The 72,089-nt window shown below is 42.7% G+C and overlaps 1 protein-coding gene across 1 annotated transcript; it reads left to right on the top strand.

The window, feature by feature from the left end:
- Window positions 1-1,688: 1,688 nt before the first annotated feature.
- On the top strand, window positions 1,689-59,724 carry kcnk9 (potassium channel, subfamily K, member 9). The gene is made up of 2 exons (XM_068030850.1): window positions 1,689-2,238; window positions 58,883-59,724. The coding sequence occupies exons 1-2, from the start codon at window positions 1,689-1,691 to the stop codon at window positions 59,722-59,724; spliced, it is 1,392 nt and encodes a 463-aa protein (XP_067886951.1).
- The last annotated feature ends 12,365 nt before the right edge of the window (window positions 59,725-72,089 follow it).

Consider the following 72,089-nt stretch of genomic DNA (forward strand, 5'->3'; position numbering starts at 1 on the left):
GACCAGTTACCTTTTCACAACGATGCTCCCACATAATCAACGCCATTTTTGGATCACACTTTGATCCTGCACGAATTATGACTCCTTTAAGGCACAAACAAATGCAAAAACAGATCCCTATTTACACCAGATGCGTTTTTCCAAGTTCTCGAGATACACCATTGTTTAATCCTAACAAAGGCAAAGAATACCAAAGATTGTCAAAGAATGTTACGCTTGAACCAAGATTATACTTGAATGGGGATTTACATGTACAGCAAATAACATGGATAGAATTATCCATATGTAATAGGATCTTAAGGAGATTTTTTTTCTCACAAAAACCATCACACTTTTAAAATATTTTGTAGCTTTGGGTTAACTTGACGACAAACCTTTCGCTGTGCGTTTAAATGGAGCAAGCAACCTTGGACAAGGAACTCAGTGTAACAGGGCAATGGGTTGTCAGTATTCTGAAGTCAGGTTATGAGTAATTATGTACAATATCTTGGGGACCATTTCCGAATGTCTCCAGTTACTACAGGATGATTCTATTGTTTTACTTGCTGGATTCTTCTATATACTTTCAGAGTACTAACTTTACTGGGCTATTCCGGCAGGTGTTTATCAGTACTCCAAATCCGGTTGTATCCATTCCCTGCAGGTATTCCATTTAATGGGGAAATCGTTTGTATCGTGTCGCTCTGCTGTATCATTCCGTATTTGCTTTTTTTCAGTTGAAATGACATGACAGCGAATCAAAATCACATGTTTGGAGGAATCATGTGGTAGGTTGGTGAAGCTGCGGAGAATCACATCGATTCCCATGTGCTTGAATTCAAAACGGTCTAATAGCGCCAGTCTTGCGGGGAAAGGGGCAGGCGTTTGTACCTAGTAATCAGACTGCTCCGTTTAATGAACTACTAGTTGGCGATGCATTTATAGAGGAAATTATATTTTGGGATAAGTATCGACCCAAACTCCAAAGTAAATGAGCGCATATTAAAACATATACAAAAACATAAAATGGAAAGAAGATATACTTATTCCAATCCATTATTAAAATGTAAAATGTCAAGTTACCCGCGGTACCTAACGCAGGCTGCCCTTACGAGGGTCTGTATGAGATCGGAAATGGGTAGGGGGAAGGGAAGGTTGTAGAAGTTTGTGCACAGCACGATTTGACATTTTGGTAAGAAAGTTCTCGTTGATGGTCTGCCGCTCGGCTTGTCCCCGCCCTCTCTCCTTCCGATTCACTCGACTTAATCCCCCCTTTCGCAGTTTATTTAATTCCCGCCTTTCGCGTTTTATAGTGTAAATATGGAGATGACATCAGCCAGTCGTCTAGCAGCGGCTCTTCCTTATAAAAATCCATCTGAAAATACCTGCCTTTAAATAAATACATCGGACACCCTGATGTACGATGGCTGTAATCCTACTGGGTGTGGTTAGAGAGGAAAGGGGACCGGGGGTGGGTGGGGGGAGGCAACGCTTTCCAGCAATCACATCCAACCCAACTTGGTGGGCATCCCACCCAGATCCATCAGGAATCCGCCAAACCCACTCAGTCCATCCCCCGTCAGCATCTCTCCACTGTCACCAGCGGGCTTTGACGCAGATTCCACTGTTTTTGGGCACCCGATCGCATTCTTTGTGAACAGATCGCTCAGCGAAAAGCATTTTCCCCCCACCTAGAACGTGCTGTTTTGATGGCCCTGCGCACTGGGACGACTTGGTTTGGTCAGGTCTTGCGCAGAGTTAGGTTGCAGGGATCCTGGTCCCGGCGATCGAGCAGCTTGCTTTGCCTGTCCGCCTCCGAGAAAGCCATCGACGAGGACCAGTACGTCTCGGATAACTTGAGCAACCGCTGCCGGGATCCTGGCTGCTGCACCCGGGCTTTCTCGGTGGACCTCGGCCGTTTGGAGAATAGGAGGGAGAGCGGACATGAGCCGCTCACACGCCGCTTTTTGGAGGCCATGAAGCGGCAGAACGTGCGAACTCTATCCTTGATCATCTGCACGTTCACTTACCTGCTGGTGGGAGCCGCTGTCTTCGATGCCCTCGAGTCCGAGTTTGAAATGGAGCAGGGTGGAAAGCTGAAGGAGCAGCAGATCGGGCTCAAGGGCAAGTATAACATTAGCGATGAAGACTACAAGCAACTGGAGGTGATCATCATGCAAGCGGAGCCCCACAGAGCTGGAGTTCAGTGGAAATTCGCCGGATCATTTTATTTTGCTATTACAGTGATCACAACTATAGGTAAGGATGTGCTTTGTGGTTCCACTTTGACATACACACAGATACACGCACACAGAAGGGTTATTTCTGTGCTGACCTTAGTGCTGAAAGAACAGCGACAAACCGGAGGGAGACCTCCAAACCAATGGTTAACCACTTTCAGAGTAGCAAGAGCGGGAGGTGAGGTTTTTGTTTAGTTCGTGTTTGGCAGTAGAAAAGATACAGAAACCTATTCAAAGTCAGTCTGGCTAATTAAAACCATTTATAAACGCTATCTTCTTCTAAATCTGAACTCCAAATCTAGTTTAAACATTTTCTCTGGGTGACAATGCACAATGCACCTCGTCTTCCTGCGTTTTACAGTTTCACTGAAAGACAGCAGCAAACTGCTGGACAGACTCGCTGCTTCAATTATATAGCCAGACACCCTGGCTTTTACCGTGACTTGCAACTTCTTGATTACTGTACAGTAGTCTGTTTGAAATAAGTTCATGCCTATTTTTCATCATTGTAATATTTAAACGTATTGAGATCACAGACACTGTCGTGGTTTTCAAAGAGTGGCTCTGCATGGACCTTGACCATTTCCTTGTGATACCCAAGGATCCTGATCAAATCCCAAATGCACTCGCGTCTGCTTCAGTCCTCTCACTGAACTTGTACCCTGTTGCATGCGGAACACTAAACCATCTTGCAGGATTTAAAGCTACAGAGATCTGGCTGCCTATTGAATAATCTAAGTAGATTTCAAAGGTGTCTGTAAAGTGTAAGGGAAGCGATGGGTCATAAGAAGGGGAGGGAGGAGAGCTTCTATTAAGCCTGTTCGCCTCACTGTGGGACGTGTTGCTTCCTAGCATCCGAAATGACGAGGAGGAATTGATTTGAAATGCTATCAAGAAAACCGCAATGTGAGCAAAACAGATGTAATAAAACTGCTTCCCATGTGTGTGCAGTGCAGCAAACGCGAAAGATGACGTGCTATGTAAGACCAGGGAATAAACATACATGAGAGAATGTTCAATGAGGTGCGCAACATAGTTTTCAGTTAAGATAAATGTAGCAGTTTGTAGAAGGAGGCCGAAGTTTTAACTTCTATTAGTCGTTGATAGGACTGCAAGAGAAGAAAGAAATTAAACATTTCTAGTTTTTTTAGACAGAGATATTTTCCGATATTAAAGGGATATGGCCATTATTGGTGGTGTTTGTTAATAACAGGTCCTTCGATGGGGAGATCAACCTCCTACTGCACCAAAGGGCGGTAGATAAGTGTTTGGAACAAAGCACTGCAGTAAGTGACAACCAGCACCTGGGATTCACCAGCTCGCTACTTCCCCTTGGAAATTACAACACTAACCAATAATAATGTCATGTTATTGAAATGCGCAAGAGTAGCTGGCGGGGGGTGGGGTGGGGAGGTTTTGTGGTTTGATGATTGGGGGAGGTGTCACTGCTATACCATCCATGCTCTCATACTAAACATGAAGGCGAACTTAACTTCTGTGAGGTAGTCACGTGATTGCAACAAAAAGTTGTAAATCCCACATCATGACTTCGTCATGTTAGATTGGTGTTAACCCTACCACACCAATATGGGATCTGATTGCAGCCCACGCTAGCTACCTTGTGATATCTCTATATTTAATTGATGGCCCATAACTTTCAGACAGTTACATTATAAGTGCCTTGGGTCGTTTTACTACGTTTAAGGCGCTCTTTAAATGCAAGTACTTGTTTTACATATTAATAGTTTTCTTGGTGAGAATCAAAAGATGGAATTCCAGCTACCACGGCGTGATTCACAAGTGAATAAAAATTGCTGTTATAATTTGCGCTCAAGTCTTGTGTCCCGCCTATGTCCTGACAGCCGCTGCTCTTTGCTCATCCCTAAGTGTCTGAATTGACATTTCCATCCGCCTTCCCGTCACTCGATCCAGTGCACTTTTCCTGATTAATTGCTTTAAATGTTTCCACCAACGCTGCTTATTTAATTACCGACAACAAATGAAGGCTTAGAAAGGCATTTAAGTTAGAATCACAACAGAGTGTCAGAGCTTGGCGGGGGCACCCGTGCACTTTCAGGTGGCAAGAGGTTCCTCGCATCCTCCAATAAATACCTTGCAGATCGCGATGTAAATTTACTGGATCTGAAGAGTGTATCCGCACAAGATGCACTTACAATGTATAAATTATCTCCCCTTTTGTGAATATAAAATATATAATGCATGCAATATTGCTTGAATCTATTAGATACATATAACTAGACTGCACGATGAGTGTTTCAATGATACTGTAATTCCTCATTAATAGTTCAACATACTAAAATGATTCAGTTATTGAAGTTAGAAACTATCTTGTGTTTTAAAACTCACAGCTATCAACAAATATTTCGCTATTTGAATTAGGTTAGGATATAAATAAATTGTCATCACCTAGATTGTATTCTCCTGCTTGCTTTATGTTTGCGAACGCAGGCGGTTCACTAATGGATTAAAGGACAGTCTTTTAGTGTCAAAGTTAATGCCAGAGAACTGTAGCGCCCCCGTAAGGGAACATTTAGCGTTTAGAATATCACACCCGCTCCCCTGCCCCCATATCTTAACTGTTCCTTTTAATTGAAAGACGATTTCGATTGGAACTTGGCTAAACTTCAGGAGATTTTAATTTCGGCAAAGGCAACACATTTCTTTCTCTTTAATCTCACATTTGACTGGCGTTTGCTATTCAGCTTTGTTCTCTGAGCCATGGCCCATTCAACATAGCTTGCTTTCTACATAATAATTATTGAAAACTACTATGGCTTCGACAAGAAATAATGAAAATTATATGTCATAGCAAGTAAATAAACGATGGGTCTGCGAAATTACTTTATTTCGTAATAAATGGAGATATTTGATATATATCGAAAAAATGGGTGAGACAAAGGAGATCCAGTGGCAAATGCCGCACCTTGTAGAGACATAATTATGTAAGGAGGAAGGGATGGAGGGGTGAGAATAACTACGCATGCAAATTTTGACAAGGCCCGGGCTTTTCAATCTGCTCCCCTTCTAACACTTGTTCCCATTCAACGCCATCTTCCCTAATCTTGAAAGCAAATAAAATTCATGAGAAGATGGACGCAGTTACCAAATATATGGAGTTGACTCCCAGGATAAGCTTTTGATGATTTATCTATTGGCAGTTTTTTTTAAAAGGTAGATAAATGTCTGTTCAAGAAGGGAATTGGAGGTTATAAGGATAGATTAAAGTCTGTGGGAACAGGATGATTCCCGTGCTGCACATGAAAATTTCGTCTCTGGCCTGACTTGAATAATGTATGTTGCAATGTTAGATTGATATCCTGGAGTTCTGAGTGATTATTCTGGAGGTCAGGGAGACATTTCACAAAGCTTTGACTTCAGATCATCAGCGGGCAGCAATGAACAATTTGATTTGATGAAACAAGCTGAGGAGCACAAAGGAACAAAAGGTTGGAATTTCCAGATGATATTTCCACTTAGAGATGCCATCGGGCGCAAGTGGGACTGATGTGACTCCAACAGTTTTAACCCTTCAGATTTCATGGACAGTCTAACATCAAAACCATCTCCCCCCCTCATCCGGGGATTGGGGAGACAAACAGGGTAGATCCGCGCTGCTCTCTCAGTTTTGAAAGTAAGACGACCTTTCCTCGTAGCCCTGCAAAATTTTCCCCTTCAGGTGCTTATCCAATTCTCAATACAAGTCATTTTCAGTTTCAACTTCAGAAAATCGCTCCCCCAGATCCTCACAATCCAAGAATAGTTGCAATTCACCGTTTATGCAAATATACCCGAATTTGGTGGTTTACGTATTCTTTCCTTTCTCCGTACTTTGTCATATCTGTCAATATCATTCCTCCGAACTCACCTTGGAATAAATCTTTAACAAACGGATTGATTTATAATAGTTAAATTGAACAGGGTCATAAGTCAGATTTGTTTCCGAATCTTTTAAACCCACTGCCTCTGGACCACAAAGATATATCCCAAACTACCCAGGAATAGTAAAGAAAGTTGATTATTTAAACACAAAAGATCTGACTATCGGAATATGACAGGTGACTTCAAATTGATTCATATCCCGATTGGTTTAGGGTGAAGAGACTCTTGAACACTCTGCGTTAGGGCGATCTGCCGTCCCCACTCAGCCTCCCCTGGATTCTGACCGTGCCCTTTATTACTTGGGGTAATGAGCGGTGGGGTGACTTACAGCTTAGTGTTCGGTCCTCATTCTTCTATAAACATATTCAGGGCCGGGTTAAGCCATGCCGCTTCACTACTTTGTTTTTTTAAACATAATGCTTTCCTGGACTTTGTCTCGGTTTCTGGCTGATTCCAGAGGCCCTGTGAATTCGGCTCGAGAACTGGTCTCCTCTCAGCCAGAACTTGGGCACAACATTTTGCTCTTTCTCTCTCTATTTGTCTTTCCTTTCTGTCTTTCCACACATCTTTTTCGTTCTCTTCCAGCCTTTATTTTCGATTTAAGTCCTGTCCTTTTTAAAAAAATCTTACACATCTGTTCTCATATATCCCCTCATCTTCTATCCGCTCTCTTCCTCCCTTTTCCTGATTTTTCTTATCTTGTCCTTCTCACCTCTCCGCGTTCCTCCTTTTTCTTCGTTCTGTTTTACAGTCTTCAAATTAACTCACCCTCAGCCCGTGATTGTTTTGTTGTCACAAGACTTGCATGTTTTATCAGATGTTTTTTGGTAGAAAAATTATAATCTAAAAGTGTTTGAAAATGTATTCAAACACATAATTGCCACTGACAGGGCAATTACGGAGAATGAAAGAAAGACTCAATTAAATTACCGAAGCACTGTTTAACAGCCTGAGCAACTAGCGGATCTTTTTCAAATTCGTATGGAAAGTACATTTATCGCCTGGCTCAATGTTCTTTCCGATTTCTCTGAACCTTCTTCATACCTGTCCAGGTAATGGAGGGTACTTCTGATCAAAGCGGTGGTAAATCTCGCTTCACAACCCTAAGGGATAACATGATGTACAATTTCTACAGCTTAACGTGCACATCTCGGCAAAGGGTCAAATCGCACGGGCTTGTGCTGGTGCTCAGAACTTATTCAATCTTTTATTAAAATAAAAGCAAAATACTGCGGATGCTGGAAATCTGAAATAAAAACAAGAAATGCTGGAACCACTCAGCAGGTCTGGCAGCATCTGTGAGGAGAGAAGCAGAGTTAACGTTTCGGGTCAGTGACCCTTCATGAGTGTTAGTGACAGAATAATGAACAGCCCTGTCCAAAAGCAAAAACATGAAAACTAGTTTAAGACGTAAATGGTTAAAAAATGAAATAACGGCAGTCATGCTCTGAAATTGTTGAACTCAATATTGAGTCCAGAATGCTGGAGAGTGCCTAATCGGAAGATAAGGTGCTGTTCCTCAAGCTTGCGTTGAGCTTCACTGGAACACTGCAGCAGGCCCTGCACAGAAATGTGGGCATGGGAGCAGGGTGGTGAATTAAAATGGCAAGCAACTGGAAGTCATATTTTCGGACTGAGCGGAGGTGTTCCGCAAAGTGGTCACCCAATCTGAGTTTGGTCTCCCCAGTGTAGGGAATACTGCATTGTGAGCAGCGAATACAGTGTACTAAATTGAAAGAAGTACAAATAAATCACTGCTTCACCTGGAAGGAGTGATTGAGGCCTTGGATAGTGAGGAGAGGGGAGGTAAAAGGGCAGGTGCCATGGGAAGGGGATGAGGTGTTGGGGGTGATGGAGGAGTGGACCAGGGTGTCGCGGAGGGAATGATCCCTGAAGAACGCTGAAAGAGGAGGGAATGGGAAGATGTGTTTGGTGGTGGCATCATGCTGCAGGTGGCAGAAATGGCTGAGGATGATTCTTTAGATATGGAGGCTGGTGGGGTGGAACAAGGGGAACTTTGTCAGGAGGGAGGATAACGGGTGAGGGCAGAAGTGCAGGAAATGGGTCGGGCATGGTCGAGGGCCCTGTCAGCCACAGTAGGGGGGAATCCTCAGTTGTGGAAAAAGGAAGACATATCGGAAGTGCTGTTGTGGCAGATTTCATCATCAGACCATCAGTACATGTGTGGAGATGGAGAACGCGGAGAATGAAATGGAATCCTTACAGGATGCGGAGGTGAGGAAGTGTAGGTAGTTGTGGAAGTTAGTGGGCTTATAATGAATATTAGTGGACTGCCTATCCCGAGAAATGGAGATAGAGAAGTTGAGGAAGGGAAGAGAAGTGTTGGAGATGAACCAGGCAAAGGTGAGAGAAGGGTGGAAATTCACAGAATCACAGAATTGTTACAGCGCAGAAGGAGGCTATTCGGCCCATGGTCTACACCGGCTCTCTGAATGAGCAATTAGTGCCATACCACCACCGTCTCCCCAGAACCTTACACATTCTTCCTTTTCATTGGAAGCAAAGCTGATGAAGCTTTCCAGTTTGGGGCGAGAGCAGGAAACGGCACCGATACAGTCATCAATGTACCGGAAAAAGAGTTGGGGGAAGGGGCCTGAGTAGGACTGAACAAGGAATGTTTGACATAGCCCACAAAAAGACAGGCATAACTAGGACCCATGCAGCCACCCATAGAAACACCTTTTATTAGAAGAAAGTGAGTGGAGTTGAAGGAGGAGTTGTTCAATGTGAGAACAAGTTTAGCCAGGCAGAGGAGGGTGGTGGTGGATGGGGACTGGTTGGGCCTCTGTTCAAGGAAGAAGCAGAGAGCCCTCAGACCATCCTGGTGGGAGATGGAGGTGTAAAGAGATTGGACGTCTATAATGAAGAGGAGGCGTTAGGGCCAGGAAACCGGAAATTGTCAAAATGATGTTGGGTGTCAGAAGAGTCACAGATTTAGGTGGGAAGAGACTGGACCAGGGGAGAAAAGATAAAGTCAAAATGGGAAGAAATAAGATCATTGGGGCAGGAACAGGCTGAAACAACAGGTCTCGGGTAGCAGGACTATGAGGTTGGAAGCTGTGGAGTGAAGATCTCCAGAGGAGATGAGGTCAGTGACAGTCCTGTAGACAGTAGCTTGATGTTCGATGGTGGGGTCATGGTCCAGGGGGAGTGATTTGTGAGTTGGTGCAAGATAGTACTCCCTTTAAAGCTGTCAATTGGGGGTTCCCTTTGCAGAATGACTGCAATGCCGCCTGACATTGCAGTAAAACCAGAGTGAACGTGTCACAGGAATACTCTCAAATGTTCTCCCATATTATGATGGGTTATCATTGATTCTTTCCATTCACAGGTAAAGCCCACATCAAATGTTAATAAACACAAGATTTCAAAAATTACAATGTAACACATCCCACTTTATAAGCATATTGAAAATGCAATTTATAATAAAATTACATTAAAGTTAATTAAATTCCACCAAGTGTTATTTTGTTTTGAAACTTCAAACATATTTTATGGCAGTAAGACATAAGGAGAAAACAATAAATACTTAGCATAGCCTCTGCTTTCACTGAGTAAAAAAAATCATTCCATCATCCAGCACTGTCGGCTCTCACCACTGTAAGTTACCACTAGTAGCATAAAAAAACTTCTTAAAACCAAGAATACAAAAATGCCTTTTCCGAATAACAGACTCAATGATTGAATTTGTGTTCACTAATAGTGATTCAAAACATTTATCAAATGCCTTGTGCCATGCATTTAAATGAAAACATACTGATTCCTTGCTATTGTCATTGTATCTTGTATTTGAAATATGAAGAATTAGGGGAAACTTGATCTTTTTTTATAACAGATATGTGCATATTTTAATTTGCACAATTACAATGACAATGGCCGGAATTTTACGCCGCCCCAGCAGGTTGGATGGTGGTGTGGGGGCGGCGTAAAATTGAGCGGCTGGCTCCAGGAAGCCTACCTGCCCTGATTCAGCCTCCAAACAAGTTTACAGAGGTCCGGCGGGGGGTGGGCAACGGCTTGCCCGGCTGAGGCCAATCAAGACCCTTAAGTGGCCACTTAACGGTCACTTAAGGGCCCTTTCCCGCCTCCATGGGTATTTTACCCATGGCAAGCGGGTGTGCCAGGGACGTGAAAGGCCGCCCAGCGATAGCTGCCGGCCTTTCCGCGCCTCGGGGGGGGAACATGGCAGTCGGGCACAGGGTGCCCGATTGAGGTCTGCCCCCGCCTCACCATAAATGACCACCTTAGCCTCACCAGGGCACGACCGATCCCCCTGGTGAAGCAAGCCAAACTTAGCCACTCTCTCGAATCCATGGCGTTGGCTGGGCTGCAGTCCCAGCAGTGGTCACTGCTCCCAGTGGCGCTACTGAGACTAAGAGCTTCTGGCCTGCTGATTGTCCGGCAGCTCACTGAGGCGGGACCTCTTCCCTCAAGTAGGTGGAAGTCCCGACTTGGGCCAATTAAAGCCTCGGGATCCGTAAAATACGGGATGGATCCCCAGGCTGGGCGGAAGCGGGTTTGTCACTGACATTTACGGCGGAGTCCGGCTCCTGTCCGCCCACTGTAAAATTCCGGCTTATGCATTCCCAGGTGTGTGATGAAAATATGATGCCACTTTTTTCATTTTATTGTTTTTTTATATTATGTTGAATTTGCACTCTTCTGCAATAGCTGTTTTACTTATGTATAAATAACATTAGTAATAGATGAGAGTGTCCATAAAGCCAACATATCTTTATAGTTTCAGGACATCCCCTTTGAACTTGAGGGGGCCTCACAGACAATACTTTCATGAAACACACTAAAGTGGAGTTACTTTTATGATGGGGCATAGTAAAAAGCACAACACAATGCATCAGAGCAGGTGCTAATGCAGATTTTTAATTTCCCTAACTTTCTGCTAATGTCTTCAGAAGGTATGACTCGCACTAGGATATGATTCCATAGATGTCAACTTTTCTGAGGCTATTCATGTGAATGGTCCGCATCAGGTGGCAGGACCGTATCTCCAACACAGAAGTCCTCGAGGCGGCCAACATCCCCAGCTTATACACACTACTGAGTCAGCGACGCTTGAGATGGCTTGGCCATGTGAGCTGCATGGAAGATGGCAGGATCCCCAAAGACACACTGTGCAGCGAGCTCGCCACTGGTATCAAACCCACCGGCCGTCCATGTCTCCGCTATAAAGACGTCTGCAAACGCGACATGAAATCCTGTGACATTGATCACAAGTCGTGGGAGTCAGTTGCCAGCGTTCGCCAGAGCTGGCGGGCAGCCATAAAGACAGGGCTAAAGTGTGGCGAGTCGAAGAGACTTAGTAGTTGGCAGGAAAAACGACAGAGGCGCAAGGGGAGAGCTAACTGTGTAACAGCCCCGACAAACAAATTTCTCTGCAGCACCTGTGGAAGAGCCTATCACTCTAGAATTGGCCTTTATAGCCACTCCAGGCGCTGCTTCACAAACCACTGACCACCTCCAGGCGCTTATCCATTGTCTCTCAAGATAAGGAGGCCAAAGAAGGTCCATCTTCTTGATGAAGCTAATATGTAAATACTGACCCAGAATTTGATGAAAAAAATAATGGCATGTGGACGATGCACACTGTTATTCGAAGTCAAATCAGCCAGCAGCGTGTGACGAGGATGAGATAGCCTGTGAATCGTGAATCGCTCAAGTTGCTGGACGTTTTAAGCCAATCTACCATTGTTTACAAGTAGTGACATTATTTAGGGTTATTATCCTTGCCTACCAAAGGTGGGTTCCTTTTACTGGTCTGTATTTTTCTCCTCTGAGGTGGTTTGAATGTTTCGGAGGTGGGCTGTTGGGGTAGAAAGCCAAGTGAGTCTCTAATAATGGACTTGGTATTTCTGCAGTCAGAAATGGAGGTCAAGCATCACCTGTTAGGATTGGGATTAGTTGCACAGGTGCTTCAGCTTTATATTTATGAGCAGAGAGGTGGAAATGTGAATGTACTTCCCCGTAGTGGGAGCTCATTTCTTGCAGTTAGTACTTAAAACAACGCAAACTTGTGTGTGCTGCAGGCCCTGATTTAGGTCCTAACTAAAAAACAGGTTCACTAAATAAAACCAACCCTTTCACAAGAACCATATTTTATTTTTCTACCAATTACTTTCATCTTGATGAGTATGACCTAAGTTGCTATCTTCAAATTTCATACTTTCTCCAAAATCCAGTAATATTTCCTCAACACTATCATGAGTTGATTCCCAGAACTCTGTGTCTATTTCCCAGCAGCCCCCATCCCTATACACATCTGCATCCTGTGCACTATGTTCACCTTCATGAAGAAGAAAGCATATTAAACTTGAAGAGATGAACATGTAATCCCTCTGGTCAGCTAAAAAGACAAGACCTCCATTACCCATTAACTTGAGCTGGGTTCAAGTGAGAGGACACATTCCAAACCATACTGCCACCAAATCCCTATCATGGGAGTTGGTCAAAAGAATCTGGTGAGAGCTTAGTTGAGAGCTTAGCCTGTCGGCATAGGTCTCAGAGACATATGCTAGTTACTGACCACTCAGTAAATCAAGGATACACAGCCAATTATAGCAGTCTTTGAGTACTAAAGTTTCTCTTTTGTGCATAATTCAAAAGGCTTCTTTTTTGAAACATGTAAGAATTAACTTTTGGTAAGTCATAAATGCTCCATATTATAATTACAGCACAAATGGCTACTGATAGTTATGTGTAATATTGCCTGTAAAATTACTAAATAACCTTTCTGATATGAAGTCTCAGCTTTAAAAACGTATTATATTAATAAATAACCTTGAAGTTGAAAAACATAAAGAAAATATTGGCAGGATAAAGAATTTATGGCTTCTTCACAACACAGTCTCTTCTGTGAATTTCTTATTTTTCCTCTCCATTGCTCCTATATATTGTTCTATTCAGTCACTTATTTTTCAATAGCTGAAAATACTTAATGGTGTCAGTCCTGTTTCATCATGGTACAAAGGCCAAATTAATTTTAGTCATGTGGATTCTTAGGCAAAATTAAATGAAACAATATGTCATTCAGCAAGCCAATGAAATAAAAACTTTACTAATAACTCTAAGGACTAGATTTATTACAAAGTTAATTAAAGAGACAAAATAGATAATGGTCCCATTAATAATGTTATTTCATACCATCACTCTGATCATTATTGTTCCTTCGAAGCCATTAGTGAACTATAAGATTGCTTGGGAGGGAAATGCCTACTTACGGCCCAATAAAACTTCAGTCCGATGAGAAGTAATGTTACAGATTGTCTCTGTATGGATTACATGGCAAGGAATGTCTGAGACAGGCTACAATGGATATATTGGACTGAAATTTGCAAAAACAAGGTGTGCCACATGTCGTGGAGCCTCCACGATGCACAGTGTGGCGGCTCATTTAAATAGCCAGCATGGACCACCCCCCAATGACATGGAGGGGACGGGCTGTCCATCCCCAGCAATGGCATCAGCTGCCTGTGTGCAGGCGCTGACGCCTTTTTTAAAGGGCTTCGAGCCCTACCGTTCAATTTAAATATTTAAAGAAAGACCTAATAAAAAAAATATTAATTTGCCTCTCTCCCACCCCCCCCAAGGACCATAAAATGAATTACTTGCCCTCCCCCCCCACAAAAACACTTACCTTGACCACCTGACCTTTCCCCCCGCAAAGTGCATAAACTTTCTCCAAAAACCCTTCCCACCAGCCCCTACACCAATGATGTTTCCTTGACCCCATTCCCTCCTCGCCTGCACTGGGCAACTTAACCTCCCTGAAACAAACATTTCAATCCCGTAGAGGTCTGGCTGTTGATCTTTATCCAATTTTGGATTAGAAAACTGTAACCATGTATATATTAAATAGCTATTAAAATTAAAATGTACCTTTAGCTGATTAAAAAAGGCATGCTTGCTGAAAATGAACTCAGGCAATTTGTGTAACATGAAACAATTCAATTAGAATATTAATATTAAAATGCCAAATCACTAAGGCAACTGATGTAGTGTTAAAATTAGATTTTGCAAGTTTGGCATATGTTGATTTATAGATATATTCCTGCTTCATAACAAATAACAAATTGCAAAATATAGAACCTTGTAGACAAAAGGTGCAGTAAAAATAAGCTGGAGCGTGATTATGTCAAATCCTGTACCATGGGGCTGTGTACCCTTACATTACTCTCAGCAGTATTGCCCTAGGTTCTAGGTCACACAATGGAAATTCTCATCTGGATATGGGAAATAGAACATTGTTCATATCAAAGTAATAAATCACTGTCCTTTAGACTTGCCATAAAATATATTCTGTATTCTTCAACACAAAATAACAAGGTGCTGACAGAAAACTGTCAATATTTGTATTCTCTTTATTCTTCAGATTGTACACTATCTCTCAAGCACATACTCAGCCATACAGATCCACAGACACGCAAACACACTGACATATATATGCACGCTCACAGATTCATAGACACACTCACAGTTCATTAATGCCTTTGTTACCTCTAGAGTTGATTATTCCAATGCACTCCTGGCTGATCTCCCACATCCTACTCTGTGTAAACTTGAGATCATCCAAAACTCTGCTGCCCATGTGTTAAGTCCCATTCCCCTATCATTCCTGTGCTCGCTGACCTACGTTGGGTTCCGGTCAAGCAATGTCTTGATTTTAAAATTTTCATCCTTGTTTTCAAACTGCTCCATGGCCTTGCCCCTCCCTATCTCTGTAATCTTCTCCAGTCCCACAATCCCCCAAAATATCTGCGCTTCTCTAATTCTGGCCTCTTGTGCATCCCTGATTTTAATCGCTCCACCATTGGTGGCCGTACCTTCAGTTGCCTCGGCCCCAATCCCTGGAATACCCTCCCTACACCTCTCCACCTCGCTTTCGTCCTTTAAGATACTCCTTAAAACCTACTTCTTTGACCAAGCTTTTGGTCATCTGACCAGTATCTCCTTTTGTGGTTCGGTGCCATACTTTGTTTTATAATGCTCCTGTGAAGTGCCTTGGGATGTTTTCTTATGTTAAAGGGGCTATATAATGTAAGTTGTTATTATTGTTTGTTAGTAACATGCACGCACATTCACAGATACACAAACATATCCATAATTACTGACATACACGTATATTAATATACATAAACACATTCATAGTCACTGACATACACATACACTCACGGATACACTCAGACCCTCAAAATACATACAATCTTACACAAAACTTTTACACATAGGGAGTCATACATATCGAAAAACCCACTCTCAGACAGTCACTGATCCATTTAAATTCATTAATGCCCACTCAGAAATGCACAGACTTCAAAAATTAAATATTATACACTATAGCTATTGGTCCAGATTTTGTGTTGCGAATTACGGTAAGGCTAACATCACTCACTGTTATTATGGAGTAAATTGGACAGCAACTTCTGGACTTTGCACAAATGCAGATAAATGCGTAAATTGGAAGTTGCAGTCCAAATTACCCCGCTACTCCACTGGCTGTGCGATAATTATACCTTGCAAGTAGACTTGACATTGAAATCAATGTAAGGGTGTGACGTTGCAGTACCTACCCACTAATTACTCACTAAACATGGCTGAAAGAAATTAGGCTGTTGCATTCATATGTAAATTAATTTTTAACAGCGTACTAAGTCATATTTACTGTCAAACAATCTCTCTGGATCGAAAATGTAATTTTACAAGTCTGGAGTCTCATTCCTTCTGAATTTATTTAGTATTGGAGATTATTAAAAAAAAGGTCCAATTAAGGGCCATTTTCCCAGGCTGCCAGCATTTTGCCAGTGGCAGAGTGGTTCCCCAATGTGTGGGGAGGTCATCAGCTGCAAGGAGGTGGTCTCCCAGCAGCATCCCGGGGCAGGGTGGGGAAGATAGGAGCCTGAGGCTCCATGGCCCCAGGAAGGGGCCACTAGTGGCAAAGGCTGCTCCCCTGGTCTCAATACGTTGCTGGAGGGGTTTCCCCTTCGATTGCCAGGACCTGCCTTCTTGGTGCCAGCAACAAAAATGGAGATGCCCTCGCATTTTCCTTGCTGCCTCAGCTGCAGCCACCTCTTTCAGTGGCGAAGCTGAGACTGCAGAGCTACCAGCCTTCTGATTGGGCCGGCAGTATGGAAGCCCCGCCAGCCTTTCGTAATTGGCCACCTTCCCTGCCTGCCGGCTCTTGATTGCCTTGTCCTGGCAATATCATGGGTAATGTCCGGCTTCCTGACCGAGCATGCTGGCTACCCAAAAAACTCCCCAACATCGGGACTTTTCCCTTCTGGGAATACCCGCCCCGTGTCTCAGTGAGGATTCTTCAATCTGATTGGTTCTTGTCCTGCTCACACACACCACACATTCTCTGCAGAGGGCACCATGCTGGTTTAGAGACTGGATGACAGCATGTCTTTGCTCAAAAGCCTGCAAAAACTGTGTGGGTACCTGTCATCGTTCCTTGCTGCTGGCTGTAAAATCTGGGCCATGCTCCTTTGAAGACGTGATTGGCTAGCTTGCGTCTGTACATCAGTCATGAGTTTTGGATGGATTTTGTTTTTTTTTAAATCTATCTAACACAGATGTGTAAACAAAAAAACAAATTAACTGCTCTTAAATTATGTACCAGCTAAATATAATAAAGTGCTAATTTGTCTGACTGAGAAGTGTGAAAGACGAAATTAAGCAGATAGCACACTTCCTTAATATAGACCTCCTTTAAAATAAAGTGAACATCTATGCAGAAATTAATGCACATAGAAACATAGAAAATAGGAGCAGGAGTAGGCCATTCAGCCCTTTGAGCCTGCTCCGCCATTCATTATGATCATGGCTGATCATCCAACTCAGTAGCCTGTTCCTGCTTTCGCCCCATACCCTTTATCTAACTCCTTCTTGAAAACATACAATGTTTTGGCCTCAACTACTTTCTGTGGTCATATGAACATAAAATGAGACATAGCATTTCTGTGAATTTCACCACTTCAAAATTCTAACCTCTAATCTAATCCAGTCATCTCTCATCTTATCTCAGGGTTTTAATGATGTGCATTGATAAGAAACTGAACTGGAGTAGCCATATAAATACTATGGTTACAAAAGCAGGTCAGAGGCTAGGAATCCTGTGGCAAGTAACTCACCTCCTGTCTCCCCAATGTCTGTCCACCATCGACAAGCACAAATCAGGAATGTGATGGAATTCTCTCCACTTGCCTGGATGGATGCAGCTCCAACAACACTCAAGAAGCTCGACATCATCCAGGACAAAGCAACCCGCTTGATTGGCACCCCATTCACAAACATTCACTCCCTCCACCACTGACGCAGAGTGGCAGCAGTGTGTACCATCTACAAGATGCATTGCAGCAACGCACCAAGGCTCCTTAGACAGCACCTTCCAAACCTGTGACCTCTACCAACTAGAAGGGCAAGGGCAGCAAATGCATGGGAACACCACCACCTGCAAGTTCCCCTCCAAGTCACACGTCATCCTGGCTTGGAACGATATCACGGTTCCTTCAGTGTCACTGGGTCAAAATCCTGAAACTCCCTCCCTAACAGCACTGTGGGTGTACTTACCTCACATGGACTGCAGTGGTTCAAGAAGGCAGCTCACCACCACCTTCTCAAGGGCAATTAGGCATAGGCAATAAATTCTTGCCTGGCCAGCAATGCCCACATCACACAAATGAATAATTTTTTAAAAAGTTGAAGACCTTGACTGAATAATGCTGCCAGATACATTTTAAAACTCTCTGTATAACATAGGAACATGGGAACTGCAGTAGGCCATTTAGCCCTTTGAGCCTCTTCTGCCATTCAATAAGATCAGGGCTGATCTGTGGCCTAATTCCATATACTCACCTTTACCCCATATCCCTTAATCCCTGTAGTATGCTACATGGCAAAGTGTAGGAGGATAAGTGAGGGCTGTGGACCTGTATCTAAGCAAAGCACCAAGATTTCAAGTGAGGATGTGGGAGGAAATTTGTAAAAAATTGGTAGAATCGGAAAAAATGAAATACTTCCTTTTTGGGTGAAAATGTTCTTTTCACTTGTTGAAAGGAGAGAAAGCAATTTCTTGAATATAATTATTTACAAGTTTTATTACGCTATCGTTCCGCACTCAATGTACAACATATATAGGAACATCAGGATTTGAGAGTAAGTGTAACCTATAATCTTAATCACTGATGGGCACATGGGATGATTCATCTTAATGCTTATTGTTGTCATCTCAATCACTCATATATCAGCAAATGAAAGAGGATATTCCTGTTAGTTTCCTCCGCACTGAGATAATAATTGTGGTGTAATATTTGGAAGTATGAAAACTCTAAAGATAGAATACGTGGTATGAAAATTTTTTTAAAAGATCATTCTGAGATCCATATGCAGCAATGGGCAGATTTTACCAGCCCCTCGACGCCGTGGATCGAGGCGGGGGGGCCCGTAAAATTCTGCGGGGAGAGGCCCGCCTTGACCCCCGACGTCAAGAAGGGCCCGCTGCATATTACCGGCAGTGGGGGGGGACCCCAGTGCGGCTCCTCTGCCGATTGGCGGCAGGGCCTTACCTAATATTTAAATTAACAATAATAAGAAATAAATTAACTCACCTGCAGGCGTTGAGTGTCCCACGCCAATTTTACGGCTGCCGAACGGAGCTCGTGCACCTTCAGAACCATACTGAGTTCTGAGGCGAGAACCTGGTGGAGAGGGGGGAGCAATAAAATTCTCAGGGTGGGAGGGGTGGAGGAGCGTGGAAAACATTTTTTATTGGCTGTGGGGAAGGAGTGCAAAGTTTGGGGTTGAAAGATCAGGACTGTCAAAAATGGTTTTTCAGGGCAGAGAGGGAAATAAATTTATTGTTTGATCATTGGGGGGGCTGGAAGTAATGCTTTAATGTTCAATTTAATGTTTTTATTGAAATTTAAAGTGCTGGTCCCTTTAACATTTTACATCAGCTGTCAGGGCTTGAAGCCATTTAAAAATGGCATCGCGCCTGCGCGGTGGTGCCAGATGCCGTTGCCAGGGACGGAGCGGCCACCCCCTCTACGTCATCGGGGTGGCCGTTCCCCGCTTGTAATATTGCGGGGGCCTCAACGGCGGAGAAGTCATGCGTGATGCATGCCTTTTTTCAAGGTCGCTGCCGAGAATGGCGGTGAGCAGGTAAATTTCAGCCCATGATCTCCTCTCCTATGTGGTCAGGCACTTGATATATTATAATGAGTAGCCTCTTTAAAGTAAGCTAACAGCAGATTTTAATGCAATTCATCTGATCCCAGTAAATGAAAAGAAAATTACTGAAACAAATAAATATCTACACAGAATCACAGAATTGTTACAGCATAGAGAAGGCCATTCGGCCCATCTTGTCTGCACTGGGTCTCCGAATGAGCAATTCCCTTAGTGCCATTCTCCTGCCTTCTCCCCGTAACACTGTACATTCTTCCTTTTCAGATAACAGTCTAATTTTCTTTTGAATGCCTCGATTGAACCTGCCTGCACCACACTCTCAGGCAGTGCATTCCAAAACTTAACCACTCGCTACATGAAAAAGTTTTCCTCATGTCACTTTTGCTTCTTTTGCCAATTACTTTAAATCTGTGCCCTTTCATTCTCGATCCTTTCATGAGTGGGAACAGTTTCTCCCTATCTACTCTGTCCAGACTCCCTTATGATTTTGAATGCCTCTATCAAATCACTTCTCAGCCTTCTCTTCTCTAAGGAATCTCCAAACTATCTTCTTAACTGAAGTTCCTCATTCCTGGAACCATTCTCGTAAATCTTTTCTGAACTCTCTCAAATGCTTTCACATCTTTCCTAATGTGTGGCATTCAGAACTGGATGCAATACTCCAGCTGAGGCTGAACTAGTGTCTTATACAAGTTCAAATAACTTCCTTGCTCTTGTACTCTATGCCTCTCTTAATAAAACCCAGGAAATTAATGCATTATTAACTACTCTCTCAACCTGTCCTGCCACCTTTGATGACCTATGCACATGTATATCCAGATCCCTTTGCTCCTGTACCCACTTTAGAATTGTCCCCTTTACTCTATATTGTCTCTCCATGTTCTTCCTCCCAAAATGAATCACTTCACATTTCTCTGCATTGAACTTCATCTGCCACTTGTCTACCCATTCCCCCAACTTGTCTATGTCCTTTTCAAGTTCTACACTATCCTCCTCACAGTTCACAACGCTTCTAAGTTTCGCATCATCTGCAAATTTTGAAATTGTGCCCTGTATATCACAAAGGACAAGGGTCCCAACACTGACCCCTGGGGAACTCCACTACAAACCTTCCTGCAGCCCAAAAAACATCCATTAATCAGTACTTTCTGTTTCCTGTCACACAACCAATTTTATATCCATGTTGCTACCATCCCTTTATTTCATGAGCTATAACTTTGCTCACAAGTCTGTTGTGTGGCACTGTATCAAATGCCTTCTGGAAGTCCATGTACACCACATTAACAGCATTCCCCTCATCAACCCTCTCTGTTACCTCTTCAAAAACTCCAGCACGTTAGTCAAACACGATTTTCCCTTAACAAATCTGCGCTGGCTTTCCTTAATTAACCCACATTTGTCCATGTGTCAATTAATTTTGTACTGAATTATTGTTTCTAGAAGTTTCCCCACCACCGAAGTTAAACTGACTGGCCTGTAGTTGCTGGGCTTATCTTTACACCCCTTTTGAACAAGGGTGTAACATTTGCAATTCTCCAGTCCTCTGGCATCACCCCTGAGTCTAAGGAAGACTGGAAAATTATGGTCAGTGCCTCTGCAATTTCCACTCTTACTTCCCTCAGTATCCTTGAATGCATCTTATCCGGTCATGGTGCTCTATAAACTTTAAGTATCGATAGCTTATCTAATACCTCCTCCTTATCAATTTTAAGTCATTCTAGTGCATTAATTACCTACTCTTCCACTGTGGCCTGGGTATCATCTTCTTCCTTGGTAAAGGCAGATGCAAAGTATTCTTTTAGCACCTCAGCTATTCCCCCACCTCTATTTGTAAATCCCCTTTTTGGTCCCCAATCGGCCCTACTCCTCCTTTTACCATCTTTTGTACTATTTATATGTCTATAAAAGACTTTGGGATTCCCTTTTATGGTAGCTGCCAGTCTCTTTTCGTACTCCCTCTTTGCTTCTTTTATTTGCTTTTTCACTTCCCCTCTGAACCTTCTATATTCAGTCTGGTTCCCCATTGTATTATCCATTGTATTAATACCATTGTATTATCTGTAATAAACACACTTTTCTTCTTTATCTTAATCTCTATCTCTTTTGTCATCCAGAGAGCCCCGGATTTGTTTGCCCCACTCTTCCCCTTGGAGGCAATGTGCCTGAACTGTCTCTTCTTTGAAGGTAGCCCATTTTTCAGCTACCATTTTTCCTGCCAACCTCTGATTCCAATTTATTTGGCACAGATCCATTCTTACCCCATTGAAGTAATGAGAGGTCAGTGGCTTTGAATAGGATTTCTGTTGGATTGTACTTCAATTTCAGAAAGCTGGACCACTGATCAATCAACAAAAGTCTGTTGAGCAATCCACCTTTAGATTTTCCCCACGCTTCAAATTGCAGGAAAATGAAATTAGCTCTTAAAAAGTTGGATAGAATACAAATTGCAGATCCTGCTTTTTTAATATGTGTCATGATATCATATTGGATGAAGGGTAGAGTTGGGCTGAGTAAGTGTTCTGAATATTTTCAGGTCATTGAGTAGGGTATGCTGTAATTTCTCTAATGTCTTCTGTCATTTTATTTTTAACTCCTGTTACGACTGACCAGTCAAGTCAAAGCTCCCAATCAAAATATATAATTCTGATTGCGGTGGGAAAAACGCACTGTCAATTCAGTCCTACCACTCCACAGATCGCGCAACATATCACTTTAAACTTCCCAAATTAAAGAAAACCACAGCCAAATTGATTCATCTATTAACACTGAATGAGGTGAACCAAACCAGGTGTCTTTAGATCAAAAAATTAACTGTTTAATTAGAAAAATTAAATTCTTAAACACTATTAAGATATAAACAACATTTATAAAAGTAGTAAATACAATAAAGTCTTTGCAGATTTATGCTACTGCCGAAGTGGAATCTTCCAAGTGGAACAATCCCAGGTTGCTTGAAGTCCTCGCAGCTGTCCGTTGGGAATAAAAAAAATGTCCAACGTCCAAAGCTTCAACTCCTCATTCATCCAGTGATGACCACTGTAGATCAACCACTCGCAAACACTTTTCAATGAATCAATTCGACTTTAAAATTTTTGAAGGATAAAAGATTGTCACAGTCTAACTTCCCTTCCTTCTGTTTAAATTATCAGAGATCTCTGTTCCGTTCATGCTGGTTCAGCTGTCTGTGTCTGTGTCTGTGAAAAGCTAGTTTTTTAGCTAGTTTCAAATAGTTAATCGCAACATTGTATATTTTGTCCTTGGTCTCCGAATGGCTGTTGCTGGGTAACCAGGATGCATTCTTTGAAGCTGGTTGGTTCCCTCTCCGTATGGTTGTATCCAACGGCAAACAGAATGCATGTTCTTGGTAATTCCTGAGGCTTGCTTGTTCTTAAAGCAGTACTGATCCTTTGCTGTCTTAAACACACAACCGCATACTTCAAAAGAAAAGTAGGATCATAACACCTCCACCCCTGGTGGAATGAAGTGCCATTCCCAAATTGTGTTTCATTACAATGTGTAAAAAATACAAATTGAAAAAAACGCTAACACATGCTTTCCACCACCCCCCCCCCACCCCCCGCATTTACTGATATGCAGTCTTTCAAAAATGGTAAGACTACAGCAACAAGTTCCACCAGTACATTTTCAGCTTTGAATTTTTAAAAGGTTGCCCCAATTAACCGATTTCAAATTTCCAAGCATTATCTTCCAGTTGTTTCGTGTTTTCCTTCCAAGTGTTCCTATTGTCCATCACCTCAGCCAGGTGAGCTGCACAGCTAGGAGCACTGACCACTACTGGGTTTACTATTCTCTGAGAAGTTTTTCGAGTACCCCTAACCTATGTGGCATCACTTGACACTGGAAATCCCTGTCCTGTGTAACAGAAGCTGACTTTTTCTTACCTGGGGTGTCAAAGGAATTTGACAGGTTTCCTCTAACACATTTGTCTCTTTAAGACACATTGTGTTGCCCACTCTGTCCATACAGTCGTTTAAATGAGAATTTGGGCAGGAGTCTGCCTTCTTTACCACAGTGACTTTTCCACAGTCAATGCAAGTTTGAGCTGACCCACCAGGTTTAGGCATCAAGACCACCTGCGAATTCCAGCTATCCTGACTAGGTTCAACTAAGCTGCGCTTCATCATGCATTGTACCTCTGCTTCCACTTGGGCCTGTCTGTCTGTACCTAACCGGCAAGGATGTTGTTTTAAAGGAATGGTTCCGCCTATACCCACATCATGTGTGGCTAAGGTCCTGGCTTATCCTGACAAAATTTTTGAAAAGTTGTAAAAACCCTGTTTAGGTCTTCACGCTGTTTTGCCTCTAAGTGCAAAAGCATATAGTCTAATTTTCTCAGCCATTCTGTATTCGTTAATTGGATAGTTGGAGGTTCAATCTGAGAATTTCCTAGGTCTGCTTCTGCCTCATCCTCATTATCCTTTTCCTTCTCAACAGTCCCGATTTCCTGATATACCTGTACTGGCTTATCGTCCTCCTTGCGGTAATATGGTTTGAGCATATTAATGTGACACGACCGATTCTTCTTCCGGTGATCAGGGGTGTCAATCAAGTAATCTACCTTATCCACTCTTTTTATCTCTCTATATGGGCCACTGAACCGTGCTTTTAATGGTTCTCCCTTTAATGGTAACAACGCTAATACTTCATCTCCTGGTTTTATGGTAAGTTGTGGTTTTCCCACCTTTTGACAGATATTGCATGCCTGACAAAATTGTCTCACATCCTTTGTAAGACCTGACCAGTAATAATGTTGGCTTATGCTTGATTTGGTCTTCCAAATTCCCCTGTGTCCTGTAAAAGGACTAATGTGTGCTAACCTTAATAATCCTTGGCGATATTTAGGTGGTACCACTATCTGTTCAACAACTGTCCAGTCTTTGTCGGCAGGTCTAGGAGGGGGTCTCCATTTCCTCCTCAAAACTCCGTTTGCCATATATTAACCTTCTGGAACTCCTTTTGCCTTAGCTTCTGACAGAGCTGTCTGTGCTATATCTCTGGATCAGCTTGCTGTGCTGCAATGTTAGACGATCTGTTATACATCTCATTTGGATTGTCTAAATCCCCAAATAAGGTTTCAGATACTTGGCTATCTATTTTGGTCCCCCTTTTACCTCCGACAGTGGATCCTGTTTAGCCATTGCTCGGGTGACTACACACGCAGGAAATATTCCCGGAACATGTTCCTGTAATTGCTCCATTTCCTTAATTTCACTTGGTTCTTCTGTAATTATAGGAGAAACTTTTGATCCAGCCAAATCATTTCCTGGGAGTAGATCAATTCACTTTACTGGTAAACTGCGGACAACACCTACAGTTACTATCCCAGATATTTAGTCACTTTCTAGGCGTACTTTATACAAAGGTACGGGTGTATACTCCCTGCCAATTCCATTAACTAAAACTTTAGCATTCAAGGCGGTCTCTGGTGGAAACGTTATATCTTTTCCCAGCAAGAGTGTTTGGGTTGCTCCTGTATCCCTGAGTATAATGATAGCTTTTCCTGCTTCACTTATAGGATATGGAGTTACTCTCCCCTTTGACAGAAATTCATTATAACTCTCAGGTATTGTATTCTTAACCTCTACACTCCTTTCAGTTTTAGTATCTGGTTTCACAGCTGTCGTTAAAGCTATAGCCTGGTCTACTATACTCTCAGTCAGAGTCTTTTCCTCTGCACTAACTTTATGTACCCCCAACAAGTCCTACGGATTTACCTTGCAATTTCCTGCACTCTGAACGAAGATAACCCGTTTTGTTGCAATGATAACACTTTGGCTTGTGAACCTCACTTCTACCCTCAGCACCTTCCTTTCTGACCTGAGGAGGTGATCCTGGGACATTCCCAGCTGTTCCTTCTTGTCCCCGGCTACTTACCTTCCTTTCACTCTCTCACTTTCTATCCTTCTCGGGTTTATGGGAGTGACGGACGAAATAGATTGACTTATTCACAAGCTCAAAATCATCAGCAATTTCTGCTGCTTGCCTAGCTTTCAAAACTTTCAGGTTATCTGTATGATTTCTCACTACTGAAGGAATGGAGTTTTTAAACTCTTCTAAGAGTATCAATTCTCGAAGGTTCTCATATGTGGTTTCTATCTTTAATGCCTGTATCCAACCGTCAAAAGTAATCTGCTTCACCCTCTCAAATTCTAAATATGTCTGCCCAGCCAATCTCTGTAAGTTCCTAAACATCTGACGGTAAGCTTCAGGGACTAATTCATACGCAGCGAGAATAGCCTTTTTTGCCATCTCATAATCTGCAGAAGCTTCTTCAGGAAGCATGACATAAGCTTCATGAGCTCTGCCTACCAACCTGCCCTGCAGAAGCAGTGTCCAGCTTTCTTCGGCCATTTCATCTGTTTGACTATTTTTCAAAAGATATGAAAAATGCCTCTACGTCCCTTTCCTCGAACTTATGAAGAGCCTGTATAAATTTAAACAACTTTTCGCTGGGTCGTGTGCTAAATTCAGATTCTTCCGAACCTGAATTTTCCCTGGATTCAAGACTACCCTTTTGTCTTAGTTCCATCTCTTTTAACTTAAATTCCCTCTCTTCTCTTTCACTTTCTCTCTGAAATGTTCTCTCTTTCTCCCTTTCCTCTTTTCCAATTCAAGTTTTCTTAATTCTTTTCCTGCCTCAAGTTTTCTCATTTCTAACTAAGTCCTAGCCAATACCACTGTATCACTCTTGGACCTACTGCCTTCTTGTTCCTCGTATTGCCCTTCATCATCATGATCATCATTATCATCATCATCTTCTACTAATTCCAGATGTTCAGCTATTATGTCAATTATCTCTGCTTTTTTGGCACCTAATTTCTATCCCAACCCCAATTTCACTGCCAATTGAATGGGAGAGGCTGTTTACAGGTAAAGGGACATCTGGCAAGTGGGAGGCTTTTAAAAGTGAGATAGGAAGAGTTCAGGGCCGGCATGTTCCTGTTAGATGGAAGGGCAAGGCTGGCAAGTTTAGGAAACATTGGTTGACGAGGGATATTGAGGGTCTGGTCAGGACAAAGAAGGAGGCATATGTCAGGTATAGGCAGCTGGGATCGAGTGAGTCCCTCGATGAGTATAGGGGATGTAGGAGTACACTTAAGAAGGAAATTAGGAGGGTGAAAAGGGGCCATGAGATTTCCCTGCTAGATAAGATAAAGGAGAATCCTAAAATATTCTATCAGTATATTAAGAGTAAAAGGGTAGCTAGGGAGAGAGTAGGTGCCCTTAAGGATAAGTGTGGTAATCTATGTGTGGAGCCATGGGAAATGGGCGATGTCTTAAATGAATACTTCTCGTCTGTATTTATTGTGGAGAAGGTCATGGAAGCGAGTGAGTTCAAGGGAGGGAACAGCAATATCCTGGAGCATATCAACATTACAAAGGAGGAGGTGTTGGAGGTTTTGAAGCGCATTAAGGTGGATAAATCCCCAGGGCCTGACCAGGTGTAACCTAGGATGTTATGGGAAGCAAAGGAGGAGATTGCTGGGGCCCTGGCAGAGATTTTTGTATCATCATTAGCCATGGGTAGGTACCGGAAGACTGGAGGATAGTTAATGTTGTGTCTTTATTTAAGAAGGGCAGCAGAGATAAGCCAGGGAACTGCATTAGAGTGCTATAGTGGAAGTTTGGTAACTGAGGATAATTAAGGGTTAATTTTATCTTAAATCTAATCTGTCTTTTATTTAGCAGATTAACTTAACAGTTGATGTCAGGGTTGGAGAAGGTGAGTTTTAGACCAGCTTTAAACAGGGTTCACTCGGGCTCTGCTTGCAGCTGCACCTTGTTAATTAGATAACTGGCTTAAACCAGTTTTCAGGGGGCTTGAGTCAGTCAATATAAAAGTGAGCCATCTTACAGTGCTGACTTGGTTTGCACTAGAGTGCTGACTTGGGTTGCATTAGAGTGCTATAGTGGAAGTTTGGTAACTGAGGATGTTCGGTAAGGAGGGAGCGAGGAGCTCCTTTATTTCCTACCTGTCCTCAGAGTGAGGGGAGCCGAGAGCTTCCAAAGAGCACAGCTGACTGGGAGAAGACTCGGAGGGCGGAGTTCCAGACCGGTAAGTATAAAAAAACTTACCTCTGGTAAAAAAAACCTGAAAGTAACGTCACAGGAAAGCTGTGACCTGATTGGCTGGTAGGGAATTTTTTTTAACTGAATTTGAAAATAAAACATTGAGAAAAATTGATTAAAACCCTAATTAACTAACTAATAAATAGAGTAACTAAACCAGAGAGAGGAGATTACTGTATTTACTCAGCATTTAATATTTAGAGTAGGAATCTAGCACTGGGGACCATATAGTTAATTATAACAATTTAGTAAGGATTTAATAAGGAATTATTTAAAATTAATTTATTAATAAGTGCTAGAAATGTCAGTTAGAGGGGTGAAGTGCTTCACCTGTGAGATGTGGGAGGTCCGTGACGCTTCCAGCATTCCGGATGACTATGTCTGCAGGAGGTGTACCCAGTTGCAGCTCCTCACAGACCGCATGGATTGGTTGGAGCAGCAACTGGATGCACTTAGGAGCATGCAGGTGGCAGAAAGTGTCATAGGCAGGAGTTTCAGAGAAGTGGTTACACCCAAGGTGCAGGCAGATAGATGGGTGACCGCTAGAAGGGGCAGGCAGTCAGTGCAGGAATCCCCTGTGGCTGTCCCCCTCTCTAACAAGTATACCGTTTTGGATACTGTTGGGGGGGATGGCCTATCAGGGGAAAACAGCAGCAGCCAGAGCAGTGGCATCACGACTGGCACTGTTGTTCAGCAGGGAGGGACAAAGCGCAGAAGAGCAATAGTTATAGGGGACTCTATAGTCAGGGGCACAGATAGGCATTTCTGTGGACGTGAAAGAGACTCCAGGATGGTATGTTGCCTCCCTGGTGCCAGGGTCAAGGATGTTTCTGAATGGACAGGGGGCATTCTGAAGGGGGAGGGTGAACAGCCAGAGGTTGTGGTACACATCGGTACCAATGACATAGGCAGGAAGAGTGATGAGGTCCTGCAGGGAGAGTTTAGGGAGTTAGGTAGAAAGTTAAAAGACAGGACCTCTAGGGTTGTAATCTCGGGATTACTCCCTGTGCCACGTGCCAGTGAGGTTAGAAACAGGAGGATAGTGCAGCTAAACACGTGGCTAAACAGCTGGTGTAGAAGGGAGGGTTTCAGATATCTGGACCATTGGGATCTCTTCAGGGACAGATGGGACCTGTACAAGAAGGACGGGTTGCATCTAAACTGGAGGGGCACAAATATCCTGGCTGCGAGGTTTGCTCGCGTCACTCGGGAGGGTTTAAACTAGTGTGGCAGGGGGGTGGGAACCAGAGCAGTAGGACAGCAAGTGAAATAAATGAGGGGGAACTAGTAAATAAGGCCAGTAGGACTAAGAGGAAGAGCAGGCAGGGAGATGTTGCTGAGCACAGTGGGATTGGTGGTCTGAAGTGCATTTGTTTCAATGCAAAAAGTATAACAGGTAAGGCAGATGAACTTAGAGCTTGGATTAGTACTTGGAACTATGATGTTGTTGCTATTACAGAGACTTGGTTGAGGGAAGGACAGGATTGGCAGCTAAATGTTCCGGGATTTAGAAGCTTCAGGCGGGATAGAGGGGGATGTAAAAGGGGTGGGGGTGTTGCATTCCTGGTTAAGGAGAATATCACAGCTGTACTGCAGGAGGACACCTCGAAGGAGCAATATGGGTGGAGCTCAGGAATAGGAAGGGTGCAGTCACAATGTTGGGGGTTTACTACAGGCCTCCCAACAGCCAGTGGGAGGTAGAGGAGCAGATATGTAGTCAGATTTTGGAAAGATGTAAAGGTAACAGGGTTGTCGTGGTGGGTGATTTTAACTTCCCCTATATTGACTGGGACTCACATAGTGCTAGGGGCTTGGATGGGGCAGAATTTGTAAGGAGCATCCAGGAGGGCTTCTTGAAACAGTATGTAGATAGTCCAACTAGGGATGGGGCTGTACTGGACCTGGTATTGAGGAATGAGCCCGGCCAGGTGGTCGAAGTTTCAGTAGGGGAGCATTACGGGAACAGTGACCATAATTCTGTAAGTTTTAAGGTACTTGTGGATAAGGATAAGAGTAGTCCTCGGGTGAAGGTGCTAAATTGGGGTAAGGCAAATTATAACAATATTAGACAGGAACTGAAGAATTTAGATTGGGGGCGGCTGTTTGAGGGTAAACCAACATCTGACATGTGGGAGTCTTTCAAACGTCAGTTGATTAGAATCCAGGACCAGCATGTTCCTGTGAGGAAGAAGGATAAGATTGGCAAGTTTCGGGAACCTTGGATAACGCGGGATATTGTGAGCCTAGTCAAAAAGAAAAAGGAAGCATTCGTAAGGGCTGGAAGGCTAGGAACAGACGAATCCCTTGAGGAACATAAAGACAGTAGGAAGGAACTTAAGCAAGGAGTCAGGAGGGCTAAAAGGGGTCATGAAAAGCCATTGGCAAACAAGATTAAGGAAAATCCCAAGGCATTTTATATGTATATAAAGAGCAAGAGGGTAACCAGGGAAATGGTTGGCCCACTCAAGGACAGAGATGGGAATCAATGTGTGGAGCCAGAGGAAATGGGCGAGGTACTAAATGAGTACTTTGCATCAGTATTCACCAAAGAGAAGGACTTGGTGGATGATGAACCTAGGGAAGGGAGTGTAGATAGTCTCAGTTATCTCATTATCAAAGAGGAGGAGGTGTTGGGTGGCTTGCAAAGCATTAAGGTAGATAAGTCCCCAGGGCCTGATGGGACCGACCCCAGAATACTGAGGGAGGCAAGGGAAGAAATTGCTGGGACCTTGACAGAAATCTTTGCATCCTCATTGGCTACAGGTGAGTTCCCAGAGGACTGGAGAATAGCCAATGTTGTTCCTTTGTTTAAGAAGGGTAGCAAGGATAATCCAGGAAATTATAGGCCGGTGAGCCTTACGTCAGTGGTAGGGAAATTATTAGAGAGGATTCTTCGGGACAGGATTTACTCCCATTTGGAAACAAGCGAACCTATTAGCGAGAGGCAGCATGGTTTTGTGAAGGGGAGGTCGTGTCTCACTAATTTGATTGAGTTTTTTGAGGAAATGACAAAGATGATTGATGAAGGAAGGGCAGTGGATGTTATCTATATGGACTTCAGTAAAGCCTTTGACAAGATCCCTCATGGTAGATTGGTACAAAAGGTGAAGTCACACGGGATCAGAGGTGAGCTGGCAAGATGGATACAGAACTGGCTCAGTCATAGAAGACAGAGGGTAGCAGTGGAAGGGTGCTTTTCTGAATGGAGGGATGTGACTAGTGGTGTTCCGCAGGGATCAGTGCTGGGACCTTTGCTGTTTGTAGTATATATAAATGATTTGGAGGAAAATGTAGCTGGTCTGATTAGTAAGTTTGCGGATGACACAAAGGTTGGTGGAGTTGCGGATAGTGTTGAGGATTGTCAGAGGATACAGCAGGATATAGATCGTTTGGAGACTTGGGCGGAGAAATGGCAGATAGAGTTTAATCCGGACAAATGTGAGGTAATGCATTTTGGAAGGTCTAATGCAGGTGGGAAGTTTACAGTAAATGGCAGAACCCTTAGCAGTATTGACAGACAGAGAGATCTGGGCGTACAGGTCCACAGGTCACTGAAAGTGGCAACGCAGTTGGATAAGGTAGTCAAGAAGGCATACGGCATGCTTGCCTTCATCGGTTGGGGCATAGAGTATAAAAATTGGCAAGTCATGCTGCAGCTGTACAGAACTTTAGTTCGGCCACACTTAGAATATTGCGTGCAATTCTGGTCGCCACACTACCAGAAGGACGTGGAGGCTTTGGAGAGGGTACAGAAGAGGTTTACCAGGATGTTGCCTGGTCTGGAGGGCATTCGCTACGAGGAGAGGTTGGATAAACTCAGATTGTTTTCACTGGAACGATGGAGGTGGAGAGGCGACATGATAGAGGTTTACAAAGTTATGAGCGGCATGGACAGAGTGGATAGTCAGAAGCTTTTTCCCAGGGTGGAAGAGTCAGTTACTAGGGGACATAGGTTTAAGGTGAGAGGGGCAAAATTTAGAGGGGATGTGCGAGGCAAGTTCTTTACACAGAGGGTGGTGAGTGCCTGGAACTTGCTGCAGGGGGAGGTGGTGGAAGCAGGTACGATAGCGACGTTTAAGAGGCATCTTGACAAGTACATGAATAGGATGGGAATAGAGGGATACGGTCCCCGGAAGTGCAGAAGGTTTTAGTTTAGGCAGGCATCAAGATCGGCGCAGGCTTGGAGGGCCGAATGGCCTGTTCCTGTGCCGTACTGTTCTTTGTTCTTTGTACAGGCCGGTGAGCCTTACATCCGTGGTGGGAAAGTTATTGGAAGGGATTCTGAGAGACAGGATTTACATGCATTTGGAAAGGCGTGGTCTGATTAGGGATAGTCAGCATGGCTTTGTGCGTGGGAAATCGTGTCTCTCGAATTTGATTGATTTTTTTGAGGAGGTGACCAAGTGGATTGACAAGGGCAGGGCGATGGATGTTGTCTACATGGACCTTAGCATGGCCTTTGACAAGGTCCCACATGGTAGTCTGGTCCAGAAGGTTCGAACACATGGGATCCAGGGTGAGCTAGCCAATTGGATACAAAATTGGCTTGGTGATAGGAGGCAGAGGGTGGTAGTGGAGAGTTGTTTTTCAGATTGGAGGCCGGTGACCAGTGGTGTGCCTCAGGGATCGGTGCTGGGCCCTCTGTTGTTTGTCATATATATGGCTTGGATGTGAATGTAGGGGGCATGATTAGTAAGTTTGCAGATGACACCAAAATTGGTGGTATAGTGGACAGTGAAGAAGGTTGTCTAAGGTTACAACAGGATATAGATCAACTGGGAAAGTGGGCACGGGATTGGCAAATGGAATTTAACACAGACAAGTGTGAAGTGATGCGTGTTGGGAGGTTAAACCAGGGCAGGACATACACAGTGAATGGCAGGGCCCTGGGGAGTGTTGTTGAGCAGCGAGACCTTGGGGTGCTAGTACATAGTTCCCTGAAAGTGGCAACACAGGTCGACAGGGTGGTGAAGAAGGCATATGGCATGCTTGCCTTCATTGGCCGAGGCATTGAGTACAAGAGTTGGGATGTCATGTTACAGTTGTCCATAACGTTGTTTAGGCCGCATTTGGAGTACTGTGCGCAGTTCTGGTCACCGCACTACAGGAAAGATGTGATTAAGCTAGAGAGGGTGCAGAAAAGGTTCACAAGGATGTTGCCTGGTTTGGAGGGCTTGAGTTGTAAAGAGAGATTGGATAGGCTGGGTCGGTTTTCCCTGGAGTGAAGGAGGTTGAGAGGGGACATGATAGAGGTATATAAAATTATGAGAGGCATAGATAGGGTATATAGCCAGAGTCTGTTTCCCATGGTAGGGGTGACTAAAACTAGAGGGCATAGATTTAAGGTGAGAGGGAGAAGCTTTAAAGGGGTAAAATTTTTCACACAAGGAATAGTGGGTATCTGGAATGAACTGCCAGAGGAGGTGGTGTTGGCAGGAACAGTAGCAACAGTTAAGGGGCATCTGGACAGGTACTTGAATGAGCAAGGCATAGAGGGATATGGAATTAATGCAGGCAGGTGGGATTAGTATAGATAGGCATTATGGTCGGCAATGACGTGGTGGGCCGAAGGGCCTGTTTCTATGCTGCATGACTCTATGACTCTAATTCTTTTAATTTGTTCTTCGTTAATGTTATCAAGTCACTCACGGAAACATTCTGCTTTCCCAAAACGTCTGCTGCAACCACTAATGCCATGACTATGGTATAGGCTGCAGCTTATTATACAAGTGACATGGTTCTTTTATTTCTCTCTAATTGGTGTTAGATTTCGATTCCAACAATCACGTTTCCAATTGATATGATCCCAAATGTGAGAGAAATTAAATATGATGCCAGATGCAAGTCCCCAATTTAAATATATTATCCCAGAAATGAGTAATTAATGTTATCCCAAATGTGAGCCCTCCAATTAGTCTGATTCTCAACCCAGACATGAGCCACCTAATTAAATATGATACAACCGCAAGCGAGCTCCTCATTAATATGTTATGGCCAACCATTCAAGACAAAGCCCCCAATCAAAATATATAATTCTGATTTTGGTGGGAGTAATGCACTGTCAATTCAGTCCTGCCACTTCACAGATTGCCTAACATATCACTTTAAACTTTCCAAATTAAAGAAAACCACAGCCAAATTGATTCATCTATTAACCCCTGAATGAGGTGAACCAAACCAGGTGTCTTTAGATCAACAAATTAACTGCTTAATTAGAAAAACTAAATTTTTAAACACTATTAAGATATAAACAACATTTATAAAAGTAGTAAATACAATAAAGTCTTTGCAGATTTATGCTACTGCCGAAGTGGAATCTTGCAATGTGGAACAGTCCTCGCAGCCATCTGATGGGAATAAACAAAATGTCCAACATCTGAAGCTTCAACTCCTCATTCATCCAGCAATGACCAACATAGATCAACCACTCGCAAACACTTTTCAATGAATCAATTTGGCTTTAGAATTTTTGAGGTATAAAAGATTGTCAAAGTCTAACTTCCCTTCCTTCTGTTTAAATTATCAGAGATCTCTGTTCCGTTCATGCTGGTCCAGCTGTCTGTGTCTGTGTCTGTCAAAAGCCAGTTTTTTAGCTAGTTTCAAATAGTTAATCGCAACATTGTATATTTTGTCCTTGGTCTTCGAATGGCTGTTGCTGGGTAACCAGGATGCATTCTTTGAAGCTGGTTGGTTCCCTCTCCATATGGTTGTATCCAATGGCAAACAAAATGCATCTTCTTGGTAATTCCTGAGGCTTGCTTGTTCTTAAAGCTGTACTGATCCTTTGTTGTCTTAAAGACACACCGCATACTTCAAAAAAATTGTCGGATCAGAACACTCCTAATAATTCTTGTTAACAGACTCCAGTTTCAACAGAGTGTATCAGTGTACAAATTGAATCCCATGCCTAGGAACTGGAGAAGGGTTGAAAGTAATGTAACTCTCGGGTTACTGCTGGGATCACTTTGGGTCACAATATGCTTCGATGATTTAGACTTTGGATTGGGAAGCACAATATTGAAATCTGCTAACAACACAAAAGTTGGGGTTTGGAAAACCGTGAGGAGGGTTGTAGCAGAAAACATGGATAAGTTAGCAGAATGAACAGATTGGTGGTAGTTGGAATTTAATACAGTTATATATTTCAGGAGGAATAAGAAACGATGGGAGTCAATGCAAAGACGCTGAAGTATTTAGAGACACCTCGGGATGCAAATATCTCACTCCTGAAAACATGGTTGCAGAATTTGCAGAATAATTTGGCCAAGAGCATTTAGGTTTTATAAATAGGGCCAGAGTACAAGAGGTTGTGATAAATTTCTAAAAGGCAATGGTTATGCCACAATTAGAGTACCCTGTACAGTTTTTGCATGCCCCATTGTAGAAAGGACATAAAAGCTGCAGAGTGCATGCAATGTAGATTCACTGGCTGGTACCAGGCCCAGTACCTGCAGAAGGAGGTGCAGCTGCTGGACTCTCAGATCTGCATCTTCATGCTAGGGGTCAGACTCTGGCACCTTCTGGATTTTGATGATGGTCATCAGCCATAAGGTCAAGATTGGACTTTAAAACCTGGTATTGTGGGGGCTTGGGGGGATGGCGCTGGGGGCTGGGGGAAATGGATAAAATAAATTGCAGCCAGTCCGTCACCTGAAGTCCTTCATATCTTCCTGTTATCCATTTGGGCCCTGAGTGGGGGTTTGGAGAAGGCTGCAACATCATGCTATGGGTAACCAGCAAGTGGCCAAACACAGAAATGAGACAAGGAGGCTGGAAAGCCATTCCTATCTCATTAGCATTCCACTGACTGGTCTATTGCTATCACAGTAGGTGCAGGCTAAGTTTCATGTCCTCTCCAGAAAAGCTGCACAAATCCCATGGCTATGTAAAGGAGATGGAGATCAGGCATTTTGACTTCCATCTCTTTTTCCTGACCTTCGTGTCCGGGAACTGTGTTCTCCAGAGGTAAAGATGAGGAAAATCCTGCCTTATTTCTCTGCACTGATGGTGATCAACAGCTGAAAGGTAGGTTGAGACCAAGGCTTAATGTAAGATAAAATAGTGGGAAGACAGTAAGTCTGGAAGAATATGATCAAATGAGTGGAACCATCTTTGTCATCAAGATCTATCTGGTGATCTCTCCTGAAAGCATGGATTGATACTTACCCAAATGGCCAATCTCCAGGTTTAAGCCATGAAAATGAATGTTATCAGGCTAGCCATCTATGAAAGGTGCATCACAGCTGAACTAAATCATGTCCTCACCTGATGTGCAGGTACCTGTGCTTTCCAGCACAGATCACTCCCTGCTGATGATTAAGAGGAACAATCCAGGCTGATTTTTCTCCTCCCTAGTCCAGAGATGTTAAGGCCAGTAGTAGGATCCCAATCAACTTCCTCGCTGAGATTAGCAAACTCATCATACAGTGGGCATCAAACCTGGGGACTTTCCGGTCTGTATGTTTTAGTACAATTTGGTTCAGTGCATTTACTCATTAAATCATCAAGGGTGTTTAAATGCACTTAAATCAAGCATTATATTACATTTTTGAGAGTGTGGGATCCTCCATGCATTGCTGTCTGCAAAGGCATTTCCTGTTACCGTTGGTCCCAGCCTCCTCCACTGTAAGAAAAACTTGCCATTTCACTCAAATCAGTATTTGGTGTTAAGGTTAAAAAAAAACCTGATACCACTGAGGTTCTAATGCAGTGTTACCTAGCAACATCATAGTTGAAGCCATTTTCGGTTGACCTGAAGTAGGTTTCTCAGCCATTACATGTAATATGATACACAGCTAATGTACATCATTGAAAAGCATTGCAGATAACAAGTCCTTATAGACACAGATTGAAAGTGATGCTCAATGTTTTGTTGCCAGCCAAGTCAATTCCTTTAATCCATAATTATGGGACTGAATTTTTCCAGCTCTTTGACGATGGGCTGGGAGGATGGAGGGCTGGTATTATTGGAGGTGGGGGTGGGAAGGCATCAGGAGGGGAGCCTGATGTCTCCCTGCCACCATGGCATATTGCCAGTGGCGGGAACCACAGTGGCGTGGTCGCCCACAGAGTAGCAAATTGAGGCAATTAATTGCTCAGTTAAGGCTCAGGTCCTGCCCTGCCGGCATTTTACCGGGGTGGGGAGGCCCTGCTCGATGGGCTCTCCTTGGCCCATGGAAGGGCCTCCTGGTGGCAATGGCCACCCCTGCGCCTAAGTTGCTGCCATTGGAATAACCACTCCCCCATTGATCGCCAGGGCCTTTCTGCCTGGCCCCAGGTTGTCAAAAAACTTCTCCATCTTCAAGGGCATCTCAGCATTGAGGCACCCTCATCCTGGAGCTGCAGCCTCAGCACTGGCCATTGTCAGCAGTGGCGCTGCCAAGGCTGCCAAGCTGCCGGTCTTCGGATTGGGCCAGTAGCTCTGGGAATTGGGCTGTTGTCCTCTATTGGACAGTGGTCCTAGCTGCAGCCACTTAAGAGGCTGCTGCTGGCAAAATGCCACTCCAGGGTCCCGCCATCCGCTGGCACGGGGTTGGCTTCTGCTTTCGGCCACGGTGTCAGGACTTGCTCCTTGTTGGAAAAATTTCACAAACAATGATAGAATCTGTGTTTATTTAAAAATATGCTGAAGCCAGTTAAATGGGACACTGAGGGTGGAGCAAACTTGTTCCAAATATCAGATTATCCCCTAGTGAGCAAAACTCATCTGTACTGTGTAAAATAGTTCAGGAACTATTCAGGTTTTGCATAAAAGTATGCAGGTTCTATCAAATCTTTTCATTTATGTGTAATGCCCTTCTCTCAGCTTTCAAAAAATAAATAAAGCAACCTGTTTTTGGACCTAGCCTTCCACTTTATTTGTAGTTCACTATTCATTTAGAAATGAGTTAAAATGGGCGGCTGGGTGTTACCTTTTGAAACCCCAGTCACATTAACATCCAATGAACTGATGGAAACAATAACTAGTAATCGTACACTTCAGCAGAGAGCCTCAATTACAATGTACTCTATTTAATTTTGCAGGTTTGTTTATTTTACCTTTTCCCTTGCTCTTTTTTATGACACTTACTTGTTCTAAGTGTATGGTCACTTAACTATTTATATAGCAATATGGGTATGCCATTTTAAGTATAGAATAATAAGGGTATTTTCATTTTAAATGTATGCTAATAAGGATTGTGTCATTTTAAGTGTATGGTAATACAAGTAATGTTATTATAAATGTATGGTAATAAGAGTTATGGGGACAAATTTTATCGCCTGCCCAGTTTCTGGACAGTAAAATAGAGCAGGAGTATTACCCAGGGCCTTCCTGCCTGGGTCCTGCTGACTGTAATTTAAATTGCAGGTGCTAAGAGCACCTACTGGAAGCTGCTGGGGTCCTTGTTTAAATATGCAGATTAGATTCGGATGAGGTCAGTAGTAACCCCAGGACTGCATGAGGAAGCCCTCATTACTTCCCTGCCAGACCAAACCTATCAGGAACAGGCCCAACAACATAGGTTTTTAATCAAAATTATTTCCTTGTGGACCAGGAGGAACAGAAGTGCTTCTCCAGCCCTCAAAATAAAACCACAGGCCTTCCTTTCGCTCCATGCCATCGCCTCTGGACCCCTTTATGATCACTTGCCTGATGCTGGAGACCATTCCCTTGGGCTCTTTCCGGTGATCTCCTGCCACCTGAAATCCCGTTCCTGCCCAGCCGCCAGCCTCCTCATCATTCCCATTCGGTTTGGGTAAGAGACTGTCCTACAGAAAGTAAATGAGGCCCGGTTGTTAAAGTTGACTAGGTTTCCATGCTATCAATCCTAGATGCACCAGCTGCTTGTTGGCCTGCATTCTGCCTGGGAGTTAAATTAACCCATGGTTTTAAGTATGTAACTAACATTCCAGACTTCCATTGCTACTATTGTCACCATTGTAAATATTCGCTCATTATTTGTTTGTCTATTTATTACATTCTATCCAGTGTAAAAATATGGCTGTATCCTCTTCAGACACGATTTTGCTGTTATAGATACTTAAAACATTTATTTCAATGGCTATTGGCGTGAGTTACAGGAGTGTCTTGTTCCATCTATAATAGATACTCTATAATTGGTGTTGAGCAACAATTATCTGTTGGATTTGGAAGGTCAGTTATAGTAACATTTTCATAATCAGTTGTTAAAACTGCAGGGAAGATACTAATAACCTCTCAGTTTACACATCATTCAGGTACACACGATGGTATATTGGTAATGTCAGTGAACTAGTAATCCAGAAGGTCAGGCTAATGCCCTGGGGACATGGGTTCAAATCCCACCACGGTAGCTGGTGGAATTTAAATTCAGTTAATTCATAAAAATCTAGAATTGAAGGCTAGTTGCCGTAATGGTGCCATGAAACTATCATTGATTGTCATAAAAACCCATCTGGTTCTCTACTACCCTTCAGGGAAGGAAATCTGTTATCCTTACCTGGTCTGGCCTACATGTGACTCCAGACCCACAGCAACGTGGTTGACTCTTAACTGTCTTCTGAAATGGCCGAGCAAGCTACTCAGGTGTCAAGGGCAATTAGGGATGGGCAACCAACGCTGGCCTTGCCAGCGGCGGCCACAAAGAATAAAAAAAATTCAAACCTCTTGACTTGATTGGTACCTTAAATTAATTGATGACTACCTAGTAGTATTTATATTATGAACATGATACTGAATTAGTAATTGACAACAGGTGATCTGGCTTCATCAAGAGTTCCATGTCATAAGCAATCTCACGGTACTTCACTGAGCAAAATGATTTCAGTGCTGCTAAGCGATGAGAGGGAGAATATTGCTCAGAATGCAGCAGGCCAGTGTTGGACAGAATGGATGGATGAATATTCTGGAGATCTTTGGGGATCAGGGAAATTTTATGCAGAGCTCTCTCTGTCTATTTGCATGCTTTCTTTCTTAGGAAAATGGCATTCCTGACACAGGCATCAAAAGATAGAATGCTTGTGATTTAGGGCCACAAAGTGATCTGGGTTCTTTCCAATATTAGACTATTTAATATTACCTAACAGTTTTACAAATGCTATATAAATAAAGAAAAAATTCAATAAGAAATTCAAAAGAAACTTCTTTATTCAGAGTTGTGAGAATGTGGAACTCACAATTACATGGAGTGGTTGAGGTGTACAACATAGCGGTATTTAAGGGGAATTCAGATAAGTTCATGAGGGAGAAAGGAATTGAAAGATATGTTGATACGATGAGATGAAGTGAGGTGGGAGGAGCCTTGTGCAGAGCATAAACATTGGCATAGACCTGTTGGGTTGAATGGCCTGTATCTATGCTGCAAGTTCTATTTAAATAGTCTAGAGACATCACAAAGTAATACCAGTTGTACTTGAAGGTCAAAGTTTATAATGAAGCAATTATTTGCTTCATGTACAAAATGTAATGTGGTTTGATCCTGCATCCATAAACATCAGAACTAAGCCATTAAAGTCATGGGATAATTAGATTATTTCTGTTTTTAAAGTGAACATATTTAAAAACAGAAATTTTAACTAAAATCTGACAAAGTTTGACTGGAAATTTTTTTTTGCCCATTAATTGGCTTGGTTAAACCCAATCTGATCGTCAGTTTTTATGGTTATAGAAATCCTGTATGCTGTTCTGATTTTTAATATTTGGCATTTCTACTGAAATGTCCTTGAGTTTGGCTCAAAGTGCCTGTAAATCAAAACTAAAAGAAAACATCAAAGAAGGGATTTTATCAGCAGGAGTAAGTCCCTGATGTCGGGTCCAAATGCAGGTCTTGAGCCCACGTGGCAGCAATCTTCCCAGCAGTGTGGCCTCTTAATTGGCTGTCACCAGGCCCTGCCATCCTTAATCGGACAGCGGGCTGGCTCTCCACACTGCTGACCCAATCAGCGAGACGGCAGCTCTGCAGCCTCGACCGCCAACGAAAGAGGCAGCTGCTGTTAGGAAAACAAGAGGGCCCCTCCATTTTGAGGCACCCTCGCAAGTGAGTTAGAAAATCTTTTTCTCTGCCGGGTCAGGTAGGCAGGCCCCAGCGATTGGAGGGGAAACCCCTTCAGTGACGGTTTTAGGACTGTGGGGGCGGCCATTGCTGTCAGGAGCCCCCTCCTTGGGCTATGGAGTCTCTGAATGTGATGGATACCCCTCCGGGAAGCCTGGAAAAATGGCCCTTAATTGGGTCTTTAATTGCTGGAGGCGAGCAGCTAAACTGTTGTCATTCCTGCTGCTGGTAAAATAGTCTAGCAGTGGGACTGGGTCAGGAAGACCTCCCGATGCGGCTTCCTGACATTTTACTGGACACCTGCCTCCTAGCCTGCCACCCAGGGGCCATTAAAATCTTGCCCCAAAGGTTTGCATTCTCAAGTGTAATGAAATTTTTAGATTAGCCAATGAGAGGACAAAGACGTTCTCTATGACCCCAAATAATTTTCCCACCACTCTCCCTTTACTTCTCGTTTTAATCTATGTCTTCTTTTCAAAAGCTCAATTGCCTTCCTCATTGTTACTTATTTGTATCTGTAGCAGTCTAACCTTTGCCCTGTCATTTTATTTATTCCCTCTTTTCTTTTCCTTGTTTATTTTCTGCTTCAGTGGATCTGTCAGATCCTTGGCCCTCCTTGTCTGCTGGCCATGCAAAGTAGAAAGAGACACAGGGGAGCTGCAGTCTTAAAGTGTGTTAGCATTACTGTCGCAGTAACTATTAGCCTGTAAAGGGTGCCACTTTATTCTGATCACAATTCCAAGTTGAAAACTCACTTTCTGACAGCTGTGCTGATGACTTGCAGCTGGGTGATATAACATCACAGGGAAATGGGACAAACATTTTCTGTAACAGCTTAGAGCACATCAGGCTGGTAATTCCATTCCAGTCTATAATATGCTGAATCTGAGTTGCATTGAGTGAAAATGTTAACATAAATTGTAGCGCATATATCGGCAGTGAGAGCAATCAAATGGGACCACAAACAAAAATGACCTTCTTGATTCCATGAATTGTTGAGAGTTTATTTCTAAGTATCAATATATCAGCTTATGGTACTTGTCATATTTTTTCTATTATATGCATTCCTGTTCAATGATATTAAACCTGTATCATTTCCCTTTTACTTCTGTATTATTTTCATAGTGTCCAGTGTAATCCCATCTGAAAGATAAAACACTTTTAATCACGACAATCACCCTTTATCAGTTCCAAAATTGGACAGGAAACAGGACAATGGCAGGCAGGAAGAGTTCTAAAATTTATTTTGCTCATAACAAAATTCATTAATATCTTTAGCATGTGACGCCCTCATATTATAATGCAGGGAAAGAAAAAACGCCTGCTTTTTTAATAAAAAGGTCATTTGGCGTCCAGTTAATATTTGCAAATTTTTGGAGAGCTCACTCAAAAAACTGATTATTTGGTTCAAAACTGAACGATAGCAAATCTGATTTTCTTAATTCCATCAGCTTCACTCCTCCCCCAAGGCACTGACTTTTGCAAGTATATGTTTCCATGGTCAACTGCAGTCCTCATATACATTGACCAATATATCCTTAATTTTCTATGTGTGAGCCAAACAGTGTCTGCTAGTATGCCATTCAACTGTGAAAGTCATCACATACTAGGGATGAAATTTGATAGCCCCCAAAAATGAATGCTGAATCCTGGTGTGTGATTAACTCACGCATGTTAATTGCAATGCAGGCAGCATACCAACTTCGTGCTTCCTGCTTTTTCAATGATTACAGCATCCATCCAGCACTAACCGGGCTGCTGATTGGCTGCATGCATCAATGTGGGGCCAAGATTGTGAGTGGCTAGCACCAATTAAAGCTAGCCTGCATCTCTTAAAGGGGAGTGCATTATGGCTGGAGCAGGTGCTGACAGTCGTGCAGGAAGTGAATCTGACCTGGGAAACATTGAAGAATGGCACAATATTGGAGAGAGTGGGCTCCAAGGTTTTTGGGCAGTACACTGGAGACCTTGGGTGGAGGAGGTGGAAAGGAGGAGAGATGTCCTATATCCACGGGGGCCAGAAGGCAGTTGGAGCAGATAGCCGTGGAGACCAATGCCAGAAGTCAAGCCCCAAGGACCTCCATGCAGTGCCACAAGAAGTTCAAAGACCTCACATGAGTGGTCAAGATCAGTGAATGCAACTTCAAATGCCATATCCTATCAGTTGCACCACTAGCCTCAATCACTGCTCAAATCACCACACCCCCATCACTCACCTACCAACAATTTCTATCAATGAGGACTCATACCTGCCTCATATGCTCCAGCACATCCTCAGACACTTATCCCTGTTACAAGTCTCACACCCATATCTTTCAGGTTGCACACACTTCCAGCTATTTAACCATGATAGCCACATCACTCAAACAGCTTGCATGACATTCACTGACACACTTCCCTCTCTCTTGCAGGATAAGGTGGTGCACAACCAGAGTCAGCAAGAGCTTACCAGAGGTGTTGTTGGTGGTGGGTGGGGTGGTATGCAAGCACATCTTTATGTCTTAACACCCATGGAGGAGATAGTGCTGGCTGATATTGGGATGGCCATTGCTGAAGCTGTGACCAACGGCAGGGCTGAAACCATCAAAGATGATAGCATCCTCATCCCTAATCCTCCTTCTCACATCCCACTTCACCCTCATCTCATACTCTCTTCTGATTTACAAGCTGCAGATGGTGTAAGCTTGCTCCTCTTACTTTTTACCTCTCTTCACACCACAACACTACCCTTGTGCCATTCTCCCTTCAGATACCCAAGAAGTGCAACCAGGCCAGGCAGTGGAGGAACAGCAAGAAGATAGTGATGGTGAAGAAACACTGTCACTCGATTTCACACTCGCAGCCACCAGTTCAGATACTGACACTGCATGCAATTTAGAGGCTGCATGGTGAGACACCAGGCAGAAGTGGCTGCAGCCAGGTCAGGGGGCAATGATAGCATGGGTGCTAGCTCACCAGAGGGTGAGGTTGCATACAAGTTCTGCTGCAGAGGACTCAGATGAGCACTTCGATGGGGTAACCTACACAAGAACACTGATGGGTCTGCACAACGAATGCTTGCTCCATTGGGAAGCTGACAGAAAACCTGTTGTCAACCTCATGGAGCATGGAGGGGTTCAGCACCAACTTGGCACAGGGCTTTGCACAGAGCTTGGAGCCCATCCTTTCCAGAAGTGGTGACCAACTCCATTTACACACTTATAGACCCAACCATAACGTAGCATCTAATGCCGATGTTGCAGTTTCTTTGCTACACACTAGTGGCCACTGAATGTCTGAATGCTACAGTGGAAGCTCAGACTGTTGCCATGATATAGTGTGCAAAGGATAGCATTTATCCTCCCATTCCTGCCTCTCTCCTGGCATGCCGCCTCAGCTATCCTACTAATCTGTTGGAGGACTGATGCCGCCCAGGCTGAGATGGTACAGCCTGCAGCCGGATCTTCCAGGCCCAGAGCTGCTCAAGGTTGTCCTTCAAGGTCATTTGCAATCTCCCTCACTGAAAGTTAGCAGTCGTCCACCAGCCATGTTGCAGCCACTGAGGTAGCACTGTGCAGGAGCACTAGGACAGGCAAAGGCACATGAAAGACTATAACACTGATGAGTATGCACAACGGATGCTTGCTCCATTGGAAAGCACAAGGGTGATTAGTTGACTTTTGAATGCAATATGGTATGATTTCAAATATAAATTTTGTTTGGAATGTTTATTTTATGTTGGCTTTTATTTTTGCATTGTGATCAAGTGGACGCTGTGAGGGCCAGTGACAGAGGAAAGTTAATATGTGGGACTGTGGATGAATGGGGAATTGGGATTGTGGTTATTGGTATCATACTCAGTTGAGTTCTTCTTGGACAGCATTATGAAAGTGCTTCCATTTTTTGTTAAATATTTTTTGAGGATTCATATTTAAATTGTGGAAATGGATTCATTTTTTGGAAGGTTGAAGATTTCATAGATGATGGATTTTGTTTTTGTTGAAAAGACTCCATAGACATGTTTTTTACAAGGGTCATTGAGAGGTCTTGTTTGAAAACAACCTGTTTCTGTAAGTCACATCCCTTAAGCTCAATAAACAACAGAAACCTTGGTGACCTGCGGAAGATGTTTACAGAGAAATGACATGTCAAGATTTCTGAGGGTCAGGAGGTTCTGACTGGCTGTTTGTGGTTTCACTTCTGGGATATTATTTTTGGTTCAGTTGGCATGAGGACTGTATTTGAAAGCAGTTGGAGATCAGCCTAGCAGAGACCAGCCACCACCAGCTCATCCTTCCATCTCATTGAGAAGCCCTGAGAATCAGGTGTAAGAAATGGCAAAACTGAAGCAACATTTCTCCTGAGACACTCCTGAAAGGCCTGATGGATTAATCCTCAATGCCGCCTGAAAAGAACTGCTCCAGAAAAGATCCCAGTGCCCGTCACCATATACCTGGACATCAGAACAAAAGGGACAACCGACATCCTTCCATATCTTCTCTTTTTTCTTCAAGAATTAACTAGTATTTGCCCAAAATATTTTTTTTGGCTTTTTTGTAACAGAGCTCTGCAGAGAGAATTTCTGTTTTTTTTCAGTGTGTGTGACTTTGTGTGTGGAGTATTTTAAAAGGGAACTTTCATATTTCAATTCATGTGTTAATGCTTTGCTTCTTTACTGTATAAGTTTTGTTTTACAATAAACTGATAATTTTGTTGTTTATTAAAGAAACCTGCTTGGTGTATTTTATTCTGGGATAAAGAGTAGAGTATATGATTGACCGTATCGGTAACTGGGTAAACATTTAAAAATATATGTTGTGACCTGTGGAAAAGTGGGTCGAGAAGTGCATTCCTCCCCCTTCGGTTGTGACAACAGCTTGGCCAGAATGGGTTATCTAGGTTGCATCCTCTCTTCCTCCTCTTCCTCCTCTCCTCTTGCTCCTCCTCCTCATGCTCCTCTTCTTCATACTCCTCCTGCTCATTCTCCTGCTCATCCTCCTCCTCATCATGCTCCTGTTCCGAAGCTGCTCGCTGCATAGTTGGTGGCAAGGGCTCCCCTCATGAAGGTGAGGTTGTGCAGCATACAGCACACAACTAGAAATCTTGCTACCCATTTTGCCAAGTACTGCAGGGTTCCTCCAAGCAGCAGAAGCGATATTTCAGCATGCCAATCGTCTGCTCTATCACATTTTATATGACAACATGGCTTTCATTGTATTCTTGTTGCGCGGATGTGTGTGAGTTGTGCACTGGAGTCATCTGAAATGCAGCTGGCCCAGTGAACTTCCGCAGAATGAAGGCATCATGCCTGCTGCCAGGATACCAGGCATTGACTTGAATGATTTTCTATGGTAACACAGCAGCTGGACATTGAGGAAGTGGAATCCCTTTTGGTTCCAGTATAAGACAGAGTTGACATGCAGCCCTCTCAAAGTGATGTGTATGCAGCCAATGGGAGCCTGCAACATGGGGAAGCCTGCAATTCTAGCAAAACTGGCTGCTCGCTCCACCTGCTTTCCTCTGGGAAGTGAAAGTGAACTGTAGCTATCTCTCATGCAAAAGTGTATGGCAAACTGAAAAATGTTGCAAATATCTCCAGGATCCAGGTTTGGGCTGCTAAGTGGCAAATACCATTAACGCATTCAAAATTGCCAGGCAATGACCATCTCCAACAAGAGAATGTCTAACCATTTCATCTTAAATGGTATTATCATCATCGATTCCCCCACCATCAACATTCTGCAGGTCACCATTGACCAGAAACTTAACTGAACCAGCCACAGAAATTCTGTGGCTCCAAGAGCAGGTCAGGTGCTCTGTATTCTGTGACAAGTAACAAATAACTCATCCCCTAACTCCCCAAAGCCTGTCCACCATCTACAAACACAAACAGGATGGAATATGCTCCAGTTACCTGGATGAGAGCCACTCCAACAACACTCAAGAAGGTTGACGACATCCAGGACAAGGCAGCTTGCTCAATTGGCACACCATCCACAACCTTAAAAATCCACTCTCTGTGCCACTAGTGCAATGTGGCTGAAGTGTGTACCATCTACAAGATGCATTGCAACAACTTGCCAAGGCCTCTTCAACAGTACCTTCCAAACCCATGACCTGTACTGCCTAGAAGGACAAAGGCAGCAGGAGCATAAATACACCCACTGCTGCAAGTTCCCCTCCAAGTCACACACCATCCTGACTTGGAAATATTATTGCTGTTCCTTCATCATTGCTGGGTCAAAGTCCTGAGACTCCCCACCCAACAGGATTACATTCACCACGCAGACTGCAATGTTTAAGGAAGACGGTTCACCACCACTTTCTCAAGGGCAATTAAGGATGGGCAATAAATTCTGGCCGTGCCAGCAACACCCACATCGCATAAATGAACATATAAAACACCATACCCTGTAGATTTTTGCAACCATAAATAGCTATGGAAAGCAAGAAACACTTGTAGAATCAAAACAACAGCCAAAAGAAATCAATCAGCAACTAACTTGAAAGTAGTTGCTGATCCCTTTAAATAGCACTGCTGGGGGTGCTGCTGAATGCATTTTTGGCTGTGCAAATTTAAGAGAGGGCATTAACTGGAGTTTGAGCTCCAAATGGTGCTGTTGGCATCGAATCAGTATTGCAAGCTGATTGACGTCATGATCTGCCACCTTTGCACACTTACAGTGGCTGTTCAATGCCGCATGCTAATGCCGTCACCAATATGGCATCTAGTGTAATTCATCCCAAAAGTGTGTCCATGTGTTACAGATACCATCTTGGAGCTCTAAGGGGACTCATATTCCCCCCCAAAAAATGTACAAATGATCCCAGTTTCTTGCCTCCTGTCTGTACTTGACATCCATGTATACAAGTTTTCCAACAAGTTAGTGATCAGGCATGGCAACCCTCACTTAATTTTTTTCTTTTCCCCACCCCATGGTACTGAGATAATTTGCAGCACACCAGATGCTACCTGGTTGATATCAATTACCTGGGAATCAAACTTGGGATCTTTACTTGTTGGGACCTTTACTTGTTGGGGTCTTTACCCAATGGGATATCAGAGGAATGTTTAAGGGGGTCCATGATCCTTTAAACGATGAGTCAAAGTTTTCAGTTGGCCTCCAAACCAAATTACCATTCTCATGACTGTGGGTATCTCAGAGTATTTGTACGCCTGACAGTCTGACATAGTTCTTGGAATACTCAGAAGCTGCATGATTCAAGATTAAACTTGACTTATTCAGAATTTGGCATTTTTAGACAAGTTGTCCATCAGCGTTAACCAGAAAGCTGCTATTAGGTGTAAGAAATAGTTGACAAAAATCATGTTTGATTCAAATACTTGTCACTGTGTATGTTGCATGAGTGTTGATTAGTTATTGCTAACCACAGGTATAGAGGATAGGAGAGCTGCTGTAATAATTGGGATGTGATTTGAAGGAAAAATATATAAGAATTTTGTTTCAATGCAACACAACACATAGACCACAGAATTAGATAGCATTGTGAAATTGGATGAAACAATACTTTGGAGCATTTGGGCCAGATAAGACATGATAGCATTTCCTTAATAAACAGGCATATTAATTTGTTTCATATGACATTTGCAATCAGCGCAATGCGAGCATGCAAAATGAATGCAATCATATTCTCCTCAGTCAGATGTTGAAACAAAATTAGCCGCAAGTAATATCAATTTATATCCTCCCAGTGAGCAAAACAATTCTTGGATAATAGTTTTGTGATTTTTTTTTTAACTCATCAATCTGAAGGATGTTAGTGCTGGGAACAGAACACATTGCATTTTGGACATCCGGTGTCTCAGGTTGGGTACAAGAAACTATTCTCAATCTTATTCAAATTCTGAGTTTAGTCACAACAGTGAGACAAAGCCATAAATAAGAAAGGTATGCTAATAAAACCGACACTCGATATTTTACATTCAACATTCTGGCACACCCTTGTCAATACTTCCTCCAACTTTCAAAACCCTCCTGAAAACTTAGCTCTTCAAATTCTTCACTGGTTTCCTCTCATAAAGCTCCCCACAAGCAGTATGTGGATGGTCCTACTAGAGAAGGGGCTACACTCGACCTCCTCTTAGGAAATGAGGCTGGGCAGGTGGTTGAAGTGCCAGTGGGGTACACTTTGGGACCAGTGACCATAACTCTATTAGCTTCAAGATAGTTATGGAAAAGGATAGGACCGGAAAAGGGGAAGGCTAATTTTGATGGCATCAGACAGGAACTCTTAAAAGTTGAATGGGAGAGGCTGTTTACAGGTAAAGGGACGTCTGGCATGTGGGAGGCTTTTAAAAGTGAGATAGGAAGAGTTCAGGGCCGGCGTGTTCCTGTTAGATGGAAGGGCAAGGCTGGCAAGTTTAGGGAACCTTGGTTAATGAGGGATATTGAGGGTCTGGTCAGGACAAAGAAGGAGGCATATGTCAGGTATAGGCAGCTGGGATCAAGCGAGTCCCTCGAGGAGTATAGGGGATGTAGGAGTACACTTAAGGAAATTAAGAGGGCGAAAAGGGGCCATGAGATTTCCCTGGCAGATAAGATAAAGGAGAATCCTAAAATATTCTATCAGTATATTAAGAGTAAAAGGGCAGCTAGGGAGAGAGTAGGTGCCCTTAAGGATCAGTGTAGTAATCTATGTGTGGAGCCATAAGAAATGGGCGAGGACTTAAATGAATACTTTTCATCTGTATTTACCGTGGAGAAGGTCATGGAGGTGTTGGAGGTTTTGAAGTGCATTAAGGTGGATAAATCCCCAGGGCCTGACCAGGTGTGACCTAGGATGCTATGGGAAGCAAAGGAGGAGATTGCTGGGGCCCTGGCAGAGATTTTTGTATCATCGTTAGCCACAGGTGAGGTACCGGAAGACTGGAGGATAGCTAATGTTGTGCCTTTATTTAAGAAGGGCAGCAGGGATAAGCCAGGGAACTACAGGCTGGTGAGCCTTACATCAGTGGTGGGAAAGTTATTGGAAGGGATTCTGAGAGACAGGATTTATATGCATTTGGAAAGGCATGGTCTGATTAGGGATAGTCAGCCTGGCTTTGTGCGTGGGAAATCATGTCTTACGAATTTGATTGAGTTTTTTGAGGAGGTGACCAGGGCAGGGCGATGGATGTTATCTACATGGACTTTAGCAAGGCCTTTGACAAGGTCCCGCATGATAGGCTGGTCCGGAAGGTTCGAACACATGGGATCCAGGGTGAGCTAGTCAATTGGATACAAAATTGGCTTGGTGATAGGAGGCAGAGGGTGGTAGTGGAGGGTTGTTTTTCAGATTGGAGGCTGGTGACCAGTGGTGTGCCACAGGGATTGATGCTGGTCCCTCTGTTGTTTGTCATATATATGAATGACTTGGATGAGAATGTAGGGGGCATGATTAGTAAGTTTGCAGATGACACCAAAATTGGTGGTATAGTGGACAGTGAAGAAGGTTGTCTAAGGTTACAACAGGATATAGATCAACTGGGAAAGTGGGCACGGGATTGGCAAATGGAATTTAATGCAGACAAGTGCGAAGTGACGTATTTTGGGAAGTTAAACCAGGGCAGGACATATACAGTGAATGGCAGGGCCCTGGGGAGTGCTGTTGAGCAGAGAGACGTTGGGGTGCAAGTACATAGTTCCCTGAAAGTGGCAACACAGGTAGACAGGGTGGTGAAGAAGGTGTACGGCATGCTTGCCTTCATCGGCTGAGGCATTGAGTACAAGAGTTGGGACGTCATGTTACAGTTGCACATAACATTGGTTAGACTGCATTTGGAGTACTGTGTGCAGTTCTGGTCGCTGCACTACAGGAAAGATGTGATTAAGCTAGAGAGGGTGCAGAAAAGATTCACAAGGATGTTGCTTGGTTTGGAGGGCTTGAGTTATAAAGAGAGATTGGATAGGCTGGGTCTGTTTTCCCTTGAGCAAAGGAGGCTGAGAGGGGACATGATAGAGGTATATAAAATTATGAGAGGCATAGATAGGGTAGATAGCCAGAGACTGTTTCCCATGGTAGGGGTGACTAAAACTAGAGAGCATAGATTTAAGGTGAGAGGGAGAAGGTTTAAAGGGGATCAAAGGGGTAAATTTTTCACACAAAGAATAGTGGGTATCTGGAATGAGCTGCCAGAGAAGGTGGTGGAGGCAGGAACAGTAGCAACATTTAAGAGGCATCTGGACAGGTACTTGAATGAGCAAGGCATAGAGGGATATGGAATTAAAGCAGGCAGGTGGGATTAGTATAGATAGGCATTATGGTCGGCAATGACGCGGTGGGCCGAAGGGCCTGTTTCTATGCTGTACGGCTCTATGACTCGTTGACAATTCTGCTTGGTGTGCAGCTCCTCTTTGTGAAGAACGTTAGTGTGTTTTATTCCATTAAAGAAGCTATGTAAGTGCAAGTTGTTGTACATGAATGTTTTGTATTCAACAAAGCAGTTTTAATCACACTTATGCCTAAGAACCTTAAACATTTAGTCAACAAATCGGATTAATTTTATAAATGTTCATAATTTACTTCACCTTTATTGTAGTCACAGTTATTGTGGTCAGTTATTCTTTTCTCCATGTTGTCTCTACTTTCTCAAAGTTATGTCTCCTTCCTGATATTTAAACGTCTATATAATTCACCTATCAGGAAGATGAAATGAGCCAACCTAATGACATTTCCACAGAACGTGAATCCTTGGGTCACCCATCAGGATCTTTGTGCGAGTACTGTATGACCCTGTGGCAGACTCAAGTGTGAATCAGTCCACACTGGAACCTGGCATAACTCAGGTCTCTCACATGAAAGGTGAATGCTCCAATCTTGTGAGTAGTAGGCCATCTTTTAACAATTGGAGATTTTCCTTTGTTTCTTGACTTATGCATCTTGTAGGATCATAGAATTTTATAGGACTCATAGAGTTCATTTGGCTCATCATACCTGTTGCTAGCTTGCTTAAAGAGCTATCTAGTTAGTCCTGTTGCCCAACCCTTTCACCAAACCCCCTAAAAATGTTTTTTTTCAGATATTTATCCATCTACCTTTTTCAAAACTTGTTATGGAATCTATTTCTGTCAATGTTTCTGATAGGGTACGCAATGTCCTAATAAGCCTATGCATGAAAAATGTCTAACTTTCCATTTGTTCTTTTAATGACCTCAATTTCATGCCTTTTGGTTACTGACTCAACAACCAGTAGAACGAGCTTTCCTTATTGACCTTATCAAAATGCCTCATAATTTTGAACACCCCTATCAGATCTCCTCTGAGACATTTTGTTCTCACAAGAACCCCTGCTTCTTCAGCCATCATCATAACTAAAGTCCCTCAACCCTAGCAGCATTTTAATGAATCTCTTCTGTACCCTCTCCATTGCATCCAAAACTGGGAATAAAATTCCAACATTTTAATATAATAACCAATGATTTGTATAGGTTTAGCACGACCTCCCTGCTTTTGTACTTGATGCCCAATTTAAAAAAGACAAAGATCTTCTTTGCTTTTTAACAGCTTTATCAACTTGTCTTTCCATGTTTAAGAATTTACATTTCTGAATCTAAATCTCTGTTTTGCTACCCCTTAAAGGTTATACCATTTAGTTTCAGTGCTGTATCTCTAAATAAATAAAAATAAATAAATATATGGTACCCAATCTAAATCTGTCCTCCTAAAGTTGCTTATAGTCCTTTTTATCAATGTATTTCATTTTATCCTCAAAGAAGTCTATTAAATTGGTGAGATACAGCTGGTCTATCCACATTGACGATCCATAATAAACCCATGTCTTTCGAAGTATTTATTTATTTATTCTTTCACGGGACGTGGGCGTCGTTGTAGCCAGCACTTATTGCCCATCCCTAACTGCCCTTGAGATGGTGGTGGTGAGTCACCTTCTTGAACCACTGCAGTCCATGTGGTGTAGGTACACCCAAAGTGCTGTTAGGAAGGGAGTTCCAGGATTTTGACCCAGCGACAGTGAAGGAACAGTGATATAGTTCCAAGCCAGGATGACGTGTGACTTGCAGTTGGTGATGTTCCCATGCATTTGCTGTACTTATCCTTCTAGTTGGTAGAGGTCGCGGGTTTGGAAGGTGCTGTCGAAGGAGGCATAGTGAGTTGCTGCAGTGCATCTTGTAGGTGGTACACACTGCTGCCACTGTGCATCTGTGGTGGAGGGAATGAACGTTGAAGGTGGTGGATGGGGTGCAAATCAAGCAGGCTGCGTTGTCCTGGATGCTGGATGGTATCGAACTTCTTGAGTGTTGCTGGAGCTGCATTCATCCAGGCAAGTGGAGCGTATTCCATCACACTCCTGAGTTGTGCCTTGTAGATGGTGGACATTCTTTGGGGAGTCAGGAGGTGAGTTACTCACCTGTATTCTGGCCTCTAGAACTTATCCACTTCCAATGCTAGACTGACCGGCCTAAAGCTACCCGATTTATTTATTACTTCTTGAATGAACAGGAGTGTTACGTTGGCGACCCTCCATTCTTCTGGCACAAGGTACATATTCAAGGATGTTTGAAGAATTGTTGCCCATAGTCTATGACAATTCTTCTCTAAACTCTTCCAGCATTCTAAGATACATGAAATTCCACTGTCACTATTCTATGAAAATTTATTTCGTATCTCTGGCATTCCTACAGTCTCTATGGGAGGCAAAGACTTCACTTTATTTCAGCATTAAAACATTTTATAACTTTCTGGATAATCCATTAGGTCTACTACACCAACTAAACAATAGGGCCTCTTGGAATTAATATACTTGGAAGCCATAGTGGGATTTGTTTCTCAAGTTACTATACTCTTTTATGTAATTATATGAACAAGTGAATAAACACGATTGTTTCTGTCTGAAATAAGCACTTAAGATGGAGTTGTACAAAGCTGTAACAACTTTGAATTGACATTAATGCAAATTAATCACTTTTGGCCACTAGAAGTGATGGACGTTTTAAGTGGTGGAAACTGTATTTCACTTTATATCACCCATCATTTTTTCTTCATACTGTCTCTTAATCTTCTAATCTCCTTTTTTGCTTCCCTTCTATGTTATTTTCAATACCCTTCTTGATTTTCTTTTATACTATTAGACTTAGATTTTTCATGATTCTTTCTTAATTATCATTTTAAATTCTCTGTTCTTTCAAGGAGTCTCAGCTTTTGCTACATTGGTTTGATCCATGTGCAAATATTTTTGGTTTGTACTCTAAGCATCTCCTTTGTGAAAGCTTCTCACAGTTTATCCACTGTCTTATCTGCCAATTCTTATTTCTAATTTTAGTTTTAGTTTAGGCAAGCATCAAGATCGGCGCAGGCTTGGAGGGCCGAATAGCCTGTTCCTGTGCTGTACTGTTCTTTGTTCTCTTTGTTCTTTGTTAATTTATCCAAAGTAGTTTTCTATTTATCTCATTGAAATTGGCTTTTTTTTTACTTAAGTATCTTTAGCTTTTAACTTTTCATTTCCATTTTTATACTAAACTTAATTATTTTATGGTTATTGTTTCTTAGGTGTTCACCATCCCTATTTGCTTGAATTCATTTTCTGGAACTAGATCCATCATTGCCACTTTTCTTGTTGGCCTACAAATATATGTACAGTTCTGAGCACATTGTCGAACCAATTCCCCTTCTTTGCCTCTTATATTATTGTTACATTATATGGACTGTAGTCCTATTACTTTTTCCCTCACAGTTTGACAGTTTATTATTTATCTGTATGGATATACAATGATACAATAGTATTTATATGCCCACATCTTAAATATATGTCTTCAGAGTGATACAGAGTGTAAAGTACTCTCCTTTAATTGAAAATGCCATCAAACAGCAATAAACCTAAGATAAAAAAGAGACAGTTCATGGATAATACAGAACATAATAAGCATGGCCATATATAATATAATGGCTGAATTAGTTCAGTTAGAAATAGCAAAAGGAGAAAATCATCATCCACAGTAAACTGGGCAAATCTGCAGAATGACAGAAGATTAATGAGAGGTGTTCAAAAAAGAACTTAATGTGATACAGAACCAGTTTATACCCATAAGGAGCAAGAGCTCTACTTACCAAAAAGGCAGCCATGGAGAACGGAAGAGGTAAGAGACAAAAAAAAGGGGAAAAAAGCATACAAAAATGAAAAATATAGCACAGATCATGGCAACTGTGAAAGATACAAAGAAATGTAAACAGTGACAAAACAGATAATAAGAGCTACAAAAAGAGACAATGAAAAGAAACATACATGGGATATGAAAATCAGCACAAAAATATTTTACGATTACATTAGAAAAGAGGGTGGTCAGGAGCAAATAAAAACAGAAAGTGCTAGAACACCTTCACCTGCTTCTCTCTCCACAGATGCTGCCAGACCTGCTGCGTATTTCCAGCAGGTCTTTCTGTTTTTATTTCAGATTTTCAGCATCCACAGTATTTTGCTTTTACTTTAGCTGTCAGGAGCAATGTGGACTGCTTGAAAACCGATAATGGTTATTGTTAATGAAAATAAGGAAATGGTGAACCTGCTGAATGATTACTTTGTGTCAGTATTTACAGTAGAGGAAGAGGTCAGAATGCCAGACATCCCAAGGAAATTAATATTGAATCAGGGTCACAGACTCTTGCAAAATTAACATAAACAAAATAACAGTAATGAAGGAAAAAAATAGCACTAAAGAGTGATAAATCCTCAAGACCAGATAGTTTCTACCTCATGGTTTTAAATGAAGTAGGTGAGAACATTGCAGATGCTCTAACTATCATTTTCCAAAGTTCTCTTGATTCAGGAACCATTCCCTTAGATTGGAAAATTATGCATGTCACTGTGCTATTTAAGAAAGATGAGAGAGGGAAACCAGGGAATTATAGACCAGTTAGCCTAATATCAGTTGTCGGGAAATTGCTAGAGTCTGTAATTAAGGATAATGTGACTGAACACCTTGTAAATTTCCAGTTGGGCAGGGAAAGAAAATATGGATTTGTAAAACATAGATCATGCCTGATGAATTTAATTGAATTTTTTGAAGAGGTGACTAAAGTAGTAGACAAGGGAATGTCTATGGATGTTATTCGTATGGACTGCCAGAAAGCATTTGATAAAGTCTCTGATAAGAAACTGTTAGCTAAAGTTGAAGCTCATGGGATTGAAGGCCAAGTATTGACCCGGTTAGAAATTGGCGGAGCAGCAGGAGACAGGGAGTAGGGATAATGGGCAGGTATTCTAATTGGTAAGATGTGACTAGTGGTGTTCTGCAAGGATCTGTGTTGGGACTTCAACTATTCATTGTACTTGTTAACAACTTAGAAGATGGGATAGAAAGCCACATATCCAAATTTGTCAATGACACACAGATAGGTGGCATTGTAAGCAGTGTAGATGGAACCATATCATTACAGAGATATTGATTGATTAAGTGAATGGCAAAACTATGGTAAATGGATTTCAACTTAGGCAAATGTGAGGTCATCCACTTTGGAACTAAAAAGGATAGAACAGGGTACTTTCTAAATGGTGGAAATTTAGAAACAATGAGGCCCAAAGATACTTGGAGGCCCAGACATATAGATCATTAAAATATCATGAACGGGTACCAAAAATAATCCAAAAGTCTAATGGAATGCTGGCCTTTATATCTCGAGGACTAGAATACAAGTGGGTGGAAATCATGTGTCACCTATACAAAGCCCTGCTTAGACCACACCTGGAGTACTGTGAGCAGTTCTGGGCACTGTACCTTAGGAAGAATATTATTGGCCTTGGAGGGAGTGCAGCCTAGATTTGCCAGAATGATACCTGGACTCCAAGGGTTAAATTACAAGAAGAGGTTACACAAACTGGGGTTGTATTCCCTGGAATTGAGAAGGTTAAGGGGTGATTTGATTGAAACCTTTGAGATATTAAAGAGAACAGATAGGGTAGATAGAGAGAAACTATTTCAGCTTGTTGGTGAGTCTAGGACTATGGGGCGTAGCATGAAAATTACAGACATTCCTTTCAGGAGTGAAATTAGGAAACACGTATACATAGAAAAGGTGGTAGAAGTTTGGAATTCTCTTCTGCAAATGACAATTGATGCTGGATCAATTGTTAAATTTAAAACTGAGATTGATAGATTTTTGTTAACCAAAGGAACTAAGGGATTTGGAGCATAGGTGGGTATATGGAGTTAAGTCGCAGATCAGCCATGATCTCACTGAATGATGGAACAAGGGGCTGAATGGCCTCCCCCTGTTCCTATCACTGCTAACATACAACAGATTACCAAATAGGAGAATCTCAATCTCTATTTGTTTGACAGCTGTGAGGGGGAAAGAATGACCTTGGTAAAGGCATTTTAGTGGCTAAGAAATAACTTGCATTTATTTACACATCTCTGAAATGTCTAAAAATGTTTCACATACAATGAATTCATTTGAAGCTCCTTGCCTACAACACAACTTTCATTTACGAAGAGAAATAATGGCCTAAGGTATTTAATTGTTATGTAGGCAGCAGCCATTTCACAAAGAAGATCCCACAAACACCAATCAGAAGGATGACAAACTAATTAATGGGTTGGGATTTCCTCGATCTGAGTCATGCTGAAATTATACTGAGTTTGATGATGACAACTTATACCAAAATTTCCTGAGAATCTCACTGCCTGAATGCGAAAAAAGGGCAAAACAAGCAGAAAGCAGTGTAAACAATTGATGCACAAGGGAAGTGTAGAATATAAGTCCTTTTCCCTCTTTATCTTACTGATGTACTGAAAAATAAAGTTTGATGCTATCCCATAATCATTTATCACATTAAGCATTGCATGTCTAAGAAAATGCAATTGTGGAAGCTTTTCTCTTTTGAATGTTACAGATTCTGAAGCCATAACAAACATTGAAAGATATAGAAAATATAAATCTGGTCTCAGTATGGAGGAATAAATAAAAATCAGTATAAAACACCAGAAATATTGACTTTGGACCCTGCTGCACCTAAAGGTTTGAGAGAAATTTACGCTTATTCAGAACAAATGCAGGAAACTTGCATTCCCTGGACTTTTGCACAGGCTTAGTTATGTTAATGAGTTAAGTGGGATTTTGGCACACACAACTAAAGAGTGGCTCAAATGATCGAGGAAAAGCTGTTGTAAATCAGTTACGCACAAATTTCGTTGCACCAAAACTTTCCAGGAAATTCCTGCCCAGTGTGTTTCTTGGTTGTTGACGAAAGAATCTTGCAAGGTTGTGTACATATGTGAAGGAGTCAAAATTCTTCAAATATTTAACTGTAATTTTGCCTTTATTCAATGAATTGTTAATACCGTGATTTTACTGTGCCTTCCCTCATGCCACAGCCACACTTTCCTTTTCAGTCATAAAAGGGAGACAGGCTGACCCTCTGCAGGGCAGTGGGTAATGACATGGTTGTTGTAATGCAGTTATTAGAACTTGTATAACCTTTATTCACACTGGAGGATCTAACTGTAAAATTTAATTATACCAAAGCATTTCCCATTTTTCCCCATTGTTTAGAATTCCCAAACAAGACAAAGCAGAGAAATAAATTGCTTTCTAACTGTTTTTTTTACAAGTCCACAGGACACTAGCTATGGATAATATATTCCTACATTTTACCCAGAAATAGCAGCACATTTTAGAAGACAAGCTCTTTTTTGTTTATTGTTTTCTGCCACAGATATTTTTGAATTGCTGACTGAATGAAAGAATAACTAGGTACTGGAGGCTATTTTTATCTCTAACATATAGGAATCCCAGTTCACATCTTGGCAATCTAGTTATGTATTTATTAGGATTGAAGAGTACATATTCAGAAGTTGAGTGGTATTGTGAATTGAAACCTTTGGAGACATGGATCCAAGTACATTCTGGTAATGAACATTGCCTTTACTAATGTCACATGTTAAATGTGTTTGGTTGATCTTGATCAAGTCCCCATTTTTCAGTCCCCAAATCAACTTGAATGCACAGTATAATAAGTTTTAGCTGTTTCCTTCTTAAAGTATGACAGTTTAGATTTGTCAGACCTCAGGCTCATTTTGTAGCAGAATGAATTGCTGGGCTTGCTTAAGTTTACAGTAACTCCATGCTTTTGGTTACCATTGTTGATATTCAAACTTGATGTGAAATCATTTAGAAATTAAAGATATTTGTTATTTCATGCTTTAATGAAAAATACATCGCAAAATTTTCCAATCCTATATTCCTATGTGATGGTTATGTGTACATTTTAAGCATTTCAAAGAGACACAAGTTGCAGTGTCGAGAGAACACAACACCTGTGTCAGGCGCCAACGGTCAACAAGAAATAATGAGGAGTAATATAATCTTCAAAATTGAATACTTTCCAGTAAGAAAGGGCTGACACTTATTAGCCAGGGTATTTTGTAAGGTTTTAGGATTAAATTCACAAACACCCAAAGGCTCTGGGTGCAATTTGATTAATGAATGTGTTTTTTTTTTGCCTTGCAGGATATGGCCATGCAGCTCCAGACACTGATGCAGGTAAAGCTTTTTGCATGTTTTATGCCGTGCTAGGAATACCACTGACCCTAGTCATGTTCCAGAGTCTGGGAGAACGGATGAACACATTTGTCAAATACCTTTTGAAACGAATAAAGAAATGCCTCGGCATGAAAAACACGGATGTGTCTATGGAGAACATGGTGACCGTGGGTTTCTTCTCTTGCATGGGGACCCTGTGCATCGGAGCAGCTGCCTTCACACATTATGAAGACTGGAACTTTTTTCATGCATATTACTACTGCTTCATCACATTGACTACAATAGGGTTTGGGGACTTTGTTGCCCTCCAAAAAGATAAGGCTTTGCAGAAAAGGCCACTCTACGTGGCCTTTAGCTTTATGTATATTTTAGTGGGTTTAACGGTTATTGGAGCTTTCCTCAACCTGGTGGTTCTCAGGTTTTTGACCATGAACAGCGAAGATGAGCGGCGGGATGCCGAAGAGCGAGCTTCCTTGGCAGGGAATAGGAACAGCATGATCATCCATATCCAGGAGGACCCCCAACAGGGCCGCCAGCGGTACAAAACCGAGGTGACGGACCTGCAGTCCGTTTGCTCCTGTATGTGCTACAGGTCCCATGAGTATACCAATCAGGTGGTATCTCACCAGAATTCGTTCAGTTCTCAACTCAATCCCCAGTACTTTCACTCAGTATCTTACAAGATAGAAGAGATTTCACCGAGCACATTAAAAAACAGTCTGTTCCCATCTCCTGTGAGTTCTGTGTCGCCAGGTTTACACAGCTTCAACGAGAACCACAGGCTCATGAGAAGGAGAAAGTCCATTTGAAACACTTCTTATTTTGATTTGTTTTTGAGCGTGCTGGAGAAGATGAGGAAATAAAGCAACCTTTCTCTAGGACTCAGAAACCAAGCATGAAGCATGGTTAATAAAAGCTGCACAGTAGCGACAATATGCCTTACAGGTGGCAGTTGGAATTTTAGGAACAAGCAACATGTTGGGTGTCCACTGAAACTACATGCAAGAGGACTTGTTAGATTTGAATTTATCTGCTTGGGAGAGACGGTAAACTGTTAGAATGACAGAGAGTTATTAGTGGAACTGGGATCTGTGTGGAAACAATGCATCAGGTATTAATTTTGTAAAGCAGCTTAAATACTGAGTTTCAGATTTAACTAACAGAACAGAAGAACCCAAATCCTGTTGCCAAAACAGCATGCGCATTTACACATGAAGCAGTCGGTATACCTGATGTGCCATTGTATTTTCAACAGCTGGCTCTTTATTACTGGATTGTAAAGTGCAGAAAGATCATTTCAGCATGCCAGTTAAATTGCATGCGCTTTGTAGAACTGGTATGCAATGTAACTTACCTGAAAACATAAACTAACTAGCAACGAAATTAATAAAACAATTAACATTTATTGATTTACGATGAGTATTTATGCTTTTGCGGCAATTCCAGCCATTTGTTCTTTCTCGCCTTTTGTGAGGATTTGGTGGGGGATGGGGGGGTGGGGGGAGTAAAAATGAATGACTGGAGTTGCATTTAGTAACTTTAGTGCAGTTATGACTGGCATGACCTGGAATTAGTTTTTGAATGCTTGGATAAAGACACGAAGACTAGAAAACAATACCAACAAAAAAAATGTTCCTCTTCAGAGGTCTGACAGTTTAAGTGATTTTAACAGTTATTTCCAAAACCGATTTTTTTTTTTGCTGTTCTATGAAATTGTTCAAATGATAGGAAGCTGTAACAAAATGTTTACAACTCAAGGTAGCTCTCAAACTTGTGTACAAAATGTAATTATTGGGGTTGCTTCTTTTTTGTAATGATTGCACTAACATGTATATATTTTACATTGTCTTTACAATTACTGCAATGTTGTAAAATAATGCACTTTTCTAATTTTTTCATTAAAATATGGCACGTTTCAAAATGTATATTGTTGCTTTTATAATGAATGTAAATGGTTAAGGGATATCCTGTAAATTTGCACCACAGAAGCTAACTTCAGTGGTAGTATTTTGTACAAAAGAACAGACATCTATAGAGATTTATGAATATATATAATATATTCAAATTTGAATGAAAATGTACAGAGAAGATTTAACTGATGAATTTAAGTATAAAGAGATGTTATAAATGACAACTATTTTGCATGCAATAAAAAGTACATTTTTGTCAACTTTTATGTGCAAAGTGACATTCACAAACTTTCCCCAAATCAGAGTTACAGTCAATTAAAAAGTTGTTTACTGCGATTGGACGAATGAACAGCTGGTAAACGATACCCCCTCACCCCTGCACCCTCCCTTCTATGTAACATAATGGCAGCATAGGTGTCACCAAACATGACCAGTCTAGAGGGTGTTTAATTGTTTTGGTGATCGAATAATGTGGCTATGGGTTTAAAGGGACCTATTTCCCAATCTGAGTGCTGTAACATATTCGACTCAGTACAGGCTACATGGTTAAGTCAAATTGAGCTCATGGTAGCTTTACTGGCACAAAGGAGTGATCACGACCAGAATGTGGGCCACACTGCACAAGCTTATTGTACAGGGCCAGAGACTGCACTTATAGTTCATAGAAATGGCATGCACATTTTTTTAAAAATTCTATGTGGGCATCACTGGCAACACAAGCATTTGTTACCCATCCCTAATTGCCCTTGACAACTGAGTGGCTTGCTAGGCCATTTCAGAGGGCAGTTAAGAGTCAACTACATTATTGTGGGTCTGAAGTCACATGTCAGCCAGACCAGGTAAGGACAGCAGATTTCCTTCTCTTTAGGACATTAGTGAAACAGATAAGTTTTTACCACAATCAATTATAGTTTTATGGCATCATTACTGAGATTAGCTTTCAATTCCAGATTTTTATTAATTAATTGAATTTTTAAAATTAATTCATTTTAAATTCCACCAGCTGCCTTGGTGGGATTTGAACTGCAGTCCCCAGGGCATTAGCCTGGGCCTCTGGGTTAATAACTCAATAACATTACCACTACACCACCATCTCCCCTCAAGTGTAAGAGGTTCCTGGTCCCGTTTTCCCCCTTACTGATGGTTCTTGACTTTAGGATTTTATAAAGGACAAATTGCACAGACACAGGATTGGGCTGAACCACAAACTTCTTTATTAAAACACTCCTATCACCCTGATACAAAGACCTCTAAACTAATTTAAAGGACACCACATGGCACCTTGATTGATTCATCCAACTTAAATCTCTCCACGATTTAACCTTGGCTCCCATCCAAACACACAAGTCACCACAACTTATAAGATAAACCTTTTTCGCAAAAACTACAGGCAAAATCCCATGTTTCTGCCCCTAACTCACTCAATTCAAAACCTCCCAGGATTTGGTTGTTACACTTAAAATTGCTTTAAACTCTCAGCCCCAAATACCCCTTGGATTTGGCTGATAACTTACAATCGTCCACGCGGTTGAACCTTCCGTTAAGAATTTGTAGGTCCACGAGCCAGGTTGACTGTTCCTGACCCTCCTTCTTGACTGCAGTGCCAAACCCTTCGATCTTGTCCTTTTTATGATGATCCTTATTGAAATATCATAAACACATTTCCTGAAGCCATCCTGTTGGATGGTCAGCACTTAGCACCTTTTAATCTCTTTTCTCTGTTACCTGCCTGGTCCAGACAGATCCACTTTGTGCTGATGTTATTTCCATGACTGAGAACAATGAACTCCACCAAGGTGAGGTAATTCAGGCTCCAGAGCTGATATACATGAAAAAGGTTTCTCTCATGTCTGTGGTCTGGGGCCAGGTAGTTGTAACAATGGCCTTCCCAATTACTTAACATGATGACAGTTATCCTGTGTCACTGCTGTGATAATGTTCCAAATTCCAGTCCTTTAACAGTATCAGTTCTGTTGTGATGTTGGAATGTTTGAAATTGACCCATCGGAATGCAGCCTGCCTTTGCGTGCTTTGTGTTGAGGTTTGGTTCTCATTCACAGTACTATTCTCCGTGGGGGTCGGGGGTCCCTTCCCCATATTCCACAAAATCCAGTTTTAAAGGAATTCTGATCCCACATTTTCCCCTTTAATATCTTTAATACTATCGATATTACCTCCGATGAAATCTTCTGTCGCGTTACGGGAATTGTGAGCCTCAGCCAAATCACTATCTATACATCAGAATTCATTATCAAACCCCTTCTTAACCATTTCCCCATGTTTTGCCTTTTGGTTTTTCGTTTCAGTTTACACGACAATCTTAACACATACAATATTATAGCCATTTGTACAATCACCAACATGTGCGAAGCAACTCAAATCCAGGAGGGAATTTCAATATTGAAACCAATATCCCACCAGGGTGGGGAGGCTATTTCCCTAATATCATCCCCGTGTTTCTGTTTCTCTGTTCAAGAGTAGAATAGTGCTTTTGAGACAGTTCCACCTCCTTCACCAATTTCATCAAGTGCTCGGGCAAGGGTGGGCTATGTGTTCTTGGAGGTTTGGGAGGGCACTGCCTATAGTGAGGTTGACCGAAGTATGATCCCAGATAGGGATTATCCTTTCCTGCAAAATCTGAACCTCCAATGGGGGCTTTGAACAGAAGGTCGGGTCCTGGATGGGGCACCAGGTGTCATTGTTTAGCCTGAACCGGCTTGCGCTGGTGGTAACACAGTATGTCCCGTTGCCTTTATATGCCACCTAAGGTGGAAAATGGTCCTGAACCATCACCTCCATAGTGCAGTTGATGGGGTGTGCACCTTCCAATCGAATTTGTTCAGATGCTATGGGCACAACACCACATGTGCACCTCTTTCCTGACACCCCTTTAGGTCCATGCCAGACATAGAACTCCCCCATTTAGCCACATACGAAGTGGCCTTTTGATGCCGCATATGTACCTCATTTCGGATGACCCCAACATTTTCCACCTGGTATACTGGTGCCAGCCGTTGTCGCTGGCCCATCACTGACATCCTGAGAACGTTCCCCATTATACTTTAGTTATACTGGTCACAGTTAATATGGACTGGGTACGCTTCTCCGTCTCTGCTGGGCACCACCGGGGCAGTCGTACCTCCGTCAAATTGAGGACAACAGATGCTATCTCATAGTGCAGGTCATGGTACAACACCTTCCCTGTTGGAATTAGCACCAACCCGTTTCTGGGTCCAGGTGTTGTTAGGGGACACTTGACTTCTATAACCTGAGCCTTTGGGGCCCTGGGTAGGGCTGTTTTCCAAGTGTTATCAGTTTGGTAGCATTGACATGTATGGGGGATCTGGGACCACATAAGAGGCTAGACACTGAGTCCAGTCCAGTCCGGATCCAGAATCCTGCCATTGGCGTTTGAAAGCAATGGCTGCCCGCTTCTGGCATTTATGTTCTGATCCCCACCCACATACACAAATCCCTTGCTCCTCCTTCCACCAGTTGTCCCAACACAATTTTGCTCCCCCCTTTGTCCCAGTAACCCATCTGAAATAATACAGTCAGTTTTAACATAATTATGGAAAAGGACAGGGATAGAATAGGAGTTAGAGTTCTCAACTGGGGCAAGGCCAATTTTACTAAACTGAGGAGTGATTTAGCGAAGGTGGACTGGAAACAGCTACTTGAAGGTAAATCAGTGTCAGAACACTGGGAGGCATTCAAAGGGGAGATTCAAGGGGTTCAAGGGGCAGCACAGTGGCGCAGTGGTTAGCACCGCAGCCTCACAGCTCCAGTGACCCGGGTTCAATTCTAGGTACTGCCTGTGCGGAATTTGCAAGTTCTCCCTGTGACCGCGTGGGTTTTCGCCACAAAAACACAAAAAAAATTTTAAAAGTAAAAAGAAAAAATAACGAAAAATAAAAGTAAAATGGGGGGCCCGTCATGCTCTGAAATTATTGAACTCAATGTTCAGTCCGGTAGGCTGTAGTGTGCCTAATCGGTAAATGAGATGTTGTTCTTCATTGTTTGCGTTGATGTTCACTGGAACACTGCAGCAATCCCAGGACAGAAAAGTGAGCATGAGAACAGGGGGGAGTGTTGAAATGGCAAGCAACCGGAAGCTCAGGGTTCTGCTTGTGGATTGAGCGGAGGTGTTCCGCAAAGCGGTCACCCAGTCTGCGTTTGGTCTCCCCAATGTAGAGGAGACCACATTGTGAGCAGTGAATACAGTATACTACATTGAAAGAAGTACAAGTAAATCGCTGCTTCAGGGCAGGACACTGATACTTCACCGAACTGGTATCCGGTGGAATTGGAGTATTTAGTTGAATTGGACCCCAACCAATCGTCCGCTTTCCCTCATGGGAATATATGGTTGCCCCATCTGTGTCCCTTGTCTTGCCCCCCCTTTGTTGCAATGGGTCCAGCTCCCCCCATACACCCGTAGTTGAAAGACATGTCGGTGTTGCCCTGATCCGGCTGTCCGGCACCCACCAGGATTGCCACCGCGTTCAGCCACAGTGTACATCCCATCTCGTGTCCTTGGATCCGATTTGCTTCTCCAGAATAGAGAAAAAGGAGAGAAATAGCATTACTCTGTGAAGGGTCCTCCCTGCACAGGTCAGACTTTGGTTATGTACAAGTTTAATTTACTCTGTATGAGGGATGTTCCCTCCACAGGTTAGCTTTTCGGTTATGTACAAATTTACATGGGGTGCCCCAATTACCGCATTCCCCCTTCCTATATATCAGGGTGGCGTCTCTTGTAGCTCGGGGTTGGTGTGCAGAGAGGCGTCCAGGCCACCCTGGATTGGGGTGTCCGACTACTCCTTTTTACTGCCCTGCTCTCTGGGCCTTGCCTTTAAATAAAGAAAACTCCCCTTTAACCCAAAAGTCATAAAACCTAAGGCTACAAAATCACAACTTCAGAAAACAAGCTTAAAACTTACATTCTCCACACAAAACCTTTATAACACACACACAGTCTCTCACTGGAAGCTTCCCACTTGTGCTCTCCATGTGCACACCTTAAACTTAATCAACTTAAATCAATTAACATAGCACATGTTTTACAAAGAAACAAAATAAAATAACTTAAGTTCTGGGTTCTCAGGTCTTCTTTGTTCAAGGTCCCCTTTGAAGCAACTGTAAGTAGGAACTCATGACAAAAGCGAATTTTCACAGAACAACTTCAGACAAAATTTAAACCTAACAGCAGCCTCACACAGCATGGGGGAGAACCCCCTATATCTCTCTCAGAACAATGAAACAATTTTTTTTTACAGTTCAATATCCATGTTATCATAACTTCTTTCTCACATCCATTAAAAAAACTCTTGAAACACATTAAACAACCAACTGTTTTAAAATCACATACAAAAAGAGACCACAAGGGGTTAAACAACCTTTAAGTGACACAGACACTGGCTTGCGAATCAGAGACATGAGTCACTCTCTCTCTCTCAGCACTAGAGCACAGCACAATTGGGTTTTAACACTTCCAACATCCACTCAGTGACAGACACTGAACACTGGAGCACAGACACGCAAAATCAAACAAGACACTCTAATAAAACGCACAAACAGAAACTGAACCAACTTACATACACACAAGGTTTTCTTTTACTGTTCGCACAGTGTTTTAAAACCTACCATGTGAATCTTCTGATTAACTTCCTCTCACCATTATCTTTCAATCCCAGCACCTATCCCTGTCCCTTGTCTATAACCTGCTGTAATGCTGCCACCAGAAGTTTCACTGGGTCTTCTACTTGCTCTTTCTCTGCCTCTACTGCCTAACGTTTCGACCCTAGGGAACTCCCGTTTACCTTCTCCTTCTCCACCTCTACTTCCCGTGGCTTTGATCTTGAGGAACCTCCATATCCTGGTTTCCCCCTTTTAGGGAACTTATACTCCCTGAGCCAGTGTCCCGTCCTTCCGCAGTTAAAACATGCCCTGTTCCCGCTACCCTCTTCTTGCTTCCATTCTCTTTTGCCACCCTTGCTTCCCTTCATCTCATGAACTTTTCTCTTCTATCTGAGCTCCTCCCCACGGTCAGCTTTAAACATTAGGGTCAGCTTCCTCAGTGACCCTGCCTCAGTGTTGTCAGGTCTTCAGGGTCAAACCATGATTCCGCCATTGTTCTGATCCATGGAAGGCTGTGAGCTACGAGGCTGCTCAGCCAATTTTCCTGGAGGCCCCTAGCAGTTACAAACGGCCCTGGTTTCCCTCTTTAAATACACTGACCATAATCTGTCCACAAACGCATCCGGTGCCTCACCTGCTAGCTGCTGGGTCTGCTCGACCTGCAAGAACCGACTGCCCTGACCATGTCCCAACGCAACCAAAATCTCATCCTTCAGACCATTTACATTGTCCCCTCCCATCTTAATGGCTGCAGATAGGCTTTGGTACTCCTTCCTGTCTAGAGAGAACAAGATCATCCTTTTCATCTTGTCCTCATCGCAGTTGTTGATCCCCCCTATTTGCTCCATACGAGCGAAGTGGACAGAGGCGTCTGCTCCGTGCTTCAGCTTCGGCACGCCGGCTAGCATTTCCTGTAACTGTAGGATAGTATATGGAACCACATAGTCACTCTGCAACAGCCCCGGACTGCCGCCTGCTGGGGGCAGGCTGAACTTCTGCTGTCGCAGGGGCACATTGATCTCAGTGGACCACCGCGGTGCCTCGGGAGCCAGCCGACTCCCGCTGTACTGGATCCCGTCATTGAGCTCTTTCCCCTCTTCATCCCAGTCTATACCACCTTCTCCTGGTGTCATGAGACAAGCCATACCCCCGGCCCCTGATAATGCTAGAGACAGCTTCTGAATCCTTTCCCTACAGGGTACGTGGTCAGCCTCTTCGTATGCCCGACTCTGAGCTACCCTGTATTCTGCCTTAATGTCTTTCAGCTGCCTCTCAGCCTTGCCAGCCCGCTCCAGCTTCCTGGCACTTTGTTCACATTGAGCCTGGCACTCTCTCCTATTCTCCGTAACCTGACACTGTAATACTTTACTGCGTTTATTGAAGTCTCCTCCTGCACTTTCCTCTCCTGCCTTTCACTGCATAATTCTGCCACCACGGCTTCTCTTTCGCCTGCTCTGTTCTCCAACTCTGCCTTTTCTTCCTGTATCTGCTTGAGTTTTTCCACTAAAATTTGAATCTGCCTCTGCATACACAGTAGCCAGACGGCCTTTTCCTTTGACTTCTTGTGTGCACTACCATCCGCTCTGGACAGTCAGTGGACATCAATTCCTGTACCCATGATGCAGAAAAGTTTAACTTGCTTCCCTCATGCTTGGATATCCTATCTGCCATTAAGGGTTTCTTGCCTTTGGCCCCGTCCATAATTTGTCCTTGACCTTATATGTAAGAGGTTCCTGGTCCCGTTTCCCCCCTTACTGATGGTTCTTGACTTTAGGATTTTATAAAGGACAAATTGCACAGACACAGGGTTGGGCTGAACCACAAGCTTCTTTATTAAAACCCTCCTAACACCCTGATACAAAGACCTCTAAACTAATTTAAAGGACACCACATGGCACCTTGATTGGTTAGTCAGATTTAAATACCTTCATGATTTAACCTCGGCTCCCAAACACACAAGTCACCACAACTTATAAGGGAAACATTTTTTGAAAATAACCACAGGCAAAACCCCATGTTTCTGCCCCAAACTCACTCAATTCAAAACCCAAACCCTCCCAGGATTTGGTTGTTACACTTAAAACTGCTTCAAACTCTCAGCCCCAAATACCCCTTGGATTTGGCTGATAACTAACAGTCGTCCATGCGGTTGTACCTTCCGTTAAGAATTTGTAGGTGCACGAGCCAGGTTGACTGTTCCTGACCCTCCTTCTTGACTGCAGTGCCAAACCCTTCGATATTGTCCTTTATATGGTAATACTTATTGAAATATCATAAACACATCTTCTGAAGCCATCCTGTTGGATGGTCAGCGCTTGGCACCTTTTAATCTCTTTCCTCTGTTATCTGTCTTGTCCAGGCAGATCCATTTAGTGCTGATGTTATTTCCATGACCGACAACAATGAACTCCACCAAGGTGAGGTATTGCAGGCTTCAGGGCTGATATACATGAACAGGTTTCTCTCTTGTCTTGACCGGAGTGAATGCTGTGGTCTGGGGCCAGGTAGTTGTAACAATGTCCTCCACAATTACTTAACATGATGACAGTTATCCTGTGTCACTGTTATGATAATGTTCCAAATTCCAGTCCTTTAACAGTATCAGTTCTGTTGTGATGTTGGAATGTTTGAAATTGACCCATCGGAATGCAGCTGCCTCTGTGTGTTGAGGTTTGGTTCTCATTCACAGTACTATTCTCCGTGGGGGTTGAGGTTCCTTCCCCATACTCCACAAAGTCCAGTTTTAAAGTCTAGTTGGGGGGGAGGAATTCCAATCCCACACAAGTCACATTTCTCAGCCTAATCAGCCATTCTAAGAAACAAACCTTTGATGTAGTACAAGTGACCCAAAATGACCAACTTTAGATAGTTTAAAAGCCTTTCTTATCGATCAGTTACTGCTGTCTGTGCTTCAATAAAATAAACTCTGTATCATTCCCTTGATTGCCCAGTGGGTAGCTAGCCATACAGACCTGGACTGGAAAACAACATTTTGGTTCTTCAGAACATTCCGAAGGTTAGACAATATCATACACAACCTGTCTCTTATCCACATCACTTAATTCCTTCATGAAATAGACATTCAGCTCCCTCTAAATGTGCCACTACCTTCCATTTCAGTCTGCTGTGAACCTTCCCCATCATGTCTGTAAAATAATTTAATTTACATTGTCTCTGTATCTTTCTTCTTTTGAGCTAAAGTTCTTCGTGCTTGTGGAATTTTTGACTAGAAATTGTTGTTGGAGATAAGAGCAGTTGAATGCTTAGCAAATTCCTCTGTCTACTACTTTAATGTTAGCACTGGAAAGTAGGGCAGGCAACAGCTGTAGAGCAGCAGCCATTTAAAATAAATGGGTTAAGACCTCTGTTCAAACATCCTGATAACAAACATAATGTTAACACTAGTTAACCTCTCATGGTGTTGCACAGTGAGGGGATGGGGTGGGTAATGGGGGGAGGGTCAGATTGAGTGTAGTCTTGAGATGCAGTGCAGAAAGAGGGAAGCGATAGGTGGACCACCATGTGCAGATGTAAGTTATAGTGCCCTGAATTTCCTCAGACTTCCTGCTGCCGCATTGCCATAACTTCACTGAAGGTGTGTTCATTGAAGTTGGTTTCTGCTGAACTAGTGAGGTTACAACAGTGCAGTGACATAGATACAAACCTACTAATTCTTCTACATTCGGGAGTTTAATAAGTGCTTTAGGATAATCTATCTTCCAGATGTTTGGACTGTATCAGCAATTCAAAGTGCCGCTCTGCAGGCATATATAATGACATGAAACAAAAGCTTATGGTAATAATGAAGGGCTTTCAGTGCTACAACTACAAGCATAGCCTCACCTTTGCTTATTTTTCCACTCTCAAGTGAGAGATAGCAAGAAAGAAAATTCCCAAATCCCACACCCACTCTGTTAAGAGAGAACAAAGAACAAAGAACAGTACAGCACAGGAACAGGCCATTCGGCCCTCCAAGTCTGCGCCGATCTTGATGCCTGCCTAAACTAACACCTTCTGCACTTCCGGGGCCCATATCCCTCTATTCCCTTCCCATTCATGCATTTGTCAAGATGTCTCTTAAACGTCACTATCGTATCTGCTTCCACCGCCTCCCCTGGCAGCAAGTTCCAGGCACTCACCACCCTCTGTGTAAAAAACTTGCCTCGCACATCCCCTCTAAACTTTGCCCCTCGCACCTTAAACCTATGTCCCCTAGTAACTGACTCTTCCACCCTGGGAAAAAACTTCTGACTATCCACTCTGTCCATGCCGCTCATAACTTTGTAAACCTCTATCATGTCGCCCCTCCACCTCCGTCGTTCCAGTGAAAACAATCCGAGTTTTTCCAACCTCTCCTCATAGCTAATGCCCTCCAGACCAGGCAACATCCTGGTAAACCTCCTCCGTACCCTCTCCAAAGCCTCCACGTCCTTCTGGTAGTGTGGCGACCAGAATTGCATGCAATATTCTAAGTGTGGCCTAACTAAGGTTCTGTACAGCTGCAACATGACTTGCCAATTTTTATACTCTATGCCCCGACCGATGAAGGCAAGCATGCCGTATGCCTTCTTGAAGGAAACCCAGAAAATGAGATGCAGAGTGTTGACATAACTGGACAGGGCTTCTATGTGTTTAATTCCTCATAAAATGAAGGACAACAAGGAGATAAAGGCCTGGACTATACCTTACCCATGAAGTTTACGAAAAGGTAGTAGAGCTGCTTTTCCTCATATTTGCTCCAGAAATATTCATTTCCTGGGTGCAAAGATCAGGAAAAAGGGTTTAGAGATCTGCCTGTCTACTTTGCCTTGGACTTCTGCGACTTGCCCAGGAGGGCGCTGAACTTGCAACTAAAGTAGGGCTAGGCACATTTCAGAGATCCAAATGAACTGGGAGGAGCATTACCACCCTTTACCTCATATTCCTTCATATGATTCCATTGGGTGCCCAATCAGAGGAGTGCCTAAAAAAACAGGAATTGGGAATATTGCTAGGACTTCCATGGATTGGATCATTTCTGGGGGCCCTTAGTGCAGCCTGAGAGAAAAGAAGGAGGAAAGGTATTTATTTCTTAACACCTCCCTAGGATGATTATCAGGCTTCTGGCTGCTGCTCTACAGCTGCTGCCTGCCCTACTTTCCAGTGCTAACACTAAGGGTACCCAAAGCCCTATTAAGGGCCCAGGACATGAAATGCTGATGACAAGTGCAATATTTCAGGTATGCTGTTCCTGTCCAGTGTTTTGTAAGTGTGGGGCGGGGTGGAGGGAGGTGTCATTTACAGGAAAATAGGGCCTATTGTCACTCCCCTAATATTTAGGGCAGACAGGAGACAGACCTTGAGTAAGTGACTCCCACATACAGATTCCATAAATATACAGAATATGAATGTACTTCAAGCAGGGCATGTACCTTTATTGTCTAATTTTTAGACAGTATATTGTTGATAGATGGGATTAAGATACAGATCAACCAAGATCTAATCGAATAGAGGAACAGGCTCAACAATCTGAATGGCCTACTCCTGTTCCTATATTCCTATGTATTGCATTCAGGTTCAAAAATCACATTTTACATATGTCTTCTTCAGTGCAGGTTTTAGTTAAATTATAGAAATACCCTTAA

Source organism: Heterodontus francisci, chromosome 5 (genome assembly GCF_036365525.1).
Source record: "Heterodontus francisci isolate sHetFra1 chromosome 5, sHetFra1.hap1, whole genome shotgun sequence".
NCBI classification, from domain to species: domain Eukaryota; kingdom Metazoa; phylum Chordata; class Chondrichthyes; order Heterodontiformes; family Heterodontidae; genus Heterodontus; species Heterodontus francisci.

Coding starts and splice junctions, on each gene's coding strand:
- kcnk9 (XM_068030850.1), top strand. CDS start 1,689: ATGGCCCTGCGCACTGGGACGACTTGGTTTGGTCAGGTCTTGCGCAGA. Junction 2,239..58,882: donor TACAGTGATCACAACTATAG/GTAAGGATGTGC, acceptor TTTGCCTTGCAG/GATATGGCCATGCAGCTCCA.